This window comes from Lepus europaeus, chromosome 5 (assembly GCF_033115175.1).
Source record: "Lepus europaeus isolate LE1 chromosome 5, mLepTim1.pri, whole genome shotgun sequence".
NCBI lineage: Eukaryota > Metazoa > Chordata > Mammalia > Lagomorpha > Leporidae > Lepus > Lepus europaeus.
Window position 1 is genome coordinate 123,663,165 of NC_084831.1, and position 72,089 is coordinate 123,735,253.

General features: G+C 38.1%; 4 protein-coding genes and 1 pseudogene across 4 annotated transcripts; 2 read left to right on the forward strand and 3 right to left on the reverse strand.

Moving 5' to 3' along the window:
• Nucleotides 1-3,236: 3,236 nt before the first annotated feature.
• LOC133759225 (olfactory receptor 10T2) lies at nucleotides 3,237-4,184 on the reverse strand. Its single transcript, XM_062190169.1, has one exon. It carries the CDS (start codon nucleotides 4,182-4,184, stop codon nucleotides 3,237-3,239), a length of 948 nt encoding a protein of 315 aa, XP_062046153.1.
• Nucleotides 4,185-13,818: 9,634 nt separating this feature from the next.
• LOC133759226 (olfactory receptor 10K2-like) lies at nucleotides 13,819-30,914 on the reverse strand. Its single transcript, XM_062190170.1, has 5 exons — nucleotides 30,855-30,914; nucleotides 24,035-24,755; nucleotides 23,395-23,427; nucleotides 17,211-17,326; nucleotides 13,819-13,848 (listed from the first exon to the last, which is right to left on the reverse strand). Exons 1-5 carry the CDS (start codon nucleotides 30,912-30,914, stop codon nucleotides 13,819-13,821), a joined length of 960 nt encoding a protein of 319 aa, XP_062046154.1.
• A 10,002-nt stretch (nucleotides 30,915-40,916) lies between these two features.
• On the reverse strand, nucleotides 40,917-41,861 carry LOC133761031 (olfactory receptor 10T2-like). Its single transcript, XM_062193682.1, has one exon. The coding sequence runs from the start codon at nucleotides 41,859-41,861 to the stop codon at nucleotides 40,917-40,919; it is 945 nt and encodes a 314-aa protein (XP_062049666.1).
• A 797-nt stretch (nucleotides 41,862-42,658) lies between these two features.
• Nucleotides 42,659-43,910, forward strand: LOC133761032 (Y-box-binding protein 1-like; annotated as a pseudogene).
• A 17,012-nt stretch (nucleotides 43,911-60,922) lies between these two features.
• Nucleotides 60,923-61,864, forward strand: LOC133759227 (olfactory receptor 10K1). The gene has a single exon (XM_062190171.1). It carries the CDS (start codon nucleotides 60,923-60,925, stop codon nucleotides 61,862-61,864), a length of 942 nt encoding a protein of 313 aa, XP_062046155.1.
• The last annotated feature ends 10,225 nt before the right edge of the window (nucleotides 61,865-72,089 follow it).

The window sequence follows — 72,089 nt, forward strand, 5'->3', positions numbered from 1 at the left end:
TTTGCTTCACTGAGGTTGGAAGCCCAAACTTGTGGTCAAAGTCAATTCTTGTAATTTATTTTACTAATTGTTTTATACAAAGAGAAAATTACCTGAAAGAGGGTTATTGAAAAAATTAAAAAGAAAAAAATCTCCATTAAATTTTGTTACTGGGTTTTTAAGCACACAAATGCAGAAACATCTTATTGTTTACATGGTTCTAAAAATGTAATGCTTACTTTAATATTTACATAGCACCTACTCTTAGGTACTTTTATGAACAAAGGATACGTTAGTGAAAAAACATAAGGAAACTCGCTTTAACTGAATATACATTCTAGTTCAGAGAAAGAAACAAAAAAACAAAAAGTAAACAGTAAAAATTAGTAAATCTTCTAAAATGTTAGAGTGTAATGAGTAATGTGGAATATGGAATATAGAAAAAAGTAGAGAGAAGCAATAGAGTTGAGGTATTGATGATTTCAAATATGATATTCAAGGAGGCATCACTAAAGCAAAGACATAAAGTAACTGAGTTGTTTGCAGTTGCACAAATATCTAAGAGAAGAAAGTTACAGTAGAAAGAGTAATCTGTCCAAAGGCTTGGAGCCTAGAGCATGCCCTGGGCATTGTAGGAAGTCCAAGGAGACAGACCATGTGGCAAGGCTGGAGCAGGCTGAAGCAAGGGACCTCAAACTCCATCTGGGCCTTCCACATGAGTGGCAGGGACCCAAGTGCTGAAGCTAACCCTGTTGTCTCACAGGGTGCCAATTAGCAGAGTGCTGGAATCAGAAGCACAGTCAGAACTTGGACTTAGGCACTGCAGTGTAGGACACATGTGTTCCAAGCACTATCCTATCTACTTCATCCCAGGCCAAACGCTATAGGCATATTGATGTGTATTTTCATTTACAGACAAGGTTTTTACTTTGAGAATTACAGTACTTGATTGGAATCCTCATAGTACCTTTGGCCTAAGCCCATCCAAAACTCATTATATAAATGCTGGTGAATTTAAAGATGACCAGGAAATGCAAAATAGTCCTTTTAAATAACACTTTTACATTATTTTATTTTATTATTCATATTTAGTATTTCAAAAACACATATCTTGGTTCAAATAGAAACAAGTATTTTTTGCAATCATATTTCACCAGGTTTTTTAGCACAAAATTACATATCTCTGGTAGAATAAATGGACTAATAAATATGACTGTTATAAATTGTTTTGAGAACAGACACACATGACTTTACTTGTAAAGGTACATTGGAAAATAATCTGCTAGACAAGAGTGTTCATTGTGCCACAGGAATCAGGGTGCTTTATGGAAGGAAAGGCATGCTGGCTTATCTATTACATAAAAGTATTTCTTTGCTTATAGGTAAGTTTCTCAGTCATACAACATAATTTCTCACTTGTGTGTTAACATAATTTTAATAAATTAAAAGCTTTTATTGTACCATACATTGACTCAGTGGACAGCAAAAGGGTATAATTAATCCTCCCAATTAAAAGATAAGTATTATGCTAAGTAGAAAATTTACATGTTTGTTCAAAACACAATTCATTGTCCAGATGACAACTCAAGGCTCCCCAGTTTCAGTCGTGTCTCAAAATACAGAGCTTGAAAATGATAGTCAGGATTTGAGAATCATTTTTCTTCAGTGCTTACAACACAAACTGCTATAAAATATGAATTGACCTAAGTTTAGGTGATGACCGTCACTGAGATGGGCTCCCATGCAGGTGCAGGGCCCAAGGATCTGGGCCATCCTCCACTGCCTTCCCAGCCACAGCAGAGAGTTGGACTGGAAGAGGAGCAACCGGGACAGAATCCAGCGCCCCAACCGGGACTAGAACCCCTGGGTACTAGCGCCGCAGCGGGAGGATTAGCCTAGTGAGCCGCGGCACCTGCCGACAGTTCATATAATATTAAGTAAAGCTTTTGTCACTGGAAAACCCAGTTCCTTAGTATTGAAATCTTGCTCTTTCTTTAATGTTCAAATTTTCCCTTCTCTCTTCTCAGCTCATTTTCCTATTGCAAGGAATAAATGCTTTTTCTTTTCCATTTTTTTTCTTAGCCATTTGTTTATGTATTTTTGACAGACCTGTTTATCTTGCATTATCTATGGTACTCTTTCTTCGTTATTTGTATTTCTATCTTCTCACTCCCTTGTGTTCGTAAGCTATATGTATATTCATTTTAATTTATCCTCTTTGCATGGAGACTGTTACACAGTGAGTTTATGAGGTGAGTGTCTGTGTCCTGGACAAGATACCTCCAGCCACTACAGAATTTATCCTCTACCCAACCAGAAAGGTACTCCTTATCCTGATTTTTACTTTTGGATTATGTCTTCCCTTAGAAATCTCTCATGCTTTCCACTTCTCACCACATTTGAGGCTTTATTTTTCTATTTTTTAAGGTTTATTTGTTTATTTGAAACTTGAGTTACACAGAGAGGTAAGGAGAGGCAGAGGGAGAGAGAGGTCTTCCATCTGCTGGTTCACTTCCCAAATGGCCACAATAGCTGGAGCTGGGCCGATCTGAAGCCAAGAGCTAGGAGTTTCTTGCTGATCTCCCAAGCAGGTGCAGAGGCCCAAGCACTTGGGCCAGCTTCCACTGTTTTCCCAGGCCATAGCAGAGAGCTGGATCAGAAGTGGAGCAGCCAGGGCTCAAACAGGCACCCATTTGGGATTCTGGCACTGCAGGCAGTGGCTTTACCTGCTATGCCATAGCACCAGCCCCCCTCTCTCTGTTTTTTTAAATAGAGAGACAGAGAAAGAGAGATCTTCTATCTTCTGATTTACCCCCCAAATGACTACAACAGCCAGAGCTGATACAAGCCAAAGCCAGGAGCCTGGAACTCCATTCAGGTCACCCATGTCACTAGGCTGCAGGCTCCAAGCACTTGGGCCATCATGTACTGCTTTCCTAAGCACATTAGCAGGGAGCTGCATCAGAAGTAGAACAGCAGGAATTAAAATTCTTGCTGATATGGAATACTGGATTTGTAGGCAGCAGCTTAACCCATTAAACCATGATGCCTGCCCCACTTTTTTGCTGTTGTTTAAACATTGGAAATATAGTATACAAAGTGACTTCTTTTTTTCCACAATAAGAGGCTAAAAAAAAAAGAAAAAGAAAACAGCTGTCTTAGTCTGTGGAACAAGTTCAAGTCACATCTAAAAGATCAAAGAGAATTTCATGCCCTTGATTTCCTTTATGATTTTTCTTGTTGATCTAACATTTTTATTATCTCGATTTGATAGCTGTAGACATTCCCATTACTCTTTTCAGTGCAGTTTTCACCTCCTGGTTCCTCAGACTGTAGACAAGAGGATTAAGTAGGGGAGTAACCACTGTGTAGGTCACTGCCACCAACTGATCTTTGTCCGAGGCAGACTTGGACTTGGGTCGAAGGTAGATGATGGATGCACAGCCATAGTGGACAAAGACCACAGTGAGGTGTGAGGCACATGTAGCAAAGGCCTTCCTCTTTCCCTCAGCTGAGGGAATCTTCAGGATGGTGTCAACTATGAACCCATAAGATATGAGAATTAAGAGAAACGGCACCATAATTACCAGGATGCTGAGGCTGAACAGAGCCAGCTCTTTCACATGTGTGTCAGTGCAGGCTAATTTGATAACAGGTGCCATGTCACAGAAATAGTGGTTGACCCTGTTGGGGCCACAAAAAGGCATGTCACAGATGAGGTTGGTGGCCACCAAAGCAATGAAGAAACCTGTGGCCCCTGATAGAGAAATCAAGCCCAACCCTAGCCTTTTGCTCATGATGAGAGTGTACCTCAGGGGGTGACAAATTGCTACAAAACGGTCGTATCCCATCACAGCAATAAGGAAGCAGTTGGTGCAGGCAAAGCCAAGGAAGAAAAAGAGCTGCGTGGCACAGGCCACGAAGGAGATGGTCTTGGTGGCTGACAGCAGGTGGATCAGTAGCTGAGGGATGATGACAAAAGTATAACAGGATTCAGAAAATGAAAGGATGAATAGAAAACCATACATAGGAGTGTGTAGAGTATGGCTGAAGTGGATAACAGCCATGATGGTTGCATTGGCCAACAGAATCATCAAGTACAGCAGCAGGAAGAAGACAAAAAGCAGTAGCTGGAGCTCCCCCAGGCTGGAGAAGCCCACCAGGATGAACTGTGTCACCGTCGTGGTCCTGTTGAAACCTTGCATCTGGATAATTTCTGTGCATGAATTTAGGAAAGATAAAATGATAAATATCATTGTCATAAAAGCATTTTCCTAATGCTTTCACTTCGTGTATATTGTCAGGCTTAGAATATTTACATCCATTTCTCTCTCAGTCTTAGACATATGTAACCCATTTGATAATTTTTAGCAGGAAATATTAATCTGCAACAATAGGAAGGCAATTATCTATATTACAGGAAGACCAGAGGGGAAAAGAAATTATTTACTATTTTCAAAAGTATTTAATGAAATTTTAAAAATTCTGTTTAAGAACATTACTTTTTATGAGGAAAGAAAAATTTGAATTATTGTCCTTGAACCATATGTATTTCCTTGTACTCATGTGTGTATATGCTGTCCTAAAATGTTGGTTTCTTTCTCCACTATCAGAATACATTCACTTATTATTATTATAATAGCCTTAAAATACGATGTCTCACAGCTTAGACACAGGGGCAAAATGCTGGAGTTTTAATTTTGCCTTTGCCATTTATAGCTATGAACTTCAGTGTGACTCACAATTTTTTTCATTTGTGAAATGCAAATAATAATAGAGCATATTATAAATGATGTGGTCTTCAAACAGCTTATGGGAAAATGTATATAATGAAAAATCTGTAAATGAGTTTCAAAATTTTTGTACCAAACTGAACTTATCTTTTAATTCAATTTTCATAATCTTTTTGAAATATCCTTGTATAGTATAAGTATGTTATATCTAATTAGCTTAAGTAATGTAAGTAAGGTTCTCGTATATCACTTAACATATAGTAACTACCTTCCATGTGTTCATTCAGTTTGCTTTAGTCACATATCCTCAGGGTCACAGTAGTTGAGAAGCAAATGTCCCATCTTTGATAAGTGAGCACTGGAAGAACCTAAACTCTTGAATCAGAATGGAGTGTTGCTGCATTTAACTCATATGGCTGTATCCGTTGAATTTTCTGTTTTAATAAATGAAGCAATTTAAGCATGCATAGTTAAATAAAGCATTGGCATTTTTACATTTTTAATCAGTTCATTTAAATTGACAAATAATAGTTGGCTATATTTATGGAGAATAAAGTGATGTTTTGATAAATGCATACATTGTGGAATGATCAAATCAGAGAGGTTTAACTCATCTACCCTTCATTTATCATCTAAGGACTCTTCAGCCTTCAGGTTCATGACTCAACTACAATTAATCTGGTTGGTTATGGAAAAGGGAAAAAGGCACAGCAAAACATCTGGGCCACAAGGCTGTGATATTCTTGCATGTGGGAAAAAGAGATGGCTGATCCCTTGGGATAGAGGTGGAGCAGGAACACCTTGTCAAGGGTGATGTCTGAAAGGGGAATGAACAAGAATGCACCTTGAATCTCTTGCAATGAAAAAGCTATAAAGTGTTATCAACAAGGGAAAGGGAAGAGACTATCTCAAAAACCTACACTGTCTTATATTCTAGGCAATGCCTCCCTCCAGAGCCCTTGTATATTCAGAATCAGGTTGAGAGATCCAGGAGAAACCAGGTATAATATGTATGTCACTCAATATCTCCCACTTTGTTGGCCACGTTTAAGGCTATTAAATGTAAGGAGCTACTTGACAAGACATATATGTTTATATTCACTGACCTGCTTATTCATTTGCACAGGTAGTTCCACACACCTGCTACAATATCCTCTTCCATTGATTCAGTCTTCACAGAAAGTAAGATCCTTTTATATAAGCTACTTCATTTTGACCTCAACAACCTTGTCAATAGTACAGGGGTCTTTGTCTTCATTCACAGGCAAGGCAAATGCACTAAATGCTCTCTCCTGAGCAGAATAGCCACTGAGCGTCTTCTCTGCTGAATTTAACATACTGGATTGAACTAATCTCCCAGGATGTTTAGCTCCCTCAATAGATTATAAGCTTTTTATGAGCAGAAACAAAATTTTTATTAACAGTTAAAAACCTAGCATATAACAAAATTTGTGATTCAATTAATAAGGGTTGCAAGTTTTTACCTGGAATGTAAATTTTTTTTTAAAACGTACTCAAGTGTTAGATTCCATAGTAGGATTTAAGTCTTCTAATTTCCAATCCTACACTTTCTTTACCTTGCCAGAAGATTACCAGTCTATATACTTTTTCCAAGGGACCAAAGTATAGTTCCATAATGTTTGTTGAAGTAAAACTTGTATTGTAATTTTTGACTTTCCAGGAATAATACAATTTTGGTTATTCAGTTTTCTAGGACTATCGAACTTTATAATATGGAGTATTATTCTAACTCTAAGATTAGGGAGATAAGAAAAAAGGACAAAGGGCTAGGAAATTAAGCAAGTCAATGGCATGGTTATTGAACACACTTAAGGAAGTTCAAGAGGATGAGCTTTATTTCATTGTCAATCAAACAACTTAATCTCCCCCTAAATCTTCAGCTTCTTTATTGTAATTCTTGATCATATGCTAGATATCCATTATTTAAAGCAAATGCTTTGAAAAATGGAGACGGAGACAGAGACAGAACTTCCAAACACTGGATCACTCCTGAAATGCCTGCAACAGCTGAGCCTGGGCCAGGCTGAAACCAGGCGCGCAGTCCCACATGGGAAAAGGGGGCCCAAATGCTTAAGCTGTCAGTTGCTGCTGCCTCCAAAGTTGTGCATCAGCAAAAAGCTGAGATCAGAAACATGGGTGGGATCAGAAGCAGAGCTGGGACTCTTATTGGGGCAATCCAATATGGGATGGGTTTGTCCCAAGTTGCATTCCAACTGCAATGCCAGATGCTCACTTCAATATCACTTCAACCATCATAGTACTATTCTCTTGATGTTTCACATATGTGTTTCCCCCCATTGTTTTCCACATTCAAATTCCCTCATGCTCCATGTTCTCCAGGAAAGTGTCAGTGACCGACAGAGTCCATACAGATGTTCTTTCTCTCTAAAACACTCAGAGATCTTAAAGTTACCTATGTATCGCAAGTCATTTAGACACTATCTTGCATTTCTGTATAATTAAATTGCCTATGTTCATGTTTCATATTCCTACTGAAGTTGTTTCTTTGAGGCAGGGGCTATAGCACTATATTCTGAACTATCTGAAGTCTGCATAACAGTACTGGATACACAATAGAATCTAAATAAGTGATAAATGATGGCATAGCTTAATTTTCTTTTTGTTTCTGTATTTTCTCATATAGGAAGACTTTTTTCTGGAATATGCTCTCTGGTCATCTATAATTCAGATACTTTTCTAATTTTGTCTCAGAATCATTTTTAATGAAATAAACCTGCACTGATGAGCTTTCCTTCCTCCTCTCCCCATTACGTCAATTAATTGGCTCCCTAGTATTTCAATTTGATATATGAAGATAGTTTGTGAGTGTATGTGTGTGCACTTAGAGTAAAAGTCTCTTTCAACAAATGCTCAGAAAGTTTTTCATAAGAGTAAAAAACGATTTATGCAAGTGGACTCCAAGTTGAAAGCTTTGTGAAAATATGTATTCTTCTTTAGATAGAAACTGGCAAAGAAAATACACTTACCCACTGAAGTCTAAAAGATCAAGGAAGTTTGCACGTGACTTTAAATTTGATGACTCAGTCTCGAAAGTCTTTAAAATATTGAAACAGACCGCAAAAGGTCAGTTGTAAGCACAATAACATCTGTAGTGAGAGATTAAGTGACTGGAAAAAAACACACTGCAACATTTCATAGAGGGTTCACCCAGATGCTTAGATATCTGAATCTAAGTCTTCAATGAGAGGCAGAAAACAGCCCAATCTATATTTGTGCATCAATTCATTTTCTATAATTGGATTGGAGAATATTTATAGCCCTCTGGGAGTCTAAGGACTAATGACCTCTGAGATTTAAGGAGAGCTAAAGCAAGAGAGAAAATAAATGAAAAAAAAAAAAATCGGACAAGGTCTTCTTATTTAATATCACAAGAAAATAATTCAGACTGTGGAAACAAAATGAATAAGCCGAGAGCTTTCTATCTCTATAAACCACTCAGAACATAGATAAGTATTCTTTCTGTTTGGGTGGATTTAGTTACTTTCTCATAAAAATGCTACAAACGCTTCAGTAACTGCAGAAACCAAATTCTCCAGCTATGAGATTTACATAAGAATTGGTTTGATAAAGCAGAAGATAACTGGATTGGCGGATGGAGGTATACGAGGCACTTTAGGGATTTACGTGAGTAGTCTCTACCTTGCTTCTATATGCAGAGCCTGAATAAAAATCAGACAACTGGATTTCTTCATTTCTTCATTTCCTCCAGAGAGTTAGTGTAAGGGAATGACTTTCATTTAGCAGCAATTCATTGAGTGTCCCGTGATTCGAAAATCACTTTGTTAAGCATTACAGTGATACAGAGATAAATACACTATATGAGTTGCTCTGATCCTGTAGGAGTGATAGATGTAAGCCCAGTCGTGTGTAATAAGATGTGCAGTGAACCATGTGGTCATAAACCGGGCAGCTAGAAGGATGAACACCTCTAGCACAGACCCCCTTGCACACTGCCAAGGCTGAATTCAGCCCAGGGCTGCACATATACAAACGTTATGGAGTAAGAAGGCTACCTTGAAATATATGTTAGGAGTAAAATGTCATTACTAAGAATTTTATGCCCAAGACACTCCAATGCAACTCTAGTGAGGAGGAAGGTTGAGAACTCATTTTCAACAGTGGCTCTTCTCATTATTGAATCAAACCTTCTTTCTGAAAACAACTCCACAGAATAACAGAACGCAGCTGACAGAAACTAAACACCAAATTTCCAGGCTGGAGTCAAAAATCAGATCTTCTGCACTGAATTGCAACTCAGTGGTGACATCTCAAGATAAAGTGAAGCAGAACTAAATGCATCCCTTAGCCCACTGACAGCAGACATTGTGATAGTTTCCTGAAAGCTGAACAAAGATGCGTCAGGGGTAGGGAAGAAAGATCTCTTGTGAGAGTAAAAACTTCAGCCCTTCTTTCTGATTTTCAGCTCAAAATTCATCACCAGTTGTCCTGAGAAAACTCAAGCTCTGCTTTATCATGGATCCCATCTGGCAGGACCGCTGAGGATCTCACACACACAAACACAGTTTCTTTCTAGTGAAAGACAACTTTGCTAAGATCCCAGAAAAGAAAACAGAAATTAAAAAAGACAGACAAGAAGAAAACCAACAAAGGAAGGAAAGATTAAAACTGCCTCTCTTCACAGATAACATGATTGCCTATGTAGAAAATCCCAAAGAACTCACAGAAATAGGGGCAGGTATGTAGCACAATTAAGACATTGCTTAGAAGATCTACGTTCTCCTATCACTTCCTGGGTCTGAGGCCTGACTCTGCTATCAATTCCAGCTTCCTGCTAGAATTTATTCTGGAAGGTAGCAGGTGATACTTCAAATAGTTGGACCTTCTCACCCACATGAGAATTTCAAATTGAGTTCTTAGCTCCCAATTCTGACTTGACCCAACCCCATTTACTGCAGGTATTTGGGAGTGAACCAACAGATGGGAGTTCTCTGTCTCTCTCTATTCATTCTCTCTCTCTCTCTCTCTCTCTCTCCCTTCCAAATAAATAAATTATGTTTGAAAAATGAAGCAACAAGATAAAAAAACATAATCAAAACAACAATAGCACACCTAGAGTAAGCAAACAATTAAATTAAGGTTGAAGAGTGCAAGGTTAACATACAAAAGTTAAATGATTTCCTGTGATCCTGCAATTGACAAGTTTGAAGCTGTGAAATATTGATGAAACAAACTGAAGATCTAAATAAATGGAGAAGTAATCCATGACTGTGGATAGACTGACTTCCTGTGACAATAAAGTAAATTGAAATTATATTATCATAAAAAATAAAAAGGGGAAAAAAGAAAGGAAAAAGGAAGAATGGATGGAGAGAGGGTGGAAAGTGTGATTATGTGCTGAAAATCGAATATGCAAAGTGCATGAATTCTGTTCTCTTTGTACAAATAAATTTAAAAAAAAACATGAAAAGGAAGTTTGGCTTCTAATGCATAAACTTTAATTTACTAAGAAGTCACCATTATGCAAATGTGTGATTAGTACACACATGGAGCTAAAGAAATGGAAAAATCTGCAATCATATTGGAAGTTTTAACATGCCTGACTTGGTATTTGATTAAAAAAAAAAGGTCACAAATGAGTAAGAACAGGGGAGAATTGAGCCTTTTAATTAAAAAAAGGAAAATGCTTCATTTCACAGCTTCAGTATATATATCCCTACAAAAGGTGCATGGAACATTTACTGCACGTCAGATAATAACATAAATTTCAACTAACATTCAAAGGATTAAAATCACACAGAGCATGTTTTTTAGCCTACAGTACATATACAAATAACACAAAGAATAACAACTCCACACACAGAACATGTTTTTAGTCTACAGTGCAATACAAATAACACAAAGAATAACAACTCCACAGTGGTCAGTTACTTACTTATTTTGCTCATTGGTGAATATCAAATGCTAGGAGGGTAATGGAACATAACAAACAGTAAGCATTTTTTGGATGAAAAATAAATGAACAGAATGTATAACCCCAAATCCCTGAATGTGTAAAACTTAGAAAGCGCACTTCTAAATAACTAGGACCAGGGGAATAAATTGTGTTTTGGTGACAAATTAAAAAAAAATATTGTACACAAAAACTTGTAAGACTCAGCTAAAATAGTGCTCAGGAGAAACACATGTTTATGACTATATATTACCTTTCATGTATTATTGAATAACATAGGAAGGAAGGACTGGAAGTTACATGGAAGGACTTAAGCTTTATATTAGAATAAAGAACTAAAAAAAGTTATCATAAAGGAAGAAAATAAAATAGAAAAGAAACTTAGAATAAAGATAGCAACAAACCAAAAATTAGTCATTTTAAAAAAACAGCTAAAATGAACAAATCCCTAGCAAGAATAAGGAGAGACATCCATTTAAACATTATCAGAAATGATGTAACCACAATTGCTGCAGAGAATAACAAGTGAATAAGGGACATTTTGTGAAGGTCGTTATATATGGAAATGTAAAATCTGATGAAAAGCAATGAATTCTTACAAAAAATATTGTAACAGTTCATTCTTGATTAAATTGAGCATGTCTATAAATATTAAACAATGAACAATTTATAAATTCATCAATGAAGAGATATTCAGGACGTGAGGGCCTCAACAGCAACCATAATTCCAATGGTTTTCAAACTCTTCAGAGAACATAAACGAGAAACATCCCCAAGTTATCCTTAGCAAAACTTTATTGTTAGATTTGATAATGGGTCCCAAAACACATAGATAAAAGAAACAAGCATACTGGGTGACTACTTCCTCAGATCTCATTTTATATTTTTCTTAGCAAATAGAAGAAAGGAGCTTAAAAACTCCAATCATAAATCAATGACAAGGAGGAAAACATTAACTGATCACCCTGGCTTAACAAGTGCACATTGCGTGCATTTATTGAAATGTCACATTAACACCTAACATGTAATTTTTTTCAGTGTTTAAGGAGATGTAACTTCTTGCCAATCTGGTTTGTTCTTTATATATGGAATATATGCATTATCACACCGAACCTCCTAAAAATCTGCATGATAAAATTTTTAAATGAAAAATATATACATATACACATAAATATCAGCACATGTTTTTTTAACTTTTATTTAATGAATATAAATTTCTAATGTACAGCTATGGATTACAATGGCTTCCCCCTCCCATAACTTCCCTCCCACCCGAAACCCTCCCCTCTCCCGCTCCCTCTCCCTTTCCATTCACATCAAGATTCATTTTCAATTCTCTTTATATACAGAAGATGAATTTAGTATATATTAAGTAAAGATTTCAACAGTTTGCACCCACATAGAAACACAAAGTGAAACATACTGTTTGAGTACTAGTTGTAGCATTAAGTCACAATGTACAGCACATTAAGGACAGAGATCCCACGAGGAGCAGGTGCACATTGACTCCTGTTGTTGACCCAACAAATTTACACTCTAGTTTATGGCGCCAGTAACCACCTTAGGCTCTCATCATGAGTTGCCAAGGCTATGGAAGCCTTCCAAGTTTGACGACTCTGATCATATTTAGACAAGGTCATAAAAGAGAGGGTGAGGATAGTAACCAATGATCCTAAGAGTGGCATTAACCAGGTCTGAAAATTATACAGCGAAGTGGAGAAGAGGACCATCAGTACACACAGGTTGGGAGTAGAGCCATTGGTGGTAGAGTAGAGGTTATGATTACGAAGGAATGAGGCCCAAGTGCGCTAGACAGGGTCTAGAACAAAGGACAGAGTCATTATTAGAGGAGCTAAGAAGGTGCTGTCTAAGCTACAATTAAGTTTTCTGATTGAGAGGCAAATAGAACCTGACAGAAGGGGCTTGATAATAATCTGTTGGGCTTTAGGCCTTGTAAGTTAAGAGGCCCAGACCTATCTATCTCTTCACATGGGGTACATCCTAAGGGAGGTGTGAACCTCTTAGGGGAAGGCACTCTGTTGACTTTCATTACTTGGCTGGCCTGGGAGGAGAGCTGGCCAGGTAAAGGCAGGTGGCATCTCTAACAAGAAATTTACAGTTCTGCCTTCAATGTTGCAGACCCTACTTGGCTGTCCCCTCAGCTGCAGTGGTCACTTTGGAAGTTGGGCTGAGTGAAGGGCTTTTCAGCTTAGAGCCAATAAGATCTGTGGCTCTGACCTGGGCATCCTTCGACTCCAGGGCAGGTCCATTTCCAGTGATCCAACTCTTGGCAGAGCTGCCAGAGCTCTTCACAAGTTGACTTCTGCTGAAGCCCAGGCTTACCACATTGAAAGCCACTGCAGTGGACTGGCCTGTTGGGTCTCCTTGTAAACTGATAATAAAAAATGATCTACATTGAGTTTAATCCCCATGACACAGAATTCTTTTCTTGGAATTGGAAAAAAAAGTATTGTAATTTCCCCACCAGAAATAGAAAGATATTTTCTTAATCTGATAAGGCTTATCTACAAAGAATCTTGAGTGAGTGTCAAACCTAGTAGTAAAATGTTGGATGGTTTGCATTTGAGATTCAAACGCCCATTAATGCTATGTTATTCAGCAGTTTACTTGCAGTCCCCAGGGTATATAATAAGATAATAAAAAAGCAAATAAAGATTGGGGAAAAATCAAATTGTGGTTATTTGCATGTGAGTTATTGCATTTGTAGGTGTTCAAAAGATTTTATGAAAGAATCTATTTGATCGGTGACAACTAAAAATACATTTTTAAAAAGTGTATGCCAGACCTCTTCAACGACAATTTAGTCTGGCAGACCCCTTCAAGTTGTGGGCATCTGGGGAGTAAACCAGCACATAGAAGATCTCTGTGTTGGCTGTTGTTCTCAAGTCTGCCATAGGTAACCTGGGAGAATAAGGGAAGATACTACAGTGAGTAACAGCAGCCTCCAGTAAGCCACCAACTAAGTTAGGGCCCAATGAGTGAGCAGACTCCAAGTAGGAGAGACATTAAAAACAGAAGTGTCCAAGATGCCTCCAGGTGGGCTCCAGGAAAACCTGATTCCTTCCAACTCCTTCTTGATAGAAGAAGAGTGGCGGGGTCAAAGGCTCCCTGATTGGCTTCTCTTGATAAAATTCAGACTTCTTCTGAGAAGTCTTGGATTACCTAGAAATAGAAGAAGAGAAATTAGAGTTTTTACTTAACACTGGAGTCATATACTCTGTATTGATAACGCATTATTAAAGTGTCAGAGAAAAGTGATATAAGGAGATTTCTGGGGATTCTGATCTGTGAGTAAGTTCTAAAGCTCTGACTTGCTCGTTTCTACATGTTCTTTTTTTTTCTTTTTAAAATTTTTATTTTATTTTTCAGTTTTTAACTGTTTCAGTTTACTTCATAGATAAAGTCTAAGATTATAATGACATTCTCTTTCTCCCTCCCATCCTCTGTCCCTCTCCCTTATCCTTTCTTTCCTTCACTTTTGAGATAATATATTTTTAATTTGCACTATAGTCAAGCTTAATGCTTGAGTAAACAAAGAGTCCAAGAAACAAAGACTCTAGTTTGGCAGAAAAATGGTCAAAGGCTACAAACAATAATGAAATGGAAAACTGACTATCTCATTCATTTTTAGTAAATTTCAAAGTATTCACAGGTCATTAAAACTATGGTAATATAACATTTTTAACCATTAAGTTGACAAAGGTATGAAACGAAGTTTGACACTACTATATGTGCAGCAATGCTGAAACACAAAGCCATTTCTTATTTATTTATTTTTTATTTTCCTTTTCAAAAAATTTTAGCTCCCACATATAAGGGAGAACACGTTGTATTTGTCTTTCTGGGTCCAACTTACTTCATTTAACATGATGTCCTCCATTTGCATCCATTTTGCTGCAAATGGTAGAATTCCATTCTTTTCCATAGCTAAATAATATTCCATTGTGTATGTATACTGATTTTCTTTATCCATTCATCTGATGATAGACACCTTGGTTGAGTCCATAGTTTGACTATTGTGAACACTGCTGCTATAAACATAGTGGTGCAGGTACCTTTTGGTATAATGTGTTCCTGTCTTTTGGGTATATATCCAGAAGTGGATTGCTGGTAATCTATTTCTAGGTGTTTTCTTTTTTAAATAAATTTCCATACTCTTTCCCACAGTTGCTAGGCAAATGTACTTGGGTGTCCCAACCTGTTATTTGGAAGACATGCTAACTAAATTGGGTACTGCTGTGTATTTATGTCAAGAGTAGGCAGAACTCAAAGTCTCAAGGAGCCAAGGTACACAATCCTTGATGGATGTCCTACATGAGACACCCAAGAATCCCAAGATCATTCAGAAGGCATTTTGGCCTAGGTTAACCAAAAATTATGGGCCCAGAATCAGGTAGGGTGGTTTGTCAGTGTGCAACCTGTAAGATGTAAAAAGGACACAGCAATGGCCCAGGGCCAAGCAATCTCTTCTGAGAGCCAAAACAACAGCTAGAATGTTACTAGTTGTAAATACAGTCCTCAATCAAGTCTACTACATGTCCTGACACCCCTAGATATTATCTACTAAGAAATCCAGATTGATGAATATAAGTTTATACAGGGCGAAGAATGAAGCACTTGAGGGCTTTTATCCCAAGATAGGGAGCCCCTAAGCTTGGTTGGTGGGATTGCCAGGGGATAGTAACTATGATATTGTTTTAGACTTAAAGGTATTTACATTCTTTTGCATTTCCTTGGATCTGAATCTCAAGAGCTGTTTGTGGACAGAATAAAAACTCATCAGGAATTTCAATATTATTAGGCTGTTCTATACCACAAAGATTTCAAAACTTTCTTACACTTTCTGGGAAAATTTTGAGTAGAGATCTGACAGGCACCAATTTAAAAAATGAACTACCTGACAGTATGTGGGTAATATTCTTAAAACTAGTCCCTCAAATGAGGATTTTTACAATACCATTAAAACTTTAGTTTTCTAGCAGAAAGGCAATAAAATTGTTATGAGAAAATGCACATATTTTTAAAGAAACTATGAAGTATCTAGGCTTTAAAAAAGAAATCCCTGAGCTTTAAAAAAAATCTCCAAAACCACACAATGGGAATGGATAACTCAGCTCTATCCAAGATTAGTAAACAATTGTTATCTTCTGCCAGATTTCAATACCCAATTTTGGGCTAATGACAAATTACCTCTATGACATGTTAGAAGGATAGGAAGCTGACTCCTTTGAATAGAATTAAGATTTCTATCATCTCTGAACAAGCTAATGCAGCTTTTCCTGGGTGCCCTCACTTTAGGACTGCCTGATCTAGAAGAATCTTTGATCTCTATGCACATGAAAGACAGAGAAACTCAGCAGAAATCCTAACACAAATGTTGAGGCCATTAATACAAATGGCGGATTATTTTTCTAAATAGTTGGATACAGTGTCCCAGGGATAGCTGCACTTCCTGTGGGCAATTGCAACCATGGATTCACTGGTCAGGTATGTAGAAAAACTATGGAAAACTCTCAAACTTTCTGGACCCCATATCAGGTAGCAAATATTCTGGAAACAAAAGGGGCACTATTGGTTGACTGGTGGACAAAAGTGGCAATATCATGCCTTATGCCTGAGTACTCTGAACATCACCGTGAAAACCTACCAGACCCTGAACACTACTACAATGCTGCCAGTGTCTCAGGGACCCCTAACACCTGGTTTCTCAGAAGTGATGGATCCACAGTACTCAAGTAGAACAGATCTCACAAGTGAACCTCTGCCTAATGCGAGAGCAATGTGATTGGTAAATGAAAATAGTTTTATTGTAAATGGTCAACAGAGGGCAGATTTGCAATGTGTCTTCACAAGGAACTGCTAAAGGTAAGAATCCCCCTTCGGGCATTTGCACAAAGGCAAATATAATGGCCCTGAATAGGGCACTAGAGCTGATAGTAGGAAATACTTCAACAGCTGATATGGATTCCAGTTATGCCTTCTCAATGGGCCATCCTCATAAAGCGATCTAGAATGAGGGCTCCTAAATATTAACAATGAAATTAAATGTAACAAAGAAACTCTCAGGCTGCTGTAGATTGTAGAAAAACTAAACAAAATAGCTGTTGCACACTGCAGAGGACACCAAAAGGGAGAGTCTGAAGTAAGAAGAGGAAAAAGCCTAGATTCTCCTTCCAGCTGAGCAGCCCTGACCCAGCAGACCCTCTACTAACCTCTGATCCCTTCCTTGTCTCTCTATGACTTTGCATCTGAGCACTCTCGGGCAACCTGTCTGGAAGTCCAATGAATGGATTTGCAAAGGATTATTGTCTTGGGGTAATGGGATGGTAGATAAAAAAGCAAGAATGGTATCAAGAAACATAAGCAGGGTAGTTGCTAAGTGTGCGCATGGTTCCGTCCATTATGGTAAAGAGATGGTGTGTAACTGACTTAAGGTCATCAAAACCGGGGTTGAAGGGATTTGTCAATACCAAAGCAATAGACTTACTGCCTTAAAAAATGTGCAGACTAAGTTTTAAAAATACCTTGTGATACGGCTCTTGATCCTTGCTCGTTAATATTTCTGGGAAAATTTTAGAAGTGATAGTTTTTAGTCTTCTAACATTTTTATGGTTTTTGATGCATACCACAAACTGAAGATCTGAAAGTACGTATCAATGTCCACATTGAGAAGATGTGTAAAAGAAAATCTAATTTTTCCATTTTCAGAACAATTAAATCACTGACATTAAATCATCTGGTATAACACAAATTCTTTGTCTTAAATTGCATTAGTTCAACTATTTATACAATGGGCATTTTTTTCTAAGCTTTTCTATAAATTGACTGTAATTATCTTTTTTGAAGTGCTTGTGTTAAGTAGGAAGTCAGTTATGAGCTTATGTGTGTGTGACAGGCCTAAAGAGAAGACATCTATATGCATCTGCATCTCAAAGTCATCCTAACAAGGTTTCAGGGGAAGCCCAGATTTCGCATCCTGCCTGCCCTGCCCCCTTCTACCTGATAACCTGCCAGGTGGAGCCCCTCACCCCTCCTGCTTCCTGCCTGATAAATCTTCCACAATCTCCCAGGTGCAGCCCAGTATCTGCATGTCAAACACCCTGCTCCCTTCCTCAGGTCTGATCCATAAAGTCCTTTGTTTCAGACCTTCAAGAGAAGTTTTTCTATTTACATCCAAAAAGCCCTTTGTTCCAAGAGGAGCAGAGGTGGGGAAGCAAGACCCATCTCCTTAAAACCCCCAGCCTCAACTGGACTGCGCGCGCTCAGCTCTCTGCATCTTTGCTGAGCCGCCCGCCTGGCCTGGCCGGGTGTACTCTCCACTCACCCATGCAGCCCCGCTCTCCCCCAGTCTGAGGGACTGGGCACTCTCTCTCAGGTCCTGTCTGGAGAGGTGCCCATCCGTCCCTACAGATGTCCCTTCCTAATAAACCTTGCTATTTTACCTCCCACTACTCTGTCTCACGCCTGAATTCTTTCTTGCGCGAAGACAAGAACCCTGCAATTTCTCCGGTAACACTTGTTCATCCATATTTTTCATTTTGTAAATTATTTATCTTTCCTTATTATCACATTCAAATTTCTTTCTGTTAAAGAAGTAATTCTGCATCTCAATTGTGTTTGAAGTATTTTTGTATATTTTGTCCTTTATTTTAATTAGTTGCTAATTCATTTTTTGTATAAATAATTTATATATTCAAATAATTTTTAATTATGCTCATCACTTCTATTTTCATGTATAGGGCATAGTGAGCTCTCCAAAATTGCATGTGTTTTCTTAAATTTTCTTTTAATTAATACTTTTTGAATATGCTACTATCTTATCTATTTTATTTTAGAGTAAGTTGTGAAAATTAATCTAAGACTTTGTAAGAATACCGTATGTATAAATCTACTTCTTTTAGAAATAATATTTTCTAGCTCATTTGAATTTTTTTTTTTTTTTGACAGGCAGAGTTAGACAGTGAGAGAGAGAGAGAGACAGAGAGAAAGGTCTTCCTTCCGTTGGTTCATCCCCCAAATGGCTGCTAAGGCCAGCGTGCTGCGCTGATCTGGTCCAAAGCCAGGAGCCAGGTGCCTCCTCCTGGTCTCCCATGCGGGTGCAGGGCCCAAGCACTTGGGCCATTGTCCACTGCCTTCCCGGGCCACAGCAGAGAGCTGGACTGGAAGAGGAGCAACCGGGACAGAATCCGGCACCCCAATCGGGACTAGAACCCGGTGTGTCGGTGCCACAGGTGGAGGTTTAGCCTAGTGAGCCAGGGCACCGGTCAAGCTCATTTGAATTCTACACTTGGATTTCTCCCTCTGTGCTTTGATCTATGATTCCAGCTTGCTGAAGTATCATACTGTTTTAATAGTTTTCATTTTATAGTGTGTTTCACTTTCAGAGAGGGCAAGTTTTACTACTATTTTTCAGAAGATCCTTGGATACTTATTCATTATCAGTCCCTCAATTGAAATTCAGGGATAATCATCACATTACTGGAAAACTGGCATTTGACTGGAAATCATTCAAATTTTAAATTGAGAATTCATTGGTCTCTCCACAAAATTGATACAGTGAATTGTTGTGTAACCCCTTTCATTCTGTATCCCTTGAAGAGTTTTTACAGCTTTATTTTAAAAGTCTAGAGTAGACAGTGAAAGTATGTTTCTGGAAGTATTTTGAGGTGAATACTTAAAATTCCTCATATGGCAACCACTTTCCACTGATATTTTCTTTTTCTTTTTTAAAATTTATTTGACAGAGTTATAGACAGTGAGAGAGAGAGACAGAGGGAAAGGTCTTCTTACGTTGGTTCACTCCCCAATGGCCCCTACGGCCGGCACTGTGCCAGTCCATAGCCAGGAGACAGGTTCTTCCTCCTGGTCTCCCATGCGGGTGCAGGGACCCAAGTACTTGGTCCATCTTCCACTGACCTCCTGGGCCAGAGCAGAGAGCTGGACTGGAAGAGGAGCAACTGGGACTAGAACCCGGCATCCATATGGGATGCCGGCACCACAGGCGGAGCATTAACCAAGTGACCCATGGTGCTGGCCCCCTCCACTGATATTTTCATACAGGTAGGCTGGATTCCTAAAAGAACTCTTATATCCCACGTCTAAGCCTGTATATTGATATCCTTTTTTGTAGGATGTTCTGGAATTAACTGTTAAAATTCAGAGTCCTTAGGGCAAAAACATAGCATCTAGCACATTATCCTACTTTCCAGGATCAGCACTGCACAGAGTTTACCTCTCCAACCAATTCATTCTGAGCTTTTGCATTGAGGATCATCACTGCTGATATCTCATTTGGTCTTTAGCCAACCACAAACACAACATCTGTTCTGTAGCTGTGTGTTCATATCCCTTTGGGGGTTATTACTGAATAATGTTTTAATACAAGTTCTTTCCATCTTGTTAATATTGATTTAGCAAAGGAAATGGGCATTTTGCCTAAGACACAACGAGTGAAGAATCACAAAGTGGAATGAGTTCTAAAAGAAAGGAAAGTTCAAAGTAAAGTGGAATGATTAGGAAAATTGAAGAAGTACGAAAGTTTGAGAGGAAAACATAGGAAATAATCTCATTAAGCACTGAATGAGGTTGAATCAACACATGAAAACTGTTAAGGCATAGAGGATTGGGGTAATTTGCTAGAGAAGAGAGATTTCTAAAATCCTATTTTGTCATGAATTTATGACTGCATTTCCATTAGACAAAGCTGCAATGTATTTTCTGGTATTGGACTTAAGTTCCTATTAAAGACAGGTACACTTATGCCAGTGACACATGTTAATTACAAGGGATTATAAAAAAAGGATGGCCGCACACAATTTTAATGGGCATGGGCACTTTTCTGAGGAATTACCTTCTCAAGTGAAAGATGCTTGCTGTCTTGGAGAGGTGTCTAGAACTAAGTTTGCCCAGTAGAAGTAATATTTTATTTTACAATGGAGAGTTTTCTGAAAATGTGTGACACTATTAACATACTAATTAAATATACTAATTAAAAATGAGTACTTGTATTTTTTTGATGCAGCTACCCAATCAACCTAATCAATCACTTGTCCTTGTGAATGTCTTATGACTTTATTTATAATTGTTCATCTTAAAATTAAAGGCTGTTTTACCAGATCAGTCCTAACACACAAAGCTAAACTGATAAGCTCAGTCCAATTTTAGTGCTATTTTGTTTTCTGTGGTCAAAGTAACAGAAATTTCATAGCTCTAATTTTGAGCTTTTGCCTTTTCTCTTTCCTATGATACTATCAAAGGAGATAGATGGATAATATACAATATTGAGTGGGAAATAAAAATGCAAATTTATTGTTCTTGGCTGAGAGTATCACTAAAACTCAAGTACAAATTTCTCTGTAAGCGCAGTTGAACTACATGTCCTAATTATGAGACCTAAGGCACTTGTCTCTGTTCCTAAGCCAACTCCAAGTCTAAAGGTCTTGCAATTTTCCTGTAAGTTATATATGGTTGGAGACTAGAGAGAAAATTAACCAAGGGTGTTTGTGTGTCTGTATATGTGTGTGTGTGTGTGTGTGTGACAGAGAGAGAGAGGGAGAGAGAGAGAGAGAGAGAGAGAGAGGTGTGGAGAAGGGGTGTTTGTGAAAAGAAGAACAGTGAGACTAAGATGTTCAGTTTTAATCTATGTGGGTGGAGTAGGCCCAAAGTCAATTTAGTTCTTCAGTCACATCACAAAAAATAAGAGGAAGTTTAAAATGTCCGGAGAGTCACTCCAACAATTCATGAGCTAACACAAAGTGATCCTGCATACTTGTCAGTTCTGTATTCCCATATCTGACTTCAGATAATAGTATCTACAAGTCTTAGAAAGGAATTAGATTTGAAAGCCATTTACCTAATGCTAAGAGTGTATCTTTTCTACAAATATTACATGGCTTAATCTTCAGTTACTAAAGATGCAAACTTATGCACATTACCCTATATCAACTAAAAATGCCATAGTCTTTGCAAAGGGTCATGTGAGAGCACTGGAGGAGAATTAACTGTGGGACTAACTAACTTGTGTGGCCTCAGTATCAGTATTTCACATTTTATTTATTAGTAGATAAGTAGTTTAAATTCCCTGAATGTTAATTTTTCTCATCTGCAAAATGTGTGGATCATAATCTACACTTCCCAGTGCTGCAACAAAGCATAAATGAAGTCAATATGTGTAAGCACTAGCATACAATGCAGGTGTGAACAATGAACAAATTGAACGAATTCACATCAGAGATTATTATTTCATTTTATTTTCATGGGTCTACTTGATAGGTTGGAGGACCTAGGGTGATGAAGAAAAATAGGGTCAAGAAGAATAGAACTTGGTGGCCACAGAAATCAATTTTTCTTTTTTTTTAAACTTTAAAAAAAATTATTTATTTATTTATTTATTTATTTATTGACAGGTAGCGTTAGACAGTGAGACAGAGAGAAAGGACTTCCTTCCGTTTGTTCACTCCCCAAGTGGCCGCTAAGGCCCGCACACTGCGCCGACCCAAAGCCAGGAGCCAGGTGCTTCCTCCTGGTCTCCCATGTGGGTGCAGGGCCCAAGCACTTAGGCCATCCTCCACTGCCTTCCCGGGCCACAGCAAAGAGCTGGACTGGAAGAGGAGCAATCGGGACAGAACCGGTGCCCTGATCGGGATTAGGACCTGGGGTGCCGGTGCCACAGGTGGAGTGAGCCACAGCGCTGGCCAGAAATCAATTTTTCTTTAGTCATTGTCATATTCAGGGCCTATCCTCAGGAAGTCTCATTCTTCAAAGACATGGAAGGGATAGTATTCACTTACACTCTTGGACAACAAGTGCAACATCTTCTAAGACACAGAATTTCTGAGTGAAACATGGTACATTATTACCTCTTACTTCCACCCCTAGAATGCATATATAAGTGATATTATGCTTGGTAGAGGTGGGGAAATGTCTTCGAAACAAAATAAATCTATCAGGAGACCTTTGTTTGCAAGTGCACCTCAAAATGAACTATAATATATAAAAAGACATCTCTACTGTAGAGTTCCTTGTTTGCTCTCATTCCTGCTGAAGAAAGAGATCATTAAAACAGGTAACTCAAGTTCTGGCCTCAAATGCATGTGCAGACCCTAGACTCGCATGAACAGAAACAAAAACTGATTACTCTTAACATTTGGTGAAGCTTTGGTGAAATGAACTTGGCTTGACTTTGTTGGCAACTTTGTCTGTTTTAGGTCTTTATTAAAACATATGTTGCTTTGAATATCTTCAATATGTGCCAATCAAGATTCGTGTCAGTGCATAGAAAGTGAAAGAAACAGGGACAGAAATTTGACCTAATGGTTAAGACACCATGTTACCAAAAGGGCCATATCTGAGTGCCTGGATTAAAGTACCAGCTCTGCTCACAATTCCAGACCTGTGTTGAGCTTCTAGCTGCCAGATTCAACCTGACTCAGCCCAGTCCTTGTGGGCATTTGGAGAATGAACCAGCAGGTCTATCTATCTCTCTGTCTCTGAAACATACCAATGAAAGCATTAAAAATAAAATAAAAACTTTCATTAATACAGGATAAATACAGAAATGTATAACTTTTCTGCGGTTTTCTTACTTGAATATTAATTGGATGTATCTTATGCACCAAACAATGCAATAAGAACTTTACAAACATTATCTCATTTAAAAATTGTGAGCTGACTGTATTGAAAGATGGAGATTTGGGGGAAAAAACAAACATAGCAGTCTAGAAATGGGAACTTCCTGGGTCCCTGTAAGTCAGAGTTATAGTGTCACCATATTTCTCAAGGTTAGTTTTCTAATCTGGCTGAGATAAGGTGATAGTATTTTCCAGAGTCTAGAATTCTTAGCACATGTATGCTTTTCTATAATTTTGCCATTCATTATTTTCATGCAACAGAAAAACAAAACAAAACACAAAAACTAAAAACCTCAACAGGCAGCAATTCATGTGATCATGGCAAGAAATTATGTTTTTCTGCATTTTATACATGTAGATGAATAAAAAACAGTCTCTGTTCCTGAACACAATGTTTGATGCTTGATCATTTTTGTTCTGGGAATTTTCCCCTACATACCTAATGTTTCATTGTTTGGAAAAGCATAGCCCTGGTTAACATGGCAGGGAAATTGTTCTTCCTACAACCCTATGAAGAGCAGATTTGAATTCTTTGTTTCTCAGGCTATAAATCATTGGGTTGAACAATGGAGTTAAGATGGTGTAGGATACTGATATTAGAGCATCCTGGTTCAAGGAGTAGTTGGACTTAGGCCTTAAGTAGATAAAGGAAGCACAACCATAATGGACAGTGACGACAATGAGGTGAGAAGCACAGGTAGAGAATGCTTTGCACCTGCCCAGTGTGGAAGGGAATTGGAGAATGGCAGAGATAATGTGAATGTAGGATACCAAGATCAACAACAGAGGAATAATCAGGACCAATGCACAGAGCATGAAGATGACAATCTGACTAAAATGATTATGGTGAGATGCCAGCTTGAGGACAGGGGAGATGTCACAGAAGAAGTGGTGGAGCTGGTTGGAGGAGTAGAAGGGCAAGTGAAATATCAAGGTGGTGATGATCTGTGCAACAGTGAAGCCACAGGCACAGGCAGCAGCCACTAGGCCCACACACACCCCAGGCCCCATGAGCACTGTGTAGCGCAGTGGATTACAAATGGCCACATAGCGATCATAACCCATGGCCGCCAGCAGGAAGGAGTGAGAGCAGCCGAGGAAGAGGAAGGTAAACATCTGGATGGCACAGCCCAGGAAGGAGATGGTCTTCTTCTGGGCCAGCAGGTCTACCAGCATCTTGGGTACAATGACGAAGGTGTAGCAAGTCTCAGAGCAGGAGAGGACAGCAAGGAAGAAGTACATGGGAGTGTGGAGGGCTCTGTCCAGCACGATGGTGGAAATGATGATGGCGTTGGTGCCCAGAGTGAACAGGTAGACGACCAGGAAGACAAGAAAGAGCAGCTGCTGCAGCCCAGCCAGAGAGGAGAAGCCCAGGAAGACAAACTCTCTCACCACAGTCTCATTGACCCATTCCACGGAGTGTACATCATCAGAAGACATCTGGAAGAGAAGAGGAGACAGTGCCAGAGAAATATGAAAATCAGTACAATAATAGGAAATCGATCATCATGGAGCACATGATCTCAAATTTTAAATTAAAAATTGATCATTCCTCTCTCTTGTTTCATCAAAGCATATGAAGTATCAAAGATCTGTACTTCAGACTTTGCATCTCCAGATGATTCTAATACTTAAGCTAAAAAGTTTTTATATTTCTCAGGTCAAGTTTCCTTTCATCTATATTCCCATGGCATGTCTTTTTTTTTTTTTTCACATTCTTCACCTGCAACGCCTAGATTCCTTTGTCACAGTTGTCCATTTGGCTCTCTTGCATCCACATTCACTCAAAGAAATACTTCCTGCAAGTTGCAAAATAAATCATTTGTATATAATTCACATACTCTTGTATGTAATTCACATACTCTTCCATAGCTTTCTGTTATCATTTTCTTGATTCCTAAAATCCTATATTTAGTTTTAGTCCTACCCTAACCTTGACCCACATTCTCTCTGATCCTATTTGCATACTTCTTGGCAGGAACCTGCTGGTTCTACCTTCTCATAGTTTCATTATGCTGAGCCTTAGTTTGATATCTTAACTCTTTTTTAAAAAAAAATATTTATTTGAAAGGTAGAGTGACAGAGAGATATGGAGAGACAGAAATATATAGATCTTTCATCCTCTGGTTCACTTTCCAAAAGGTCACAATGGTGGTGCTGGGTCTGGTCAAATCCAGGAGTCAGGAATTCCATCTATATCTCCCACATGGTGACAAGGGCCGAAGGAGTTGGGCCATCTTCTACTGCTTCTCCAGGGGTTTGAGCAGGGAGCTAGATCAACGTGGAACAGCTGGGCCTGAAACCAGTGCTCTGAAATGGGATGTTCCAAAAGACTCTAAAAGGTTCTGTTCTTTTTTCTAAGCATCTATTCCAAGATTCAATAGTCCGTACATCCCCAGTGCTTTCCTGAGATGCATTCCCCCTGCAAGGAGTCTTCTTCTATCAGGATTCTACTCAACTTTATCACTTTCCTTAACTCCCATTGAAGTCATGCTCTGGCCTTGTTTCCCATTGCCACTCTCCCATCTCTTTATTTTTCCCTGATGACAGACTAAATTTCTGATACATAAATTGTTTCATATTTCCCCTACTTAAAAATATTACTCATGACTATAGTGCAAGGTTCAGAATCTTTATGGTTTCCTAAGTCTTATTTTTTGAGGTATCAAACTATATTTCTAATGTTCCTCTGTAGACTTTATGGGATGCATCATGATTGTGAGTAAGTTGTGCCTTTCCTTGACTCTATTCCTTACTCATGCTGCTAGTTATAGATATTGTATTTGCAGACATTTCATGGTTAATCTGAAACCTTAGTCAAATTCACACCTTTTGGAAGCTTCTTTAATACATCCTCATAAAAGGATTTGTTTCTTCCTCAGAACTCATGTAGGACATTGATTACCCATTTGATATGACATTTAGCTAATTTGGAAATATGGTTTCAAATTTTTCTTTTGTTTGTCTTCATTGGATTTAATGTCCTTGAAATAAATATGTGAGTTATACAAGTTTATCAACAAGTTTACAAGAAATGGAATTAAATAGTTATTTTACTGCAAACATTTTTAAATCCATGTATAATTCTTTCATAATACAGATTTTTCCATGAACTTTTTGAATTCCACTAGTTTTTCAGGGTTTCAAAAAGATTTTTCGTGAATTTCTTGATGTACCATCATATATAACTTCACCTGAATTCTCCTCATATCTAGAATCATATTGTGTCTAATAAATTTTCAGTCAATAAGTGAAGTAAAAGAGATGACTTGTTTTGTTGGTTCCAATCTCATTCAGTGCATCACAGGCTTCTTAGGAGTCAAAGTGTGAAACAGTCTGGAGTACTAGCTTATCAAGGGCACACGTTACTCAGTAGCAAGAATATATAAGAGTTTCTTTAGCACATGAGGTAGATGTTACCCATTCAAATCTAAACCTCAGTTTATAATAGAAAATGTCTCAGAGGAGAGAATATGCCCATTGGAGTTCTATGTAATTGAGATTACTTCCATTTCTTAGTGCATTAACTCTTAGAGTATATCAGAATGCAAATGAATATGAGGGAAATAATAAAGACGACTTTAAATTTATCTCATTTAAAAATTTTGTCACTAAATGAATGTTAATAGCAAAAAATTTGACAATGTGTCATACTCCTGCAGAGAACTACTGAGTCAAGAATAACAGATGGTACACACTAACTGTTAAGCAGTATGATTATAATCATGTGCAAGGCACTAGGTATGTGATAAAGATGGACATACAAGTAGGTTTCATTGCAAAGTCTAAGGCTGCTCCTGATTCAAAGGTGAGAGGTGTAGAGAAACAGAGATTATGGTTAAAAACTAGTGGTTGGAATGATAAATGTGCATTTCAAATTATGGCGTGTTCAAGAGAGACATCTTCTATATATCTTTAGAAAACAATTTTTATTGAATTTATTTCTATTTTTTATGTCTATTATGGAAAGATGAACTATAAAATGCTTAGAAAAATATGACACTGGGCACTATTTAGTTTCTATGACATGTAATTCCAACGTGCGAACAGTTCAGATAAGCCCAGTTGCTTCTGGAAGAGCATGACCTGGTTCATGGTGTTTTTTTCTGGTATAGTTATGCTTAACACTACACCCCTCATCCCTGTGGAGAGGGCCTATATTCTTTCTTTCCCTATCTTTTTCTACATGCTGTTTGTTTGAAGCCTAATGTAAGGTTTTCTATTGCCTGATTAGTTGGTAGATTTATTGCTCCTATCTTTCTAACTCTATATTCCCTAATTCTCAGCAGTACAAATGAATTCTACATATCCTTGGAGGCACAAGTAATGTTTTGTAATATTAGAATAAAATGGGTTTTGAGCTTACAGAAATAGGCTTTAATCCTTACTCAGATGTATTCTAGTGGTAAGATATTAAATTATCTAAGAGTCTTTTTTTTTTCAGTAGCTAGAGACTGCTTAATACATTATTTCATTACTTTATTCTTGTACTCTCTGTACTTTACCAGAAAGGAGAACATAAGAGCTGTCAGCATTTCTTTCAGTCTCTCAAGCCTAACTAAAGGTGATGTGGTTTTCCAAGGAGTTTTGCTCTGAGCAGGGAAGAAGGCAAATTTATAGACCTTGAAGTGTCATGCAAATCTGCTGGTACCTGATTGTTCTCCATAGTCATACATGCAGATTATCTACCCCTTGAAGAAGCAAAGATTTATCTGAACTTTCTGTTTTGGGGGTGGGGAGCAGGAGATAACCCTTGAAGTTCAAATTGTAAGTTATCTTAGTCATATACTTATATTAATTTAGAGAGTTTCTCATTATGGATACTTTATAATTATTAAAGAAGTAAATGTGTAAGATGTTATATTTACATATTTAGGTATCATCGTAATCACTAATTGAACTACAAAAGATTGAAGTAGGTCATCTAGTGATTCTCATATTTTTATGATTTCATGATTTCTGTTATGTTCTAAATTCTACAGGTATAAATAAAAAAAGAATTATTGTTTCCTTCTTGAAGAAAAGAGAATCAAACAGATATCTCAGAAACTATCATAAACATCATAAAAGAAGTTTCAGGACAAGCAAAAATTATTGAAAATTTTTAGGAAAAGCCAAAAAATTTTAGAGAAGACTTTGAAGGACAAGTAGCATTTTAATATCACCTAAAAGCATTTGGATGATAAATACAGGCTAGATATGAATGGAATTACTTGTGTAGAAAATTGGATTAGATTGATTATTCATTTACTTAATGCTTATTGAACCTTTATTATTGCAAAAATACCCTTCTGTTTTGCTGTAGCGCATTTTCCAAAGGAAAATCAAGTTTACATAGTCCTTCAGTTTTCTTAGCAAAAAAATTCACATTATGACCACAGACTCACAGTTAAGGATGATATATTGATTCCCAGAAAATGCCAAGAGAGAGGATATTAAGGGTTTACACCACAGAAATGGTAACAATATGAGGTAATACATATGGTAAATAGCTAGACTTAATTATTCCATAGTGTGTACATACATTAAAATATATTGTAGATGATAAATATATATAATTTTATGTCAATTTTAAAATAAGAAAACATATAGGAAACAAATTAATGAAAAAAGCAAAAGATAGACTTAATTTTTTGGATAGCTGCATTCCAGCCTACCAATATACTGATATTACTTTTGATATTTCCAGAAAGAGAAAAAAAGCAAGAGACAAATTTGATACCAGTTTATCAACTAAAATTCAGATCTGTCTTCTAGAAACATAATGCAGGTTAGTATTTACTACATACTTTCTATATTATACATAGGGTGAAAATATTACTGTATATATTCTTTCAGTTGATGCTTACAGTGACCTTGTTAGTTATTACTGTTAATGTCTCCATTAATAAAGAGAGAAATTTGAAAAACAAAGAGCTTGGATATTCTTAAGTCTGAAAAGCTAGTGGAACCAACATAGAACGGGGAAAAATCTGTGTATGTGAGTGTGTGTGTGTGTTTGTGTGTGTGTGTTTTGAAAGAGAAAGCAGTTTTCTGTCACCCTCCTTCTATATGGAGGCATTTAAAGAAAAAAGACCACTGATAAAATCTTGTTACAGGCTCAAATCCCAACCCTAACATATGTAGGTAATTTTTATATGTCTGAATCCATTTATTCATCCTTATAATGAGCTTCACTCTTAAATTAGCCAAATTGACTGATATCAGCAAATCAAATGAATAAGATGATGATTTTTCAATGGTTAAGAGTCACACAGATATTAATCTGCTGGTTATATCTTAGAACTGAATAGGACCAGAGTGCGTTGACAGTTTTGGGAGTATAACTTTCATATTGATTCCTGCATCTCCATAGCTTTCAGGAAGGATTTAAGAGAGTAAAGATGGCTTTGCTTCACAAGACTGGGAAAGGGATGTGAAAGTAGTCCTGATTACTTACCCAGGAGAATCTTTGGAATGCCATAGTCATTGATTTTATAACTACAGATGTGCTAAGCAGCTATCCCAGAAGTCTCATTGGGCAGATGAAGAAATTAAGCCTCAGAGAGTGTTCTGGGAATCCCAAGACCAGAAAATGAGTGGCGATGCGATGGAAACAGAACAGAAGTCTTCTGTTTCTCTGACGAAAGTGTCTCCCAGTGTTAGACTGCCTCCTGAAGATGTGAGTTATGCAGATAATAACTTTCTCTTTTTTATGTAGCAGTTATTCATGTCTCCTTTACGTTCTTGCGCTAATCATCTGCCTGTTTCTTATTTTGTGGCCCCAGAGAGCAGTGCTGCTCTCTATCCATCACCTGTAATTATTTGGAGACCACTAAGTTCTCAGCCTTGCGTTAGGCATCGCAACTTTGTCTGGATCCCACATAATTATATTCATATTTAATAATTTACTTATATATCATATTTACTAAGACTTTTTTAAGAACATACATTTAAAATTGCAGTGCCTTATTTAATGAAATCATATTAAGAGTACCTATATACATTTAGGAAGAGCCGTGACTCAGCCGATGTTTGAGTCTGCATTGTGGCACAACAGGTTAAGCCACAGCTTCGATGCTGGCATCCCATATGAGAGTGCTGATTCAAGTCCTGGCTGCCCTCTGATTCTACTTCTTACTAATGTACCTGGGAAGGCAACACAAGACAGCCCTGTCCCCCTTGTGGGAATCCAGAGTGGAGTTCCTGGCTCCTGACACCAGCCTGTCTGAGCCCAGGATGTTGTGGCTATTTGAGGAGTGAACCAGTAGATAGAAGCCATCTCCCTGTCTTACTTTCTCTTACTTTCTCTCTGTCACTATGCTTTTGAATGAATGAATGAATAAATAAATAAAAAGCTTTAAAAATAACAAACTTTACATGTAGATCTTTATAAGTTTATTTTAAAAATTAAGTAATCCTGGTTAATGTTGTTTGGAGGCCACATACTTAATTGTGGTTCTCTTTTCATTGCTGGTACTGAACCGGCCTGGGTTCCTCCTCTACCTTCCTTACCTGAATTTTTTGAAAACCTCAGTTCTTCTGGATACAGCTGTGTACCTTCATTTTCGCGGCATCACCCAGTTTCTCAGTGCTGTAGGCGCTCAGTCCAAGTTGCATGTCTGATGTTCATAGGAGAGCTGCCATTTTCCTCTCCTAAGAGGAGTCAGAGTCACAAAAAGTCAAAATGGGTAAAATGCTGTTTATCTCTACTGGGTTGTAGAGATGTGATGATGGTCTGGGGTCTGTAGACCCAGACCAAAGTTAAATGTATACACTTCCCTCTGTCATTTTGTTCCAATTGCTCTAAGACCACAAGTTACTGTTAATAGTGACCATAAAGCAGTTGACATTTCCATTGTATTTATTGGTAGCGGGCGGTTCTTCTAAGTCTCCTGATGCCAAAGACATCACCATGGAGACGTTGCACTGGGTTTAATTAGCAACTCCTTTGATTGTGGAAAATAGAGACAAGGTACCAAACACCAAATTACTCAAAATTGGGTCTAAGCTTTAGGGCTTAGGGAACAGAAGCCTCTAAGCCACTGTCAAGAGGCAATAATATTAGAAAATTTGAATTATTTTAATTTCTTAAACAATATTAATGCAGATAATTTAATTTGTAAAACAATATCAATGCAGATAATTGATGATAACAGGTATATTGTTAAAAATGTTTGCTAAGCTTAAAACCTGTTTTTGTACTCTTTCTGTTAGCTGGGAGGGTGAAATGAGCAGTGGCTTTGTCACTTTGTTACAGTATAAGTCCTGGTCAGAGTAACCTGAAGGAGAACCATGTCTTCCTCTCTGTCATCCAGACACTAATGCAGTAGTGTGTCACCACATGTAGGAGACACTAAGCAAGTATGTGCTGAATATTGAGAGAATAAATCGTTGTAGCATTAACCTAGTGATACACATACCTTAGTTTAATAAGAAATGCCACCTCTCAATATCTAATCTCCAATTTTTCTGGTTTCCACTTTCCTCATGGTTAAGTTACCAATGATTGTGACCTCCATGTCACTTTCCATCCCTTTGTCAATGGGTATTGACCACTGCCTTGTGGTCTGAATTCCAGGTGCACATTTCAAGGAACTGAAAGAATGAGAGTAAAATATGAGCAATTTTGCTCAATTATTCTATTTCCAAGAACTCTAGCTTCTTCCTTCTGTTCAATCAGAAGAATAAACTGGCCTAAAATGGGAATGAAGGAATACTTTATTAGATGTATCAGATCTGTTAGATTCTGTGTGGTATCAGGGCTGAGACCCACATTGCCAACAGCCAGACTGTAGTATGATTTTCAGTGAAGGGTGTGTCATGATAAATAACATGGAGAAATTCCTAGTAATAAGATACCAGTGGACATCAGTAGGTTAACGTCTCAAAATAAGAAGTAAATGATACATGGAAAAAGATTATAACATTGCATCAGAATCATTGTAATAATTTATTCATTCACTGCATTTATTGTAGAGAAAATCTTGTCATGAACAGAAAATTAAAACATCTAAAATTTTTTTCTTTATTTGAAAGGGAGCAATAAAGTGAGATTGCATATACTGGTTCAGTGTTCAAATGCACATAGTGGTAGAACTCAGTCTGGGTCTCCTACAAGAATGACAGATACCAAACTACTTGAGCCATCACCTGCTGCTTCCAAGGATGTGTGCCTGAAGAGCAAGTATTCTGACTGATAATATATTGATATTTCCAGTTTTCAAAATTTACATTAAAATAGCAGAATACATATAGTTTTAGCTTTGATTCCTCTACTCAAGATATTTTATTATATTTACTCATGGTGGTATTTTGGTTTATCTCTAAAATTATATTAATATAATTCAACTTATTTTTCTGTTCAGTTGATGGATATTTGTGTTATTCCTGGATTTGGACTTTGGTGAAAAGTAGGGTAAGGACATACTTGTATATATCTTTCAATAATATATGACTATTATTGTATGTTCTACATTAGAAGCATATTTTCTGGATCACAGCATAATGACCTAGATTGAATTCTTAGCCTCACCTCTTTTTCCCTTTATGTGCCTTGCGTTATGTGCCCTGCCCCTACCTACGCTTTGGAGTTGGTTTTGGGATTTACATGAGCTATAAATGTGAGTGGAACTAATAGCTAGTTCCAAGCTCTAGCCAAAAGAACAATTATAGGTTTTCTGTCATCATTATGACTGGAGTTTTTCAAAGTAACTAGTTGACCTGGATCACCTGGCCAAGAATGAAGTTATCAGAAGTGCTATCACAGACTTAATGTTCACTAAAAATAGTGTTGAATAAGCAAAGAATAGAAAGACCACTGTTCCATAAGAATATAGACAAGGGTTATAAACGATAAGCAAATCATAAGTCAATTTCACACTTATACATTCAGGATTTCTGGATACTCTATATTTTGGCTGCCATAAATCATAATATTTGTCTTATTGGATTTTGATTATTTTACTAAGCATAATGGTCTTCCATTACAGTTGCAAAAGATGGGATTTCATTGTTTTTATGGCTGAGTAGTATTCCATTGTGTATATGTACCATATTTTCTTATCTAATTATCAGTTGATGGATATTATACAGTAAATTGAAGGTATGTTACCACAAAGAGTAAAATAAATAGATAAATAAATGAAGGAGGAAGGAGGGAAGTATTGTTACATTCTTAGAACTGTGTCTATGAAATGTCTGTTTATAAATGTTTTTAAAATGGTACTCAATTACTATATACTATGAATCAAGCTAGAATATAGACAACCTAAAAAAGATTTTAGAGTATTTGATGCTCAAAAGGAAGGTTTCAATGACTTGGAAAATTATCATATGTATAACTCATTTCCCAAGAGTGCTAGATAAATCTTAGTTCAAAATCTTTTTCACTCATACATGTTATACTAATATTAGATATGTTTGCTTTGTTAGTCTTTTGGAAACAATGAAGAATTTGGAATTATGTATACAGAATTGGAATTATGTATGCAGAATTGGAGTTCTACAAAGAAGTTTGGACAAACAAAAAATATAGCAATAAAAATTTTCTTTGCAGGGCTGGTAAAATGGTGTAGCAGGTAAAGCTGTCACCTGCAACGCTGGCATTCTATATGGAACTGATTTGAGTCCCAGCTGCTCCACTTCCAATCCAGATCCCTGCTTATGTGCATGGGAAAACAGAGGAGGATGGACCAAGTGCTTGAGCCACTGCACCCATGTGGGAAACCCAGATGAAGCTCTTGGTTCCTGGCTTCACCCTGGGCTATCCCCAGCATTTGTGGCCATTTGGGTGAATTGAACAAGAGGATGGAAGCTTCTCTCTCTTCTTTTCTGTGTAACTTTGAATTTCAAGTAAGTAAACAAAGATCTAAAAATATTTTTCTTTGAAAAAAAGAAACTGATTCATGTTAATCTTTTTTTTTTTTTTCGACAGAGTTATAGACAGAGAGAAAGGTCTTCTTCCATTGGTTCACTCCCCAAATGGCCGCTTCGGCCGGAGCTATGCCAGGTGCTTCTTCCCAGTCTCCCATGTGGGTGCAGAGGCCCAAGCACTTGGGGCATCCTCCGCTGCCTTCCTGGGCCACAGCAGAGAGCCAGACTGGAAGAGGAGCAACCGGGACTAGAACCCGGCGCCCATATGGGAAGCTGGCACTGCAGGCGGAGGATTAACTAAATGAGCTACGGCGCGGGCCCTCATGTTAATCTTTTTATTCACTCCAATATTAAACTCTTTAATAAGAAGTAACTATATACAGTCCACATTTAAAAGTTGGGATATTGTTTGGAATTTTCCTGCATGGAGTTTGTCTCTTTTTTCCATTTATTTATTTATATCACAGTAGCCTGCTATGAAAGTAGCAGCTTTTAAATTTTTTTGTGAATTTTTAAATTTAAATTTTGGTTAATGTAAAGATAAAATATTATGGGATGCAGTGTTATATTTCAACACATACATATTGATGAGCTGACCAGAGTAATTAGCATTTTAATTTCTCAAACAAAATGTTTTCAGTTTTCTAGCTCCTGTCTTCTAGTTCCTCATAAAGTATACAATGTGTTAGTATAAAGCACAGTCACTCCTCCATGCTGTGGAACACTGGAACCTAGTTCTCTGTCTACTGTGTTTTTGTACCCAGTATCCAAACCTCTTTTCTTCCTCTTCCTCTGTACCCTTCCAGACTTTAATAGTCACTATTCTACATTCCTATCAACACTTTACCTTTCACATATGAGAAAGATGATGTGATCTTTATCTTTCTGCCTTTCATTTAGTTCTGTCAACTTACTGTCTTTAACTTCTATCCATTTTACTGTGAATAAAAGGATTTCATTCTTTTTTATGACTGAATAACATTCCATACTACATCCTCTTTAGCCATTAATTTGTTGATAGGCAATTTCATTGATGCCATATCTTGGCTAGTATGAATTATTTTGCTGCAATAAACATGGGATAATTATTAAATTTCCTTTGAATATACAGGCAAGTATGTACACTTTCAAGATTTCTTTTTTTTTTTTTTAATTTTTAAATTTAATTTTTTTAATTCTGTTGAGATTTTGGTGGGTATTATAGTAAATCTATCACTTAATTTTGTTTTTTTTTTAACTTTTATTTAATGAATATAAATTTCCAGTGTACAGCTTATGGATTACAATGGCTTCCCCCCCCCCATAACTTCCCTCCCACCCGCAACCCTCCCCTCTCCCGCTCCCTCTCCCCTTCCATTTGCATCAAGAGTCATTTTCAATTCTCTTTATATACAGAAGATCAATTTAGTATAAAGATTTCAACAGTTTGCACCCACATAGAAACACAAAGAAAACATACTGTTTGAGTACTAGTTATAGCATTAAATCACAATGGACAGCACATTAAGGACAGAGATCCCACATGGGGAGCAAGTGCACAGTGGCTCCTGTTGTTGACCCAACAAATTGACACTCTAGTTTATGGCGCCAGTAACCATCCTAGGCTGTCGTCATGAGTTGCCAAGGCTATGGAAGCCTTCCAAGTTTGCCGACTCTGATCATATTAAGACAAGGTCATAAAAGACAGAGTGAGGATCAAGATTTCTACTTAACATAGTTTGAGAACTTCTAGCCAAAACAATAAAGCAAGAAAACAAAATGAAAGTTATCCAAACGAATTTCAATCTAAACACATAAGGTTGATACCAGAGGCTGAGAGGTGTGAAGGGATAGAGAGAGCTTATGTAAAAAATAATAGGGTTAGCTGGTTCTTTAATTGTGACAAATATATCATACTCATATGAAATGGTAATAAGGGAAGCTGGGTGTAGGTGACAAATATATGAATATAAGATGTTAATTATAGGGGAATCTGCATGTTATTTGGTAACTCTTTGTACTACTTATCAATTTTTTTCAAGATTTATTTTACTTATTTAAAAGACAGGGTTACAGAGAGAGGTAAAGACAGAGAGAGAGGTCTTCTATCCACTGGTTCACTCCCCAGATGGCCGCAACGGCCGGAGCTGTGCCGATCCAAGGAGCCAGGAGCTTCCTCTGGGTCTTACATGTGGGCACAGGGGCCTAAGGGCCTGGGCCATCTTCTACTGCTTTCCCAGCCCATAGCAGAGAGAGAGAGGTCAGAAGAGGAGCAGCAAGAACTAAAACCGGCACCCATATGGGATGCTGGAGCTTCAGGCCAGGGCTTTAACCCACTGCGCCACAGCGCTGGCCCCATACTTACCAATTTTTGAAGATTTATTCATTTATTTGATGGAGTTAGAGAGAGATATATATTTTCCAGCCCCTGGTTCACTCTCCAGGTGGCCACAACAGCTAAGGCTAAGCTAGGCCAAAAGCAATGGCCAGGAGCTTCATTCAGGTGTTCCACATCAAAACTCAGGGCCCAAACAATTGGGGCATCTTCCACTGCTTTTTCTAGGCCATTAGCAGGGAGCTGGATGGGAAGCAAAAACAGCCAGAACTCAAACTGGTGCCAATATGGGATGCCAGTATTGCAGATGGCAGCTTTATCAGCTAATGCACAATACCAACTCAAGTTTTGTTTTTCAAATTGAAAACTATTCTGAAATAAAAAAGTTTTTAAAAGTCATCCAAGTTTTAAATGAAGAAATGGAATTTTCCCTGTTTGAAAATGACAAGACATTATAGAAAATTCTAAAGACTCCTACAAAAAAATCATCACTAATAAATAAATTTACATAAAACATCAAAATACAAGAAAATAAGTTACTATACACTAAGAACAAAAGTATCTTCAAACATTCAGAAAATAATCCCACTTATAATACCATCAAAAGAATAAAATGTTTGGGAAAAGTTAACTAAGTTTATTGAAGAACTTAGCACAGGAAACTTAAAGCTTTTATGAAAGAGATGGAAGGCAAAAATTAACTAGAAACATATTCTGTGCTCATGAGTTGAAAGAATCAATATTGTCAAGATGCCCATACTACTCAAAATTCAATAAAATTTCATCAAAACTCCAGTGATATTTTTCTCAAAAACAGAAAACAAAATCCCAAATTTTGTATGATTCCACAAAAGATTATATAAACTGCTAAAGCTATCTTGACTAAGAGAGCAAAGGTGGAAAAATGACATTTTTCTGATTTCAAATTATATTACAAAACTGTAAGACTCAAAACCATGTGGTACTGTCATAAAAACACATATATAGACCAATGGAATGGAGTAGAAACCACAAAAATATATCCACATATGGTTAAGTGATCTTTGACAATGTTTCAAGAATACAAAATGATAGAGCATGAATTCCTTGAATGGTGCTGGGAAAACTGGATCTCTGCATGCAAACATAAAACAACCTGGATCTTCATCTTACATTGTATCTAAAAATCAACTAAAATGCACTGTAGACTTAAACATAAGGTCTGAAAACACAAAATTTCTAGAAGAAAACCCTGGGAAAAAGCATTGGGCTTGTTAATCACTTTTTGGATATGAAAACAAAAGCACAGGGAAGAAAACAAAAATGAATGTGTTGACATCAAACTGAAAGGTTTTTCACAGTAAAGGAAAAAATCAATAATATTATTATGTAATTTCTGTGGTTCAAATAATATTTTCAATGACTAAAATTTAGTTTCTTTTCTTCAAACTACTATTTTGTATGTTTTCCAAGAACTCTAGCACACCCATGAAGTAGAAGTAGTGAGGATTTTTTTTCATTTCTGGTATTCATGTGAAATTCCTTTTATTTCACTATTAAGTAAATATTTTTATAAGTTTTAAAATTTACTGTCTCAAATTAGAAAGATGCCACTAGTTTGGTTTTTATGTATTCTTAAATTATGTTTCTGTGTTAAACATCGCAGAATCTTCTCTGCATGTGTCAAGATAATTTTACTCTGTATGTGCATATATAGAATTGATAAACTAAAATACTTAGAGTCTGTCCTCTCTTTCTCTCAGATTTATTGCTATAAACATAGGAATTTTGAAATGTAAATAATGTTAAATCAAGTATTAGTTGCATAAACCCTGCTTGTTCATGCCATTAGATTCAATTTGTCTGCTTTAACCTACGAGACCTTTCCCAGTATGATTACATTTTTCTAATCTACAGCAGCTCTGTTTGTTACTCTCGAGGTATAGTTCAGGCACATGAGACACTTAGATTTACACAGCTAAGCTATGTACTCTTTCCCTGAGCTTGTGCACATTCTCAAAACACTTTGCTCCTCTTTATTTTCTTAATTGTTACTTATATTTCAGATTTGAATTTAAGCATTACTTATTGAGGAAGTCTTGATTTCTCTAATATTTCATTAGGTACTTTTGTTATGTAAAGTTAATGTATCCCAATTAATTACTCATCACCCTGATTGTAATTTTTCTTCATTTATCTGTAGTGCATTTCCCCTCTCTGCATTATTTCCTGTCATATGCCTGGGGAGTGATAGATGTCAGATAATTATCTGTTAGAAAAGTGCATGCAAGTAGAAAACACATTCTGAATTGATAGATATAGTGTGTTCTAATCAATGTTTAATTAAATCAATTTTAAAGGCACCACTGAAGATCTTGATAATTATGATATGTGTATCTACAGATAAATTAGAAGATATGCCAGGTAGAGCTTTTCATTGATATCACTATCATCATCACGGTCAGCCCAAAGTGTACATTCAGCACCAGTCTCTGGAAGTCTCTGGAAAGATTGGCAACTTACCTAGAGATTCTGGATCTAAGTTAAATATATAGACTCTATTCACTCTGCAACAGCCAGAGAAGTTTGTGTGTCATGTAGACCAGAGAGCAGTACATTTTACACAAATGTATATGTGTGTGTGTATGAAGTTGAGTCAGGGAGAAGTGCTGTCCTGGGAATTCCAAGTTTGCACAGAGTAAAGCTGGAAGTTACCTCTCACTCTTTTCAGCTCAGTTTTTTGTACAGTGGAAGGGAATCCCAGGAACTCCCAAATTCCTTTCACCAGTGGCTGGTGTCAACTGTATCTTAACACCTGGATTAGAAAAAATATGTCTAAAATAAATTTGCGTGCTCTCAGTCATCTCGCAAAGAGATGTTCTGAGAGTACTTTTAACATTGTATTCTGTTGAACTTCACAACCAAAGTATTTGGGGGACAGTCATTGTCAAGCCAATGAGAGCAATATGTAAGAAACAGAAACTCTGGTTATTTGAAAAAATTTATTGTTGGCATAAATTACATTTGACTAAGAATCACTCTTTTACTCTTCTCATTTTTGGTTTTGCGTATGCTCACAATTCTAGTTGTTTTTTCTAGTTTCCTTCCTTTATAATCTACTTTCTAATCTCCTCTTTAATACCTCAACTTGTATATATGACAATAATATTAATTCTTAAAATTTATCAACTGCATATCATGATTCAAAATCATTTCCTGAATACTATAAGGCATTTCTGAATTTAATTCTTAAAACAAACCTATTCTAGTCATTCTCAATAAATAGATTTTAAATTATTGGTTCATGCTTACACAAGTATGTTAGGAAACTTATTCTTAAATCCAGGCTATGCATCTATCTAATAAGAGTTATTTAACTGACTATTGCTCAAGTGAAAGACTAATATGTGAAAATTTATCATACTAGCATCATACAATTCATTTGTTTTATTGAAACGCATTTTAACATAAGTCAAAGTATGTACAATCAGGACTTATGCAAGTTAACTAAAATTCAGCTAGTTCTTACTCTGAGACAGGAAGAAAAGAAAGAAACATGCCTCACTAACATTAGACTCTTTAAAGTACTTTGTTTAATGATCTTCAGTTGGTAGCAGATGTATAAATAATTCAGGACTCTTGTATGGTCAATTTACTTTCATACTCAATCTGACTTTAAGTCCAATTCTATATTATGGAATGAAGACAGGAAAATGAAGGAAAGGTGGAAATGAACTATTTTATTCACTGCCTTCTATTAGACAATTATGTATTTGCTTTACATGTATTACTTTACAATTAAATTTTACAATGGCCCCTGGCTCCCAGAGGAGGTTATCAAAAGTCCCATGTTATGTAGGAATCACTGGCATTAAGAGAAGCTAAAAATGACCCAAGACACTTAACTGGAAAGTGACCTATTCAGGTTTCCAACCCAGCTGTTTGTGACTTCAAAATCTGTGTCTACTCTGTTATCAACCTCTTACAATTTTAGTCTAGCAACAATGTTTTTCCATAAGAGGATTCATGTTCTTTTATTATAGAAATAATTTATACTAAATTTTTAAACCTCCAAATGCATATGTAAACATTTAGAGACCTAAACAACATTCTCCACTCATTGAGGAAGATATTAATGGTCTGGGTATTCTCAAAATGATAGTGTAGCACTTACAGTGTTGAACTGAGAAAACAGACATTTGCAATGCTTGAAAAATCACATGGCTTGAGTCCTTAAAATTTTCCATATTCTTGAGACATTGTGTGGTATCAGCTGGTATAATTTCTACACTAGATATAGGTTCAGCATAAAGAAGAAATTTTCTATACAGAGAATCATGTTTACCTGAATTATAATTTCTTTTTTCATCAGAGAGTCCTAGAAAAAATGGTGGATATGTTTACGGAATTGATTCATTCCAGGATATTTTCATATTTTCTACTGTATCAGCTCATTATACCATTTTGGTGAATGAGTATCTGCTCAGAACCTTTCTCAGAGCTGTCTTCACTTCCTTATTTCTCAGTGTGTAGACAAGTGGGTTAAGCAGTGGAGTGATCACAGTGTAGGTCACTGCCACAAGCAGGTCCTTGTCAGAGGAGTACAGGGATGTGGGCCTCAAGTAGATGAAGGAAGCACAGCCATAGTGAACAATGACCACCGTGAGGTGGGAGGCACAGGTGGCGAAGGCTTTGCGCTGTCCCTCCACTGAGGAGATCTTGAGGATGGTGGAAACAATGAAGACATAGGAGATGAAGATCAAGACAAAGGGAACCAGCAACACCAGAATGCTGAGGAAGAAGATTACCATCTCCTTCAGGTTGGTATCAGTGCATCCCAGTTTTATGACAGGGGAAATATCACAAAAAAAGTGGTTGATCCGATTGGAGGCACAGAAGGGCACACTGAACACTAGGATGTTGACAACCACAGAGATCAGGAAACCACACAAACCGGAGGCTAAAACCAACTGTATGCAGGTGGCTTTGCTGACAATGATCGTATAGTTTAGAGGGTTGCAGATGGCAACATAGCGGTCATAACCCATCACAGCAATGAGAAAACAGTTGGTACAAGCTAAACCTACAAAGAAATACAGCTGGGCCACACATCCAGAGAAAGAAATACTTGGCATTGTGGAAAGCAGGTTGGTTAGCATTTTGGGCACAATAACCAAAGTGTAGCAGGTTTCTGAGCAAGAGAGGATGAACAGGAAGAAGTACATAGGGGTGTGCAAAGCCCTGTCCAAACGAATGACAGACATGATGGTGGCATTGGCCGTCAGAGTAGTCAGGTAGACTAGTAGGAATATAAAGAAGAGAAAAATCTGTAGATCCCCCAAGTTTGAGAAGCCAATTAATATGAACTCATTGATCACACTGCGGTTCTGTCTCTTCATGGGTCAATGGAGATCAGACTCAGATGACCTGAAATGGTAACAAAAAGAATTTTACATTATTGAAATTTCCAAAAGAAACCAAATTTATGATTTTGTATAAATCTGATAATATTATTGTGTTACAATGAGTAACCAACAAGAGAAACACATAGGGAATGGGAGAAAACCAGAAAATATAAGTAATGACAGAAATAAAACACTGTTCAAAGATAACTATGGAGATTAATATCCATTGTAATAAGTTATTTCTGTTCTTTGCATTCTTATGTACATAGAAGGGTCATACTGCTTTAAACAATAAAGTGATTTAGAACTTATCTATTCCTTAAGGCTGGCTTTGTGGCTTTGAGAGTCAAGCTGCCACCTGTGACATTAGTATTCTATATGAGTGCTGTTTTGAGTCCTGGCTGCTCCACTTCCAACCCAACAATGGCCTTAGAAAGCAGTGGAAAATGGCCCAAGTACGTGGGTCCCTTCTAACCACATAGAAGACCCAGAAGAATCTCTTGGATTCTGGCTTCAGCCTGGCCAGCCCTGGCCACTGCAGCCATCTGGTAGTGAACCAGTGGGTAGAAGATTCTCTCTCTCTCTCTCTTTTCCTCTTTCTCTTTTCTCTTTCCATCTCTCTATCTCTGTGTAACACATATTTTCAAATAAACAAATAAAAAAAAAAAAAAGAACTGATCTGATCCTATAACTGTATGGAAGATGAACCCAAGGCTTAAAATGACTAAACCATTGCTTAATGCCCAAACATGCGACAGTCTTTAGAAGTGGAGGATCTTTGAGTTCGATCGGTAGCCGGAGTGGAGAGCGGACCCCAGAGAGCCCTGAGCAGCCCCACCGCCGCCACCGGCCTAGTTACCATCACACCCCGGGAGGAGCCGCAGCTGCCGCAGCCGGCCCCAGTCACCATCACTGCAACCATGAGCAGCGAGGCCGAGACCCAGCAGCCACCCGCTGCCCCCACCCTCAGCGCCACCGAAACCAAGCCAGGCACCACGGGCAGCGGCGCAGGGAGCGGTGGCCTGGGCGGCCTCACATCGGTGGCGCCCGCCGGCGGGGACAAAAAGGTCATCGCAACGAAGCTTTTGGGAACAGTAAAATGGTTCAATGTAAGGAACGGATATGGTTTCATCAACAGAATGACACCAAGGAAGACGTATTTGTACACCAGACTGCCATAAAGAAGAATAACCCCAGGAAGTACCTTCGCAGTGTAGGAGATGGAGAGACTGTGGAGTTTGATGTTGTTGAAGGAGAAAAGGGTGCGGAGGCAGCAGATGTTACAGGCCCTGGTGGAGTTCCAGTGCAAGGCAGTAAATATGTAGCAGACCGTAACCATTATAGACGCTACCCACGTCGTAGGGGTCCTCCACGCAATGACCAGCAGAATTACCAGAACAGTGAGAGTGGGGAAAAGAATGAGGGGTCGGAGAGCGCTCCCGAAGGCCAGGCCCAACAACGCCAGCCCTACTACAGGCGAAGGTTCCCACCTTACTACATGCGAAGACCCTATGGGCGTCGACCACAGTATTCCAACCTTCCTGTGCAGGGAGAAGTGATGGAAGGTGCTGACAACCAGGGTGCAGGAGAACAAGGTAGACCAGTGAGACAGAATATGTATCGAGGTCCTCCTCGCCAAAGACAGCCTAGAGAGGACGGCAATGAAGAAGATAAGAAAAAAACAAGGAGATGAGACCCAGGGTCAGCAGCCACCTCAGAGTCGGTACCGCCGCAACTTCAATTACCAAGGACGCAGACGCCCAGATAACCCTAAACCACAAGATGGCAAAGAGACAAAAGCAGCCGATCCACCAGCTGAGAATTCGTCCGCTCCCGAGGCTGAGCAGGGAAGGGCTGAGTAAATGCCGGCTTAACATCTCTACCATCATCCAGTTTAGTCATCCAACAAGAGGAAATGAATATGAAATTCCAGCAATAAGAAATGAACAAAAGATTGGAGCTGAAGACCTTAAGTGCTTGCTTTTTGCCCGTTGACCAGATTACTAGAACTATCTGCATTATCTATGCAGCATGGGGTTTTTATTATTTTTACCTAAAGATGTCTCTTTTTGGTAACAACAAACGTGTTTTTTAAAAAAGCCTGGTTTTTCTCAATACACCTTTAAAGGTTTTTAAATTGTTTCATATCTGGTCAAGTTGAGATTTTTAAGAACTTCATTTTTAATTTGTAATAAAAGTTTACAACTTGATTTTTTCAGAAAGGTCAACAAACTGCAAGCCCCTGCTAATAAAGATCTTAATTAATAATTAAAAAAAATAAGAAGTGGAGGATCTTCAGGTCCAGGGTTCTGGCACGGTAGGTTAAGCCGCTACCTGCAGTGCTTAATGAGCAGCCCTTAGGAACACCAGTTTAAGTCCCTGCTGCTCCAATTCTAGTCCATTTTCCTGCTAATGAAGATAGGCCACTGCTATTCATATGGAAAATCCAGAGTTCCTGGCCCCTGGATTCAGCCTCACCCAGCCTCAATCATTGCAGCTGTTTGGGGAGTGAGTCAGTGGATGGAAGATCCCTGTCTCTCCCTTTGTTTCTCTAACTGTGCCTTTAAAATAAATAAATAAATATTTTAAAGAAGAAATTGTTTACCTTCAAAGTCACCTTATGAAATTTTTTATTCACATAACTGAAAAAAATGAAAACGAGATCTATAATTTCTTTTGTATACCTCACCAAAATACTGCATATTCACACTCAGTTGTAATTATTTTCATCTACTTAAAAATGTTCAAATTCTGTTTAGAGGTGATAAACTATGAAGCCTTTGAGATGGCTCGCATATTGGGATTTCCCTTTGCACGAGTATGTGAGAATCTGGGATGAAGTTTCTAATCAAAGCTTAAATTATTCTCACAACATCATGAGGCTGGCACTGAGATCTCCAGCCTCAAACTCCCTCTTTGATCTCTGCTGCCTACATTATGTTCTCAGAACTGCTGTCACCCTTGTCTGTGAGAATGGCTTTAGTTTGACTCATACATCAGGTAATGCTAAAACCTTTATACCAGTCTTAGTCTTAGTCAAGCAATCTTACATTGAGCAAAATACCAAGAATCTTCTAGCTCAATTCATACCCAAATCAGTAAACTACTTTATAGATATCCAGTCTTTGTCAAGGACAAATTATAAAGAGCTCAGTGTCTTGCAAAACAGAATGTCCTGTTGCTAGACAGTTTATTTGACTAGAACCTTTTATTCTGAGAGGAGCCATGCATCCTTGAATCATCCAGTTAATGTTCTTGATTTGTCCTCCTGAAACACTCACAAAAAGATTAATTTCTCTTATAAGTGATAGTAAAACAATTGCATGCTTTTTTGTTTTCCTCCTGACTAACATTTGTAGTTATTTCCATGACTTCTCATTGCATTATTTCTGGAATTGTGTCTGTGCTTAGTATTACTTTAGATATTTTATTCCTGGGTATTAGATGTTACATATGCCCCTTCGTTGCAGACAAGCTGACTGGTGTGCAACCATCACACCTGACCAACTTCTCTCTCTGTTGCTACATACATCAGTGCATTTCCTTCCTCATTGCTATTAATCCTTCACAATTAATATTTATCTACAAAATGCAGCTTACATTTATCTCTTGAGAGACTGCCTTGGGTAGCTGATTTATTTTCACATTGCCCTCTTTATCAGTTGATTCTGGATCAGAATGCGCAGAGGGACATTGGACAGGATGTATGCTCTGGTAAAGATCACAGCAGTTGTACTTTATGGTCTTGGTGAAATTACTTCTTTTCTCATATTTCTTCTCTGAAATTACAATGACAATAGTTAACCAATCAAAAAGAATCAGCACCAAGTGTTACAGCAAAGCTCTAGATTCATGGTGAGCTTTCAATAAATGGTAACTATTAGCATCTAATTTCAAGTAAGAAACTTAGGCTCAGAGAAGTAACATATGAAGACCTAGTTTGCACGGTTATTTAACAGGAGAAGCAAGACTGTATAGTAGACCCCTCAAACTCCTCCATCTAGAGCTTTGTCTTCTGAATTGCTTGGGTCCTATTTTTAATATTTTCTTTTTTTTGCATGTTTATGCTCCAGTGAGTTAGAAAATATATTAATGTCTTCTGTAGTATGATACTCATGCAGGATTTCTACTCCCTCCTTCCAACCACACCTCTCTTCTAATCTTCTACATTTAATGTTTCATATGCTTTTCCTTTCACTAAGATGCACGTCTATACTTGTATTCAGTCAGTTTCTTTTCATTTCTTAGTTTAGGTCTGTGTTTAGAAATATTTTGTGGTTTTGCACTCTTCTGATCCTTTCCTAACTCTACTCTCTCTCCCATGTTCACAAAGCAGGGCTTTGTTCAGCAGGATGTATGCACTCTCCATTTAGTCTCTGTCCCTGTCTTTCACCTGAGGTCCTTTACTTGTGCACGGGTCCCACCATTTCTTATGCCTCTTAATCCTTCTTAGGTACTCAAGTGTTTTGGGGGAGGATTATCAGGTGATGTTATTACTGATAGAGAGTCGTCTTACAATTTAGTACAAAGGAGATACTTACATTCACAAGCAGAGATTTGCACAATCTCAGATCCTTTCAGCAGTATACAATCAAGGTATAAGAAGGAGAGAGCCGTAGGCAACTTTTTGAAAACTGCCAGGCAGCATTTTTCTTCCAGATATTGTTAGAGAAAGTCCAAGGGCCATGAGCCTTTATAAACGAACAGCTCTGCCTGATCTCTGGGCTGTGACTAAATGAACATCCTGGATGTTAGCAGCTCTTGATTGCTGATGATGGATGCAGCAGCAAAATCTCTGAGCTTATATAGTCAGAGCAATACAGAGGATTGGGGCATTGGAGTCTAGAAATGAAAACACGTGTGTTCCCCTCCCCCGCAACCAGTAAAAAAAAAAAAAAACAAAAAACGAATTGGATAAAATATCTTGTTTGCTTGATCTGATTTAATCACTGAACACATTAGCTTTTTTACAGGGGTCTTTCATTTTGGATCAAGCTTTCATTTTCTGAATGAAGTAATGAATCACTAGTCTCTCAACCAATAACTAAATATTCTACATATAGACTGACTGCTTTAGGCAATTAAATAAAGGGCATCCTTGACAAATTTCATAGTTTCTTCTTCTTTCTTATAGTTCATTAGTTGAATTAGCCAAGCATTTCTTTTCCATGACTCTCCCAATTTAAGCATTTAATTATGCACACCTTCTAAGAAAGCACAAATTCTAACTTTTTTTTTACTTTCTTTGTGTGCGGGATTCATCTCTTCAAATACAATCATCTGTGCAGAATTTCTTCTACACATTCATCAACTCCTTAACTTAGTCAATATGTATTGAATATCTAAAATGCTCCATGTGCTCTTGTGAATTTGTTGGTAGAAAGGTGGCCCAAAATGAGAGTGGAACGGTCCAGGCCAGTGATGCTTTATGGCATACATGCACTTGATTCTTTTGAGGCACAAGTGGAGATATATGATGTTTAATTTTACCCAGTATCCCCTGAATAAGCATTTGGTGTGAGATCTGGAATCATTTACAATCAGTTTATATGATTTACTTTAAGGTCAGCAGGTTTAAAACTGCTGACTTCCTTCAAAAAAGAGCTTAGCATTTGTAAAGATGGGATGGGGAAACGAATGGAGGCTTATGAGAGAGAAAGAAGACTAAGAAAGAGACAAACACAGAGCACTATAACATTACTTAGAGGGGGCATAGTTCTCATATCTAGTATCAATTGATGGATCTCCTCCTCAAATTTCTTTTGTGCCTCTGCCACTAACAACCTTTCCTTTCCTGAAACATTCAGGATTTGTGTTCTATTAGAAAAAGAAAAACCAATAATTCTTGTGTTTTAAATTTTAATTCCAAAAAATATGTTTATCAACTAAAAAATATGTGGTATAGATTGGTACAAATAAATTCTCATAGCATATCATGGTATCTTCATTCCAGTGGTAGCTTAATTTCTGAGAAGACAAGAAACATATTTAAAGTAATAATCATTTAAATTGATGGGCCATTTTATAGGGCAGACAACTTAAGAACTATGATAGAAAACTTCCTATCTATCTTTTATACTATAATTTGAATATTACCTATTGACTCCAATGTTGCAGCTTCTGAATACCTGTTAGGCAGCCATCACTATCCCTTTATTAGTTCATATAATGTTTCTGATAACCTAATCAGCTCAGACAATATTATCTCCATTTTACTAAAGGACCTTAAGGAGAGCACAGTGGTTTTTCTGAGTTGAGGAAAGTTAAACTGGAATACAAAGAGGCTGAAACACTATAATTTGTGGAACAACCTGCCAGAGAGGAGGGTCCAGTTAAATAAAGAGTTTCAAAGACACGCATATGAGTATGTTTCCATGCGGAACTGAAAGTTATGATGCTTAGACATGGGGCTGGCATTGTGGCACAGAGGGTTAAGACTTCATCTGTGACACAATTCTATGAATACATTTAAAAAAATATTGATGGGGTGCTGGAGTTGTGGTGTAGCATGTAAATCCTCAGCCTGTGATGCCAACATTCCATATGGCACTGGTTCGAGTCCCTGCTACACCATTTCTGATCCAGCTCCTTACTAATATGTCTGGAAAAGCAACAAAAGATGGCTCAAGTGCTTGAGCCTCTGCACTCACTTGGGAGACCCAGAAGAAGCTCTTGGGTCTCAGCTTCAGCCTTACCCAGCCCTGACCATTATGTCCATTTGGGGAGTGAAGCAGCAGGGGAAAGATCTGTTTATCTGTTTGTCCCCCACTCCTCTCTCTTTCCGTAACTCATAATTTTGAATAAACACATAAATCTTTTTTTTAAAAAATACTTAGACATCAGTTGAAATTTTTAAAGGACTATAGAAGAATCTATTGGAAAACTCTCACTTATATACTTCGTAGAACTCACACATGATCATGAAAGGTTTTAAGTACCTGCTTACTAGGGTTGAAAAACATCATGGAAAATTATTTATTTGACAGGTAGAGTTATAGACAGTGAGAGACAGAGACAGAGAGAAAGGTCTTCCTTCCGTTGGTTCACTCCCCAAATGGCTGCTACAGCCAGAGATACGCCGAGGTGAAGCCAGGAGCCAGGTGCTTCCTCCTGGTCTCCCATGCAGGCACAGGGGCCCAAGCACTTGGGCCATCCTCCACTGCCCTTCTGGGCAACAGCAGAGAGCTGGACTGGAAGAGGAGCAACCGGGACTAGAACCCGGCACCCATATGGGATGATGGTGCTGCAGGTGGAGGATTAACCAAGTGAGCCATAGTGCCAGCTAGAACTATTTTTTTGAAAAAATTAAATGGTTATATCATTGACCCAACTAACCAAAAAAAAAAAAAAAAAAGATGGAAAAGACCTAAATCAATAAAATCAGAGATTTAAAAGGAAATGTAAAAACAGATACCACAGAAATAAGAAAGAACCATCAGAAATTACTCCAAAGAGCTGTATGCCAACAAATCACGAAATCTAGAAGAAATGGATAGATTCCTGGGTATGTATAGTCTGCCAAAATTGAGTCATGAAGACATACAATATGTAAACAAACCAATAATCACATTGGGAATTAATCAGTAATAACGACTCTCCCAAAAAAGAAAAGTGTAGGTCCTGATGGCCTCATTGCTGAATTCTACCAGACATTTAAAGAACTAATTCCAATTCTTTGTAAGCTACTCAAAGCAATTTAAAGGGAGGGTATCAACCCAAACTCCTTCTATGAAGCCAGCATTGCCTTAATTCCTAAACCAGAAAAAGAAACTACAGAGAAAGAGAACTATAGACCAATTTCCCTGATGAACAGAGGTGTAAAGATCTTCAACAAAATACTAGCCAGTTGAATTCAATAACAATTAATAAAGATCACCTACCTGGATGAAATGGGTTTTACCAAATGGTATTTATCCCTTTTATGCAGGGATGGCTCAACATCTGCAAATCTATAAATGTGATACATCACATTAACAAACAGAAGAATAAAAGCCATATGATTATCTCAATAGATAAGCTATAATATCCTTTCATGATGAATGCCTTAAGCAAATTAGGTACAGAAGGTACATTCTTCAGCACAATGAAGGTACCATCTTATTGAATGGAAAAAAAATTGGTAGAATTCCCACTAACATCTGGAACCAGATAAAGATGCCCATTCTCACCATTGCTATTAAATACAATCCTGGAAGTTTTAGCCAGAGCCATTACACAAGAAAAAGAAATCAGATGGATAGAAATTGGGAAGGAGGTAGTCAAGCTATTCCTATTTGCCAATGACATGATTCTATATATAGGGGATCCAAAATACTCTACTAAGTGACTATTGGAACTCATAAAAGAGCTTGGTAAAATAGCAGGATATAAAATCAACACATAAAAATCAATAGCCTTTGTATACAGAAAATTCAATAGTTCAGAAAGAACTTCTAAGATAAATCCCATTCACAATAGCTACAAAAATAATATCCTGAAATAAATTAAATTAAGGACATTAAAGATCTCTATGATGAAAATCATAAAATATTAAAGAAAGAAATAGAAGTCATGAAAAAGTGCAAAAATCTTTCATGTTCATGGATTGGCAGTATCAATATCATCAAAATATCTATACTACCAAAAGCAATTTACAGATTCAATGTGATCCCAATCAAAAGACCAACAACATTGTTCTCAGGTCTAGAAAAAATGATGCTAAAATTCATATGGAAACACAAGAGACCCTGAATAGCTTAAGCTTTCTTAAACTATAAAAACAAAACTGGAGGCATCACAGTACCAGATCTCAAGACATACTACAGAGCAATTATAATCAAAAAAGCCTGATACTGGTACAAAAAACACATATATAGACCAATGGAACAGAATAGAAACGCTAGAAATCAATCCATACATCTGCAACCAACTTATCTTTGACAAAGGAAATAAAATCAATCCCTGGAGCAAAGACAATCTCTCCAACAAATTGTGCTGGGTAAATTGGATCTCTACATGCAGAAGTATGAAACAGAAGCCATACCTTACACCTTATACAAGATTCCACTCAAAACGTATCAAAGATCTAATTCTACAACCCAATACCTTCAGATTACTAGAGAACATTGGGAAAATGCTGCAAGACATTGGCATAGGCAAAGAGTTCTTGGAAAACACCCCAGAGGTACAGGCAATCAAAGCAAAAATTGATTGCAATCAAAGCAAGAAAAGATTGGAATCTGTTGAAACTACTGGCAGGAATGTAACCACTTTGGAAAACATTTTGATAGTTTCCAAAAAGCTAAGCTTGCACCTAGCAAGTGACAAAATCTTTTCACACCTATTTGTTTATCCAAGAGCAAGGAAAAACATGTCCACAGAAATCACTATATCTCAATGTTTATGGCAATGTTGTGTGTAGTAACCCAAATTTCTTAAACAGTGTAAAGAAACAAAATGTGTTTTCTGTATGTTGAGATTATTGAGCAATAAAAAATTAATGCACAAAAATATTTAGTTACAATTTAAAATTATTTTATTGGGGGAACAATATCAGACAAAAATAAATGATACTGTATTGTTACATAAATTTCTTTTTTTTAAAGGATTTATTTATTTATTTGAAAGTCAGAGTTACATAGTTACACAGAGAGAGAAGCAGAGGCAGAGAGAGAGAGAGGTCTTCCATCCGATGGTTCACACCCCAATTGGCCGCAATGGCCGGAGCTGCGCCGATTCGAAGGCAGGAGCCAGGAGCTCCTTCCAGGTCTCCCACGTGGGTGCAGGAGCCCAAGGACTTGGACCATCTTCTACTGCTTTACCTGGCCATAACAGGAAGCTGAATCAGAAGTGGAGCAAGCAGGTCTCGAAACGGTGTCCATATGGGGTGCCGGCACTGCAAGCCAGGGCATTAACTCACTGCGCCACAGTGCCAGACCCACTTACATACAATTCTAGAAGATTTTATTTTTAACTATAATGACAGAAAGCAAGTTGCCTGTGAGCTGGGATAGAAATAGGAGTAATTTGCACATGTTCTATGAGTGAAATAAATATGTCAATGTTTTCATTGTAGTGATAGTTTCACATGTATTGTGCATTTTAAGCATGTACAGTATATTTGTAAGTAAAACACATACTAAGCCTAAAAAGGGGATGAGTGTTGTGGCACAGCAGGTTAGCTTGCAACTTGGGATGCTGGAATCCCATATCAGAGTGCCTGGCATCCAGTTTCAGGTCTGAGTCATGTACACTTTCCTGTTCTTGCATAGCCTGTTAGGTAACAAGAAATGTCTGATGTATGTGGGTCCCTGCGATGCAGTGGGTGAGCTAGATGGAGTTCTGGGCTCCTGGCTTCAGCTTGGCTGAGACCTGGCTACCTAGTAGATGCAAGTCCTCTCTCTCTCTTTTCCTCTCTCTATTGTTTTGCCATTAAAATAAATTAAATAAATACATTAAAAATTATTAAAAAGTATTGAAAGGATCAGGCTTATCTACAAAGAAATAAAATTGTCAGATAAAATAATATAGTATTATATACACATAAAGAGAATAATCAAAAGAGAACAAAATGAAATTTCTAGAAATAAAATGTAGGGAATTATATTATTGATAAATTTAGATTACACATTGGAGATAAATGGCAAATGAACTTGAATAAAGCAAAAAAAATGACGAGGGTCTTTAAAAGTAGAGTACAATTAATTGGTAGAACAATAAGTATTAAAGCTATCTCTATGCGGAGATTCAGAGGAAAAAGCTGAAAAAATATTAGAATAGTTTCTGATGAGGTACAATAAAAATTGAAAAAAAAAAGTCAGTAAACCAAGGAGACTAAAAAATATTGAATGATATCATATTTGTTAATTGAAAGACCCAAATTGTTAACATGACAATTATGCCCAGTTTGATCTACAGTTAAGCATAATTAAAATATAATTCCTTGCAGAAATTGAGAAGTTTATATAAAATTCATATGGAAATTCCAAGCACAGAGAATAGAGAAAAAACACTTAGAAACTGGTGACATCTCTGACTTCAGAATCAGTCCTTAAGGCATTTTGGTCTGGCTGAAAAGCCCACGAGAGCATTTTGGGCATAGAAAGCCCAAGAAACTGTGGCAAAAAATGTGCTACATGAGGGACCTTGGTGGGTAAGACCCCAGTGGAAAGAAATGGTCATCAAAGAAGGATATGCTTTTCTCTTAAAGGAGGAGAGAACTTCCACATTGCTTATGGCCTTATCTAAATACTGAAGGAGTTTATGGATTTAAAAGTCTTCTATAGCCTAGGCAGCTCATGTCAAGAGCCTCAGATGATCACTGACATCATACATAAGAGTGCTAATTGCTAAATTAACAATAGGAGTCACTGTGCACTAACTTCCCATGCAGGACCTCTGACTTCAATGAGTTTTATTACAAGAGTTAACTGTAAAACTAATTTTCCAAGATTTATTTCATTTTAATGTATTAAGTGGAAGATATTCTTACGTCTCCTAAGTTTTAGTTATGCCTGAGCATTCATTGCTTGTTTTCTTAGGTGCTTCGCCATGGCACTGGCTGGCATTTTCAATAAGATATATATTAATTATACCATGCTGGACATATTAAATATATATATATATATAATATTTACTTTGATTCTTCATTTACAAATTACCCAGCTACATCTCTTACACAATATTTAAATCAAAAGTAACAAAACTGTACAATTTTACAAGAAAATCTAAGAGAAAATATTTGCAATTTGAAATAAAGAAGTTTATTAGAGGCCAGCACCGTGGCTCAATAGGCTAATCCTCTGCCTTGTGGCACCAACACACCGGATTCTAGTCCTGGTCGGGGCGCCGGATTCTGTCCCAGTTGCCCTTCTGTCCAGGTTGCCCCCCTCCAAGCCAGCTCTCTGCTGTGGCCCGGAAGTGCAGTGGAGGATGGCCCAAGTGCTTGGGCCCTGCACCCCATGGAAGACCAGGAGAAGCACCTGGCTCCTGGCTTTGGATCAGCGCGGTGCGCTGGCTGCAGCGCGTCGGCCGCGGCGACCATTGGAGGGTGAACCAATGGCAAAGGAAGACCTTCCTCTCTTTCTCTCTCTCTCACTGTCCACTTTGCCTGTCAAAAAAAAAAAAAAAAAAAAAAAAGAAGAAGTTTATTAGAAAGGAGGCAGAACACACAGCTCATAAAAAAAGAAAAAAGAAAGTTCCAAATTGAATGACATCAAAATAGAAAACTTGGCTCTACAAATATGAGATAATGTTGGTTGTTGCAACATCAGACCTTCTATTAGATAGTAGGTTAAGAGAAGGCAGGGGTATGGGTAATATATACAAACACAAAAAATTAATTTAGCAAGAAAATAAAACACAGTTACTGCAATTATTCCTGTCCTTAATCACGCAACTGTTGCTGATATTTATGAAGATTTTCTTCCAGCCATTCAATATTCCTTTGAATTCAACTAACAGCTCAACACTCCCAAAGAGTTTGAGACACTAATTTCATTGCCTATATTGGGTTGTTTTAAACTTCTATTAAATTTTGACTTTGAATACAAAGTAATAAAACATGCCTTAGCACAAACTTGATTTCAGACATACTTCTCTCTGCATTGGCAGTATAGCAACCTATTTTTCCTTAAAAATAAGACCAATTATTCTAGCTAGTACAATATACTCATTTCTGTCTGTAGATTATTGAACTAAGGAAACAAAGCAGACTGGAGTGGCCAGGTGCCAGTCAAAATTTTCATTTCTGTGGGTAGAAGCAACATTTTTGGTAGAAGCAACATTCCTTTACAAAATAACTCCTTAAAGAAACAAAGTTTAAGCACATGTTCATGTCATTAGGGAAAATAAAAGAAAGTACAATTTTTGGCTTTCCAGCATTGACTACCAAATGTAAATATTGGTGTTATTAGAAAATGGAAACAATGCATTGATTGATGGCTCAAAGCATATACTGCTTTGGAGAGACATATGGGATTCCTTCAGGTATTGTCACAAAGGTTTGCTATAATGGATCCCTTAGTAATTCATGCAGTTACTCTACTAGGCCTCCTCCTCTGAGTGATGTGATACACAGAAGATGTCAGGATTTCTAGTCTTAATCAAGAAATAAGAAATATTTTCTCAATGACTTGTGAGGTTACTTCTGTGGAAGCTCAAGTTCTCAAATACACATAGAGCAATCCATAAGTTATCCTTTTTTGTCTCTTCTTAATTTCTTCCTGTTCCACAAGCATGCAAACTTTTATTATTAATGCATTTTAATATTAGGAAAAGTGAAGCCATATATGACTTTTCCTTTTTCAAAATTATGTACTTCATCTATGCTCATTTTAAAAATCCACTTGTCAGATGAATTGCATAATCAATGCAGAGCTTTGAATGAAATTATACTGACTTTATAGATTAGACCCTACAGATTAGAAGAAATATATAACTATGCACTATTTAGTTATTCAAGTAAAAGGTATATGTAACAAGTAACTTTTTAAAGATTTATTTATTTCAATGGCAGAGTTACAGAGAGAGGGAGAGACAGAGAGAAATATTCCATCCCCTGATTCACTCTCCAATTGGCTGCAAGGGCTGGACCTGGGCTGATACAAAGCCAGGAGCCAGGAGCATCTTCTGGGACTCCCATGTGGGTGCAAGGGGCCAAGTACTTGGGGGCCATCTTCCACTGCTTTCCAAAGCACATCAGCAGGGAGTTGGATGGAAAGTGGAGAGGCAGGATTCAAATTGGTGCCCACTGTACCACAACACTGGCCTCTGTAACAGGTAAGGTAATGATCAATTTCAACTTGACTTGGAATACTGTTAAATATTTGGTATATGTGGACTATTTAAATATTTTTAATTGGAATTTCTGGGACCAGGAACCTGGGAAGATAAAATTGCAATTAAGTTCTCTTATGAGTCTTTCAAACATTAAAGTCAGAGGACAAAATTCAGTGACAGTTTTCCTCTTGGTCTGTGGAATTACTCTCCTACTTGGACTGGAATAGGCCTGTGGATTCTCCTTCAGATTTGCAACAGTAGGCTCTAGTTCCATTGCGTAAGTGGGCTAATTATGCTCATGGCTTCTAGTCTCCTGGCTTCTCAACTAAGGTCACCTTGGAGAAATTGGTGACTTTATTTTTCCAAAATAAACTTGACTTCTAATTAACCTCATGACAATCTCTCCAGGGTGGTATATCTAGTCTCAGGTGACCAGTAAACACACCACAAGCTTCTAATATCCACATCCTATTGTTGGCCACCAGAATCTCTAAAGATAATGGCCTATCCTGGAGCTAAGAGGCTTGATAGATAGAAATGAGTTCTCATAACACAGATGAGAGATTTTTTTTTTTTTTTTGCCTCAAGGCATTCCCTTTCTTCTGCTGTTATGTTCCCAGACTTTGTCCTATGGCTTAGATTCTACTTGTGAAGGCATTCCTGAGCCCAAATGACTGCTTCTTTCTGAAGTGGAAGGGAGGTACAATGTAGGTACTTTCTGAAGGTGGGAGCATTGATGTAGTCTTTATTGCATGGGTCTGCCTCAGGGGTAGTCCATAAGGTCATCTTACTTCATCACACACCCCCCACCACCACCACCATGGGGACCAGTAGTGGCATTTATGGTAAGTTTTAGAAGGAGAACCAAGGGGCTACTTTTCACTCCACCTGCTAGAAGTGATCAGGAATGATCCCTATAGTTCTCAGAGAAAATTTTGTTAGTCATAGCAAGCCCTCTTGCTCTCAGCTGGATTCTATTTTCTGTAAGATTCGTTGCTGCATACATTAAATGAACCCTCCATTTATCTCTGCTGTGTACTCTTAGATGTATGTTTTCATTGTTATTCATAACTGGTATTACAACTCAATTATGATAAGGCAATTTGGAGAAATTCATGATGTTTATGTGCATCTAGAAAGTAAAACTTCTACTTCTTTACTAGCTGAGATTCTCTCCACACTCTCTCTCAGCTAATTTGTTGATAATTTCTGTGAGAGAAACTTTAGAAGTTCTCAAAAATTTGAAATAGGTAAATTTGGATATTTCCCCTTTTTTGAGAAATCAGTAAAGTCAAGGATTGAGTTGCTATTTAAATCACCTTGTATAAAAATCACAGTTGCCACCGGCGCCGCAGCTCAATAGGCTAATCCTCCACCTGTGGCACCGGCATCCCGGGTTCTAGTCTCTGTTGGGGCGGCCGGATTCTGTCCCGGTTGCTCCTCTTCCAGGCCAGCTCTTTGCTGTGGCCCGGGAAGGCAGTGAAGGATGGCTCAAGTGCTTGGGCCCTGCACCCGCATGGGAGACCAGGAGGAAGCACCTGGCTCCTGGCTTTGGATAGGCACAACGCGCCGGCTGTAGCAGCCACTTGGGGGGTGAACCAACCGAAAAAGGAAAACCTTTCTCTCTGACTCTCTCTCTCACTGTCTAACTCTGCCTGTCAAAAAAAAAAAAAAAGAAGAAGAAGAAGAAGAAAAAATAACAGTTGACGTGAACCCACTGAGGAGTTAGATGTGCAGGATACAGAAGTATCATCTCCAAGATTCATAATATGAATTCCACACAAAGAATCTAGACTATCATAAGAAGGGCACTTTAGAGACCACCTAAGTAGGGAATCTTTGACTCCTAGTCAGGCTCTTAGAGGCCAGAGTACTCAACCAACACCCCAGATCCAAATTTCTTCTGTAAAGTATTGTTGAAAGAGTCTGCTTTAGTAGCTTTCATATATCCCAACACTTAATTTCAATTATTTCTTAGCCTATCCCCTTAAGTACCTCTCCCAAATTAGATCTAAAAAAATACTAGATTTTTAAAAATTTCTTAATGAGGGGTCTTTCACTCTCATTTAATAGTCCATGGATATTGAAAGACAATTTTTTTTTCCCAAATATTTATTGATTTTACTTTAAAGTCAGAGTTACAGAGAGGCAGAGGTAGAAAGAGAGAGAGAGAGAGAAGTCTTCCATCCATTGGTTCACTCCTCAAATGGCTGTAATGGCCAGATTAGGGCTGGTCCGAAGCCAGGAGCCAGGAGCTTCTTCCAGGTCTCCCACGTGAGTGCAGGGGCCCAATGACTTGGGCCATTTTGTACAGTTTTCCCAAGCCATAACAGAGAGCTGGATCTGAAGTGGAGCAGCTGGGATTCGAACTGGTGCCCATATGGGATGCCAGCACTGCAGGTGGTGGCTTTACCTGCTATGCCACAGCACCAGCCCCGGGAAGATAGCTTTAATTTTTCTCTTCCTATCGATTTCTGTCATACAGTGGTGATAAAACACAACAGTCCCTGATACCATCTTGAGGAGCTGAGGGCTCCCTCCTTAGAGTGACTGTGAAGCTGGTCTTTATATATCACAGAAACGGCAAATACACTAATCACACACCTAAACTGGACTTTCAGGTTACATTATTCATTGTTAAAACCCACTGAAAAGTCCAGTGCCGCGGCTCACTAGGCTAATTGTCTGCCTGTGGCGCTGGCACCCCCTGTTCTAGTTCCGGTTGGGGAGCTGGATTCTGTCCCGGTTGCTCCTCTTCCAGTCCAGCTCTCTGCTGTGGCCCGGGAAGACAGTGGAGGATGGCTCAGGTCCTTGGGCCCTGCACCTGAATGGGAGACCAGGAGGAAGCACCTGGCTCCTGGCTTCGGATTGGTGCATCACACTGGTCGTAGCGGCTACTTAGGGCTTGAATAACGGAAAAAGGAAGACCTTTTTCTCTGTCTGTCTCTCTCTCACTGTCTAACTCTGCCTGTCCAAAAAAGAAAAAAAGAAAAGAAAAAAAAAAAAAACACTGACTAAAATCAGTTACCTACATGGTCGTAAATGACAAATAATCATACTCAGTTTTCTTTGGTATTAGGGGATATAAGTATTTTTTCAGAGTCAGAAATTCTGGATTTGAGGGTTTACTTTTTATGTCATTTTCTCTGGGATGAGGGCACATTGAGGTTAGCTATAGATGAGTGATATGAATATTCAGTTAGAATTCTTTGGAGGATACAATGAGACGATGCTGAGCACTGACAATAAATTCAGATTTTCCTAGGTGATTTGAAATAGAAATTCAGTGGTTTAGGAACTGGTATAATGTAGGAAAGTAGCTTTTTGTAATAAAGGTAACATATCTAAATACAGATATACAAATAATGGAAATATGCCAGAGTACTTAAATGTTTGCAGAAAACTGTATTTAAATTTTAAGCTAATTTTGTTGCAATAAAGTTTTGAAATCTATGCATAATTTTTATGATATATTTTCCATGACATGTATGAATGCTTTTATTTCTATATATTCACATATATTAATGTTTCCAATATAAATATCAGTAATAATAGGTAATCATAATAATTGGCAGCAATAATAATGAATTATAGAGATATATTCGTAGATACAGTTTATTTATTAATTTTAGGACCATTTTCCTTTTTAGTTTTATGTCCCATTTATTGGGATACCAGAAATGTTCAGTAGTTTTACTTAGGGTCTAGGAAAGAAAATATTGATATTGACTAAACAAAGTATCTGGGCACAGTTCTGAATAACTCCTCAACACTAAGTATTCAATTTTTAGAGGTAAACAAGTGAAGCCTGGATACAGGCAGTTGATGCACACTGCATGATTTTGTGTCCAGATAAGACTTTCTTTACTAAAATGGGCAGTTGAAAATGTACACATGAAAAAATTATCTAAGACCTATAAATTATTTTTAAAATAATATTTTCTTGTAGCTTTCAAATATTTTTAGTAGCAGAATGTTTAAAAGTAATCTTACTAACCTATCATTGCTTAAAAGAAAAAGTTCGTGGTTTCTAGCAGGAAGCATTACCTGTCAAACTGCCCAGCTGGTCCCTCCTCTCTCATTCTCTTGGCAAAATTGGAGCCATTTCTGCAAAATTCTAATTCCTCCAGTTTCTCTGAAGCACCTCACAAAAAGAAAAGTAATGTATGTTGCAAAAACTTAACGATTCTCAGTCTACTACAGGGAAGACAATTCTCCACCAGAAAAATAAGTAGCATTATTTCTGTTTCATGCTTGGGTCGATGTTATAGCTGCCGGAATCTCTGGTAATATAAATCGGTATCTTCTTAGTCTATCATAAATCATGCTAAAGATGATTTTCTAATTATTTTGAGTACTGACATAATATCGTTGTAATGAGTAACTGACATAAATTGTATATGGTGCCCTTACTATATATCTCAACATGTTTTAAGTCCTTGGTAAACACAAGATCCTCTACATATTCACTCCATCTAATCTTCATCTTCCCTTAACATTTTATGGTTGTATAAATGATAGTGTACCTGTTTGAAACTGAATGGTATTCATTTTTTGTTTAAAGATTTATTATTTATTTATTTGAAAGAGCTACAGAGAGGCAGAGAAAGAGAGAGGGGGGACTCTTTCATCTGATGGTTCACTCCCCCAGATGGCAAAAACAGCTGGAACTGTGCCAATCCAAAGCCAGGAGCCAGGAACTTCCTCCTGGTCCCCGATATCAGTGCAGGGACCCAAGGGCATGGGGCATCTTATACCATTTTCCCAGGCCACAGCAGAGAGCTGGATTGGAAGTGGATCAACCGGGATTCAAACTGGAGCCCATATGGGATGCCGGCACTGCAGGTGGTGGCTCTACCCACCATGCCACAGTCCCGCCCCCAGTATTCACTCTATATTGCACATTCTAGTCAAGTTCAGATAACTGATGTTCAAAATATATTCCAGTTTTGAAGATCAAGTTCTTTTGGAATTATACTGGCAACAACAACAAAAAAAACAGGTATATGAGAAATAAGAGGAAAAATTATTAGACAATCCTTGAATCATTGATTAGAGGATAATATGTTCTTTACATTAGAGAAAGGCTCCCAACCACTTTTCAGTTATTCTATTGCATGTTTAACATTAATTCTTATTTTGGTAGACTTTTCAAAGAGGGAATGAAGGAATCTAACCAAGTGTCTGAAAATGCTGACATTGAACAATTCCATGCTGTTTCCCAAACAGATTTACAAGCCTCACAGGATATTGGCCTCCACCTCTGTCCATGACTCTTCTGTATAGAAGTGCTCTCCATGGAATGGGTCAATGAGACTGTGGTGAGAGAGTTTGTCTTCCTGGGCTTCTCCTCTCTGGCTGGGCTGCAGCAGCTGCTCTTTCTTGTCTTCCTGGTCGTCTACCTGTTCACTCTGGGCACCAACGCCATCATCATTTCCACCATCGTGCTGGACAGAGCCCTCCACACTCCCATGTACTTCTTCCTTGCTGTCCTCTCCTGCTCTGAGACTTGCTACACCTTCGTCATTGTACCCAAGATGCTGGTAGACCTGCTGGCCCAGAAGAAGACCATCTCCTTCCTGGGCTGTGCCATCCAGATGTTTACCTTCCTCTTCCTCGGCTGCTCTCACTCCTTCCTGCTGGCGGCCATGGGTTATGATCGCTATGTGGCCATTTGCAATCCACTGCGCTACACAGTGCTCATGGGGCCTGGGGTGTGTGTGGGCCTAGTGGCTGCTGCCTGTGCCTGTGGCTTCACTGTCTCCGTGGTCACCACCTCTCTGGTGTTTCACCTGCCCTTCCACTCTTCCAATAAATTACATCACTTCTTCTGTGACATCTCCCCTGTCCTCAAGCTGGCATCTCACCATTCCCGCCTCAGCCAGTTGGTCATATTCATGCTCGGTGTGTTTGTCTTGGTTATTCCACTGTTACTAATCCTGATCTCCTACGTCCGCATCATCTCTGCGATCCTGAAGATCCCTTCCTCTGTTGGACGATACAAGGCCTTCTCCACCTGTGCCTCCCATCTCATTGTGGTAACTGTTCACTACGGTTGTGCCTCTTTTATATACTTGAGACCCAAGTCCAATTACTCTTCAAGCCAAGACACTCTAATATCTGTGTCTTACACCATTCTCACCCCACTATTCAATCCAATGATTTATACTCTGAGAAATGTAGAATTCAAAGCAGCCATTCAAAGAGCAATGAGCTGGATTTCAAATCCTTTTCATTAGAGTCAATTTTGAACTACGATGTGGCAGGCAAATTGTACAAATATGTGTTTTCATGTATTTCCTCATGTAGTTGTCCAACTGTACTGTAACATAAGAACATTTTACACACAAAGAGTAGAGGTTCAGCGGCCGGCGCTGTGGCATAGTGGGTAAAGCCACTGCCTGCAGTGCTGGTATCCCATATGGGCACCAGTTCGAGTCCCAGCTGCTCCAGTCCCAATCCAGCTCTCTGCTGTGGCCTGGGAAGGCAGTGGAAGATGGCTCAAGTGCTCAGGCCCCTGCACCTGTGTGGTAGACCCTGAAGAAGCTCCTGGCCCCTGGATTAGGATCCTCGCTGCTCCTGCTGTTGTAGTCAATTGGGGAGTGAACCAACAGATAGAAGACCTCTCTCTCTTTCTCTCTTCCCTCTCCTCTCTCTATATAACTCTTTCAAATAAAATAAATAAATCTTTTAAAAAATGTAGAGGTTCAAAGATGTAAGATATTTTTTCTGAGAGTATCTAACAAGGTTAAACAGATCTTAGAAGAAGTGACTCGGGGCTGGTACAGTGGTGTATTGGGTAAAGCTGTTGCCTGCAGTGCTGGCATCCCATATGGGCACTAGTTCAAGTCCCTGCTGATCTACTTCCTATCCAGCTCTCTGCTATGGCCTGGGAAAGCAGAATATGGCCCAAATACTTGGGCCCCTGCCACCTCGTGGGAGACCCAGAAGAAGCTCCAGGCTCCTGGCTACGGATTGGCCCAGCTCCGGTTGTTGTCTTTTAAGCATCTAACATTCCTTTATGTTGACAAATTGTTAATTACAGAGTTCAACCAATAGTACTAGAACAAAAAAAATACTAAAATGGATAAAGTATTACATTGTACATCAACAGTCAGGACAAGAGCTGATCAAGTCATTGTTTCTCATAGTGTCCATTTCACTTCAACAGGTTTCCCCTTTGGTGCTCAGTTAGTTCACAGCACCCGAAACTCTTATCTTCTTGTCTTTATTTTCTGTGCTTTGGGGAACTGATCTAGAAAATTCTTGCCCAAATGGCCTGACATATTTTGCTATGGTTTATTCTTATAGTTTCAGGTCTCACATATATGTGTTTAATACATTTTGAATGCATTTTATATGATATGATTTTATATGATAAGAGATATACATAGATTTCCCTTCATGTGTGTATAGATACGCAATTTTCACATTATCTTTTTTTAAATTTTAATTGTTTATTATTTTACAACTTTTAAAAAGATTTTTCGTCACATTCATATCAAATGTAGGGATGGGATGCATACACATGCATACTATTTAGTCTTGAAAACAGAGATATAATATCACAGAGTGAAGGATTCATGATAATGATCATAACATGGGAAAAAAAAGTATATTATCATTTATAATGTGTGATTCAGTAAATAAATGTAACTAAACACAAAAATATACACAGCCATGGAATTTTATACTCTCCCTATACATTAATTTCCACAAATAAGAGAAAATGTGATATTTGTCTTTCTGATTTGTCTTATTTTCTTAGCATAATGATGTCCACTTCCATCCATTTTGTTGCAAATGCCAGCATTTCCTTCTTTCTTGTGGGTAATAGCCCATCATGTACATATACCACATTTTTATCCAGTTATCAATTGATGAACATCTAGTTTGATTCCATATCTTTTATATTGTGAATTGAGCTGCTATAGATCTGGGAGGACAGGTATGTCTTTCATATACTGATTTCATTGCATTTAGATATGTTCCCAGGAGTGGGGTTGACGGGTCATATGGTAGACCTGCTTTTAGTTTTCTGGAGAATTCTCATTCTATTTCCATAATGTTTATACCAATTTGCATTCCCACCATTTTCCTCGACATCATCATTTAGTCAAAAGACTACACATTTTCCCATGCATATTCTTAGCATTAATGTCAAAAATCAGTTGGTTATAGTTGTGCAGGTTTACTCTGGGGTGTTCATTATTTTCCACTGATCTATGAAGCTGCTTTTATGCCAGTGCCATTTTTTTTTAATTATTATAGTTTTGTAACATATTTTAAAGTCAGGTAGAGTACTGCCTCCTGCTTTGTTTTCTTGGCTCAAGATTGCTTTGGCGATTCAAGGTCTTTTGTAGTTTCAAACAATTTTAGTACTGTTTTTTATAGTTCTGTGAAAATATTGGAATTTTTATAGGCATTGCACTAAATTTATAGATCATTTTAAGTAGTATGTACATTGTAGTTATATTATTTCTTTTAATTGATGAACACAGAATATCTTTTAATTTCTTTTTTCTCTTTAAATTTTTTCACCAATGATTTATAGTTTTCACTGTAAAGATCTTTGGTTAAATCTAATCCCAGTTATTTTACATTTTGTAGCTAATGGAAAAGAGATTGCTTCTTTTTGTCTATATATTTCTGTTAATATGTGTGTATTTTAAGGAAATATTTATTTTTATTTATTTGAAAAGCAGAGTGATAGAAAGAGGGAAGGAAATCTTCCATTCACTGGTTCACTCCCCAAATGGCCACAAATGCCAGGGATGGGACCAGGCCAAAGCCTGGAGGCTCCATCTGGCTCTCCCCGTGTGCATGGAAAGGGTCCAAGTATTTTCGCCATCTTCTGCTGCTTTCCCAGGCACATTAGCAGAGAACTGGATAGGAAATGGAAACAGAGCAGCCAATACACCAATATGGGGTGTTGGCTTCATAGACAGTGCCTTAACCTACTGTGGCATAATGCCAGCCCCTACTGTGCCTTTAGTTTTACAAAGATGCCACCTAGTGGCTTTCTGAAATCAAGCATTTCTAAGTCTTTCCCATTGTCAATCTAGGCTAAATTGTACCTTGACATAAATGCATTATAATGCATTTACAAAAAATGCATTATTAAAATAATGCATTATAAAAATTATTCAGAGAATAACTTAAAGAACTAAGAACATGAAAATATGCTAAGGAAATTATCTATATGGATTAAATTTGTATTACAATACTTTCGGAATTGTAACAGGTCAACAGTCACTATTTGAAATACTTTAGGGATAGAAGTGTTTTTTTTTTTTTCCCCAGATAAATTACTATTGGTCTATAGCATTGCTTTTGCTTTTTCTACATTGTCTTGTATCCTACAACTTTGCTGAGTTCACTTATGAGTTCTAAAAGCTTTTTCGTGTAGTCTTTGGGTTTTTTTGTTCTTGTTGTTGTTTTTAAAAAAAAAAACTTTTTTTTTATTTGTCAGGTAGAGTTCTAGACAGAGAGCGAGATAGAGAGAAAGGTCTTCCTTCCGTTGGTTCACTCCCCAAGTGGCCGCCACGGCTGGCGTCGCACTGATCCGAAGCCAGGAGCCGGGTGCTTCCTCTTGGTCTCCCACGTGGGTGTAGGGCCCAAGCACTTGGGCCATCCTCTACTGCCCTCCTGGGCCACAGCAGAGAGTTGGACTGGAAGAGGAGCAACCAGGACTAGAGCCCTTTGCCCATATGGGATGCCAGCGCCACAGGCAGAGGATTAACCAAGTGAGCCAAGGCGTTGGCCCTTGTTTTTTTTTTTTTTTTTTTTTTTTTTTTTTACTAGATAAGATTATGTGATCTGCAAGCAGTGACAATTTAACTGTCTTTTTTCAATTTGGGTACCATTCTCTTGCCTAATTTCTTTAACTAAGAATTCTAGTATTGTGTGGAATAAAAGTGAAAAAGGGCATCCTTGTGTTTTTCCAAATTTTGTCTTTGTTTTTTGAAAGCTTTATTTATTTATTTATTTATTTATTTGAAAATCAGAGTTACAGAGAGGGATAGGCAGAGAAGGAGAGAGAAAGAAAGAGAGACAGAAAGAGGTCTTCTATCCACTGATTCACTCCCTAAATGGCTGCAATGGCCAGAGTTGGTCCGATCTGAAGCCAGGAGCCTGAAGCTTCTTCCAAGTCTCCCACCAGGTGCAAGGCACAAGAACTTGGGCCATCTTCCACTGCTTCCCCCGGCCATAGCAGAGAGTTGGATCAGAAGTGGAGCAGCCGGAACTCAAACTGGCTCCATTATAGGATGCCAGCACTGCAGGCAGCGGCTTTACCAGCAATGCCAGAAGTGCCAGCCCCAGACTTTTTTCCTTAAAAGTCATTTATTTATTTGAAAGTCAGAGGAGAGAGAGAGAGAGAGAGAGAGAGAGAGAGAGAGAGAGAGGCCTTCCATCTTCCAGTTGACTCATCAGGTAGCTGCAACAACCAGGACTGAATGTTAACAACATGTATTTTCAATGATCATTTTAGGACCCATATAATGGATTTGTAATTTATTGTCCACCAAAATAAACTTATATTTAAAGAAAAAACAAAAAAGAAAAACGGTACTATAATAAACTAAGAAGATTCTACAGCACAGGAACTGATGAACAAAGTGAAGAGACAACTTATTGAGTGGGAGAAATATTTGCAAGTTGTGAATCAGATAAATAATTAATATCCAGAATATAGAAGAACTCAATAAATGTGATAAAACCTGATCAAGAACTATTAAACAATAGGAATAAACACATTTCAATAGAATAAATACAAATGACCAAAAAAAATTTAGCTCAACATCACTAGCCATCAGTGCAAATAAAAATGACAGCGAAGTGTCATCTCACCGTAGTAAGAATGTCTACTATAAAAGCATCAAGAAATACAAAATGTTCATAAGAATGTGAAGAAAATGGAACCCTCTTACACTGTTTGTGGGCATGCAAGTTAGTGCAGCCTTTATGGAAAATGGTATAGAGATTTCTCAAAAACTAAAAGTAGGAGGACAATCATAAGGTGCAGCTTTCCACCGTGGGAACGTATCCAAAGAAACAACTTTCGCACATGAAATACGCTCTTGTAGCCCCATGCTTATTGACTTTCTATTGGTAACAGTAATGTCTCTGGGCCCAGTATTTGAGCATGCCCACATCATGTTGCATCTCTCAGATGCTCTTTGTTTCTCTCACTGCTTTGTCTACATTTTGCAAAAGATATTCCTGCTCTTTAAACAGAGGATAGATTTCAGGATGGCAGCCTCAAGACAGACTGGCCTCCGTGGAAAGGGGAAAAAGCAGGAACTACAGTAGAAAGCCCATGCGAGGGAGCTGCCATGCTTGTTCTGCAAATAGTGTCTTGCAGCTCTCAGATTCTGATGGCTACCTCACTAATGCATCTAACATAGGAAATCAACCCAATCCCTTAGTGTTTTACACAAATTCATCTATTTGGCAAATGACTTAGGTCTATTTTATCCTTGGATCACAGTTGCTAATTGAGAGAAGGCAGAAATGTGGCAGAAGCAATGTGGTAATTGTTCCCTAGGGTGCTGACTAGTAAAATAACCAAGCAGGGTATTGATGCTGACACTGACAACCAGAGCCTACACCCATAGGGTTGTAGATGGGCTGGGCTGTACAGACTGAGATGCAATGATTACTGTTCTTGGAATGCAGTGGTAAGTCTTTTGTTGCTGATTTGAAAAATGATAAGAGAATTGGAGAAAGATAATTGTGTACTTGGAATGTGCTGGTTGTGACAAATGACTTAGATTTTCCCCTAAAGGTCTTGGGCCATGATTAGGAGAAAGGACAACTGCAGTCCTTTGTTCCCCAGGATTCCTGATTCAGGGAATGGGGAAATTTCGCATCTTGTGCTTTGCTGTTACTTCATAGATGACTAAAAGAAATTAAGTTATCTAAAATCTTTGGCCACATTTATGCCTTTTCATAGATAATAAATAATTATCTTAAGTTCAATTCAGAAAGTGTTGAGGTCTTCATTGAACTGAGGTCTACAAATATATGATAGTGAAAGATTGGAGGGTGGTAGTAGAAAGCTCTTCTGGGGGCTGGCGCTGTGGCCCTGGGCACCAGTTTGAGACCCAGATGCTCCACTTCCAATCCAGCTCTCTGCTATGTCCTGGGAAGGCAGTGGAGGATGGAGCAAGTCCTTGGGCCCTATACCCATGTGGGAGACCTGGAGGAGGCTTCTGGCTCCTGGCTTTGGATCGACCATGCTCCGGCCATTGTGGCCAACTGGGGAGTGAACCATCGGATGGAAGACTTCTCTCTCCCCCCCCCCCCCAACCTGTCTCTGCCTCTCCTCTCTCTGTAACTCTGCTTTCAAAGAAATAAATAAATCTAAGGAAAAAAAGAGCTTTTCTGAATGATGATAAGATAGAGCTCAGGCTGAGGTCTTAAAATTAGGGAATAAAAACACATTAGAGATGTTGCAGAATGTTCATGGAAGATAGTTTTATAATTATCTTAAAAAGGAAGGTGGGAAGTATGAAAAGGAGGAAAGAAAGAAATAGGCAGAAAGGAAAAAAAAGAAAGAAGGAAGAAGGAAAGAAAAATGGAATAAGCAAAAGTAAAAGTGAAGGAAGAAGGAGAGAAGGAAGGGAGGAATAAAAGAATAATGGAAATAAATTTTTAATTAGGCGTTCTTTTGTGTAATTCTGAGCTACAATTTTTTTACTTATGCTACTTATTAATCCTTAAAATATCCCAAATTTTGAGAAGAAAAATCAGATTCAGGAAGATTAAATCATTTGTCCAATGGAAATTCTGAATAAGAATGTGAATTCATTGATTTGTAGTTCACACTTTGTGTTTTATTACAGCAGAAATCTTTGTCTAGTTTCTTTGCTCTTTGGAAATACTTTTTCTTCATGAGAAATAACCAGAAATCAGTTGTAATGATATATATATATATATATAATACATATGTCATATATATCATATATATTTATCATATATATATATACATATATCAATGTGTTGAATCACTGGCTTTTTAAAATCCTATATGAGAGGGCTTTAAAATTTCATGAAAATTGAGGGGGGAATGTTAGGTAGGAAGTCAGTTATGAGCTTATGTGTGTGTAACAGGCCTAAAGAGAAGACATCTATGTCCAGCATATGCATCTGCATCTCAAAGTCATCCTGATAATGTTTCAGGGGCAGCCCGGCCCTCACATCCTGCCCTGCCCCCTTCTGCCTGACAATCTTCCACAATCTCTCAGGTACAGCCTAGTATCTGCATCTCAAACACCCTGCTCGCTTCCTCCTGTCTGATAACATTTGCATCCATAAAGTCCTTTGTTTCAGAGCTTCAAGAGAAGTTTTTCTATTTGCATCCAAAAAGCCCTTTTGTTCCAAGAGGAGCAGAGGTGTCGAAGCAAGACCCATCTCCTTAAAAACACTCAGCCTCAACTGGACTGTGCGCTCAGCTCTCTGCATCTTTGCTGAGTCGCCCATCGGGCCTGGTGAGGTGTAATCTCTCCACTCAACATATAACCTCCCTCCTTCCTCCCCCCCAGTCTTTCAGGCTCTGTCTGGAGAGGTGCCCATCCATCCTTACAGATGTCCCTTCCTAATAAACCTTGCTATTTTACCTCCCACATTAAAAAAAAATTGTGCATGAATTTCAAGCATTTTTGCTCCAATCCATTTTTTTTTTGACATGCAGAGTGGACAGTGAGAGAGACAGAGACAGAGAGAAAGGTCTTCCTTTGCCATTGGTTCACCCCCCAATGGCCGCCGCGGTCGCCGCGCTACAGCCGGTGCACCTCGTTGATCTGAAGGCAGAAGCCAGGTGCTTCTCCTGGTCTCCCATCCGGGTGCAGGGCCCAAGCACTTGGGCCATCCTCCACTGCACTCCTGGGCCATAGCAGAGAGCTGGCCTGGAAGAGGGGCAACCGGGACAGAATCCGGCGCCCCCACCGGGACTAGAACCTGGTGTGCTGGCTCCGCAAGAAGGAGGATTAGCCTATTGAGCTGCGGTGCCGGCCCAAAATCCATTTTCATGAATTTTTGAAGAACCCTTATACCTGGTATTTGATACATTAAAAAAAAAAAAAAAAGAAGTATTAGTTTTCCAAATGCTCAAATTGTATTAACAAAGATCACTATGTGTGAAGTTATAGAATGAGATTTTCATGAGGGCAGGATCTCTGCTTTGTTTATTTATTTATTTATTTATTTGACAGGTAGAGTTACACATAGTGAGAGAGAGAGAGACAAAAAGGTCTTTCTTCCTATGGTTCACTCCACAGATGGCCGCTTCAGCTGGTGCTGCACTGGTTCGAAGCCAGGAGCCAGCTGTTTCTTCCTGGTCTCCCATGCAGGTGCAGGGGCCCAAACACTTGGGCCATCCTCCACTGCCCTCCCAGGCCACAGCAGAGAGCTGGACTGGAAGAGGAGCAACTGGGACTAGAACCCAGCACCCATTTGGGATGCCGGCACCACAGGCGGAGGATTAACCAAGTGAGCTATGGTGCCGGCCCCTACTTATGTATTTCTAATACCTAACAGAGTGGTTGGGTTTTAGTATGAACCCAATGAGTGTTTGTTAAATTGAAATATTTCTTAGGAACATGAATGGGGAGCAAATGATTTGAAAGATTGGAAGATCTATCCAAAACATAAGCAAGGACGTTGAGGTTACATGACATGACTGTGTGTTCAGTGTGTGTTCATTGAGGTTATGTGACATGACTGTGTGTTCAGTGTGTGTTCATTGAGGTTACATGACATGACTGTGTGTTCAGTGTGTGTTCATTGAGGTTACATGACACGATTGCATGTTTAATGTGTGTTCATTGAGGTTACATGACATGACTGTGTGTTCAGTGTGTGTTCATTGAGGTTACATGACACGATTGCATGTTTAATGTGTGTTCATTGAGGTTACATGACATGACTGTGTGTTCAGTGTGTGTTCATTGAGGTTACGTGACATGACTGCATGCTCCCTGCACTGCATGATGTCCCAGTTGATAAAACATTGAGATAAACCTGAGAGCCAGAAGTGCTCAGGTTCAGGAGTGTTGAAAGGAAACAATTATCCTTAGCCTTGGCTTTACTTTCTGTTAGGCAATTTGGAATTCTAGTAGTTTGTAAAGACCATTATAGGGTTTTAAAAGGAAGGTATTGGATGAGGTGTAACTCCAGCACCCTGTTTCAGCACTCACTTTACTATTTATTCTATCTTCTCTTAATTTCACCAATCTGTACCTGTGTCTATAATGACATTCCTTCCAAACTCAGGACACTGAATTTATTTCTCAAACAACTATGGAAAATAATCTCCAAATTCCTCTTCCTAGATCAACATGAGTGGATGCCCCCCCCCAATCAATAAAAAGTATAGCTTTTTTTTTTAATCTCTTGTCTTGAATGAATGCATCTCTTAATTTTTTAATTTCTCTCTTCAGATTCAAGTATTGGAGAGGAAAGGTAAACTATTGAAAAGAATAGAGTGCTATAGATTATTTATTTTTTTTCTTTTCAGAAACACTAATTTTCTTCAGATACCATAGCTCTGGCTCTACAGAAGTCACAGTTGCATCACGTCAGAAACAGTAGATATGGGAATCCAAGAGCCTGAAGAGGTAAATAAAGTCAACGTCCCAATAAAGATGTTGCTAAATCAAGTGACCAACCTACTGGGTAGTGTATTCTATATCATAGCTTTATTTGCAATGCCAAGTAATACATATATTTTAATTGCCACTTAGTATGAATGTGAACCTGTTTATGCATAAACTAAATAATTCATTACATTTTTTCAATAACTTAAAAAGTGTATTCACTTTTGACTATTTGAAAAGCAGAGAGACAAAGAGAGAAAAACAGACAGAGACAGGAAGACTAATCTCCCATATCTTGCTTCATCCCCTAAATGGCTTCCACACCTAGGGATGAGCCAGGACAAAGATAGGAGCCATGGACTCAAACGAGGTCTCCCATGTGATGGCAAAGATTTGAGTACTTGAGCAATTACATTCCACCTCCTAAAGTGTTTGCTAGCAGAAAATGCAATTGGAAGTAGAGCCAGGACCTGAATTCACGTACTCTGAAATGAGACATGGGAATCCCAGGTGGCACCTCAACTGCTGTGTCAGCTTCTCCCCACCAACCAATTCACTTGAAATAAAACCTACTCAGATTGTGTATCCTTTCCCTCATCTCTTTGCTTCCTCACCTACATCTATTTAGATTTTAAAATAGCTATAGACACTAAGTTCGTTCCAATATGTTTAATATTGATGACAGCTCACTTTTAAGACAAGAAAACCATACCACAGAGAGGTTAAGAAAATTGCAGAAGGTAACACAGCGGAATCCAAATCTCAGTTGCCTGCTGCCTAATTCATTACTGTCCCACTACACAATATTACTGCCTTCCTTAAACCTAATATTATCAGTTTATATTATGACTTCTAAATTTCCTTA

Bases quoted from the DNA above. Each gene is read 5' to 3' on its own strand.
- LOC133759226 (XM_062190170.1), bottom strand. From the start codon at position 30,914: ATGCAACTTGGACTGAGCGCCTACAGCACTGAGAAACTGGGTGATGCC. The intron at 24,756-30,854 runs GTACACAGCTGT...CTTCTCTTCCAG, and splicing joins GTGATGCCGCGAAAATGAAG to ATGTCTTCTGATGATGTACA. The intron at 13,849-17,210 runs GTATTTTTAAAA...TTCTATTTCTAG, and splicing joins ATCAAGAGCCGTATCACAAG to GTAATCCAAGACTTCTCAGA.
- LOC133759227 (XM_062190171.1), top strand. From the start codon at position 60,923: ATGGAATGGGTCAATGAGACTGTGGTGAGAGAGTTTGTCTTCCTGGGC.
- LOC133761031 (XM_062193682.1), bottom strand. From the start codon at position 41,861: ATGAAGAGACAGAACCGCAGTGTGATCAATGAGTTCATATTAATTGGC.
- LOC133759225 (XM_062190169.1), bottom strand. From the start codon at position 4,184: ATGCAAGGTTTCAACAGGACCACGACGGTGACACAGTTCATCCTGGTG.